This window comes from Toxorhynchites rutilus, chromosome 1 (genome assembly GCF_029784135.1).
Source record: "Toxorhynchites rutilus septentrionalis strain SRP chromosome 1, ASM2978413v1, whole genome shotgun sequence".
NCBI lineage: Eukaryota > Metazoa > Arthropoda > Insecta > Diptera > Culicidae > Toxorhynchites > Toxorhynchites rutilus.
This window is the reverse complement of record NC_073744.1, coordinates 94070507-94142595: the sequence shown is the minus strand read 5'-3', so window position 1 is coordinate 94142595 and position 72089 is coordinate 94070507. Positions and strand designations below refer to the sequence as shown.

At 39.7% G+C, this 72089-nt stretch overlaps 4 protein-coding genes across 7 annotated transcripts in view; 1 reads left to right on the top strand and 3 right to left on the bottom strand.

Moving 5' to 3' along the window:
• LOC129763120 (SIN3-HDAC complex-associated factor) overlaps nucleotides 1-2101 on the bottom strand; it is a 13701-nt gene extending 11600 nt beyond the window's left edge. The window contains exons 1-4 of one of the 2 annotated variants that reach the window (XM_055761902.1): nucleotides 1969-2101; nucleotides 1229-1323; nucleotides 1002-1155; nucleotides 770-935 (exon numbers count right to left, since the gene is read on the bottom strand). In XM_055761902.1, coding sequence (XP_055617877.1) covers nucleotides 770-935; nucleotides 1002-1155; nucleotides 1229-1302 — 394 coding nt within the window. In that variant the 5' untranslated portion in view covers nucleotides 1303-1323; nucleotides 1969-2101. Of the gene's footprint in view, nucleotides 1-769; nucleotides 936-1001; nucleotides 1156-1228; nucleotides 1324-1619; nucleotides 1947-1968 lie in introns of those variants that run through there. The other variant, XM_055761903.1, reaches the window with a different exon arrangement.
• A 1985-nt stretch (nucleotides 2102-4086) lies between these two features.
• On the bottom strand, nucleotides 4087-13432 carry LOC129761196 (uncharacterized). The gene is given in 5 exon segments (XM_055758911.1): nucleotides 4087-4338; nucleotides 8985-11009; nucleotides 12492-12665; nucleotides 12752-12881; nucleotides 12883-13432. Coding segments are annotated over 4 exon segments (2232 nt in total). The 5' UTR covers nucleotides 13323-13432; the 3' UTR covers nucleotides 4087-4338; nucleotides 8985-9521.
• Nucleotides 13433-21081: 7649 nt separating this feature from the next.
• LOC129761755 (uncharacterized) lies at nucleotides 21082-25220 on the bottom strand. 3 transcript variants are annotated; one of them, XM_055759505.1, is made up of 5 exons: nucleotides 25058-25220; nucleotides 24934-24998; nucleotides 24816-24872; nucleotides 21671-24764; nucleotides 21082-21586 (listed from the first exon to the last, which is right to left on the bottom strand). In XM_055759505.1, the coding sequence occupies exons 4-5, from the start codon at nucleotides 22419-22421 to the stop codon at nucleotides 21312-21314; spliced, it is 1026 nt and encodes a 341-aa protein (XP_055615480.1). In that variant the 5' UTR covers nucleotides 22422-24764; nucleotides 24816-24872; nucleotides 24934-24998; nucleotides 25058-25220; the 3' UTR covers nucleotides 21082-21311. The 3 variants fall into 2 exon arrangements, with proteins under 3 accessions (XP_055615480.1, XP_055615478.1, XP_055615479.1); XM_055759503.1 differs by having other exon boundaries at nucleotides 21082-24764.
• A 24075-nt stretch (nucleotides 25221-49295) lies between these two features.
• On the top strand, nucleotides 49296-69290 carry LOC129762847 (E3 SUMO-protein ligase ZBED1-like). The gene is made up of 7 exons (XM_055761413.1): nucleotides 49296-49787; nucleotides 49846-49937; nucleotides 51930-52308; nucleotides 52858-53160; nucleotides 64890-65632; nucleotides 68045-68237; nucleotides 68332-69290. Exons 3-7 carry the CDS (start codon nucleotides 51978-51980, stop codon nucleotides 68766-68768), a joined length of 2007 nt encoding a protein of 668 aa, XP_055617388.1. The 5' UTR covers nucleotides 49296-49787; nucleotides 49846-49937; nucleotides 51930-51977; the 3' UTR covers nucleotides 68769-69290.
• Nucleotides 69291-72089: the final 2799 nt, after the last annotated feature.

Sequence of the window (72089 nt, the reverse complement as noted above, 5' to 3'; positions counted from 1 at the left end):
AACCCATCGATCAAGGCGAAACAAGATAATTTTCTCCAACAATTTCCGTATACAAGATAGCAATGCTATTAGGCGGTACGAATTGAAGTGGGGCGCGGATTTTCCGGGTTTTTGAATAGCTATAACTCGTACTTGGGGGTCTTCGTAGCCACTTGGTTACGCGTTCGCTTACCAAGCGATCGATCGTGAGTTCAAACTCAGGGCCCTCAATTGACCATCTTAGTGTTGTTATAGAATAACTACGTCCACGCAAACATCATCAGCGATGGAGATCGATCCACGGTCGAAATTAGATCGATTCATCCATACAACTGCTCTGCTCTGCAAGAAACATCGGGCTGCTGTTCTATAAATAACCCAACAATGATCAATATCAACTGTCTCCGCTGTCCGGTCTGCTGAACAATGGAAGAACAGAAAGAATACCCTTACGCCTAAATGGCTACTACTGTGTAATTTACCATAATGTAATGGAACAGAAAACTTAACGCCTAAATGGCTACTACTAACTACTGTGTAATTCACAATTTATGGAAACATAAACATATATACATGTACACGAATAAACCCGGCTCTGTTACAGCTAAATGCTAATGAGCCTAATAAATAAATAAATGGGATAAAAAAAACTCGTACTTGATTCCAATCATCGTGAACAATATTATGTTCCAGAAACCGATTGAGGTCAAACTTCAAATTGAAATATCTCAAAACCCGGGCAGAACCCCGACCATATATCAATAAACGTTTTATTAGTTTCGTTACTCACCGTCATTGCTTTGTTTTTCGATACTTTCAAAAATCTTCGGAATTTTTGGATGATTATTCGGCTCAGGAAGCATAGACTTATTCGACTTCACATCCACCAAGTTGTCTTTCATTCGTTTGAATTTCGTGATAGACTTCATGCCAGGTCCTATCCTAGCGTCTACGACCTGATATGTTTGAGAGATTTGGAATGAAAATTCAAAGTCTCATTGAAACAAGGATGTTTTACTTACATGGCCCCAGTGTCGATCACTCCCAGGCGGAAGTCTCTTAAAGCGCTTGACAAGTAGAACACATGCGTTACAGATTTCCCCTTTTCGGGGAACAGTGAGTTGGAAGCATTCTACAAAATCAGTCTCATATTTACTGGAATCCGTGAAACGTGAACTGTGGAGTAAGAATAAATGTTATATTGCTGTTGGAACTTATTACACCTACTGAATGCTGAAATCAATATTACCTGCTGGATTTTGCTTTGCAAATGCAACATCCACTAGATGATCTATACACTTTAGGTTTATGGAAAGAAAACATGATGAAAACTTCGCTTTTCCGCTATAAAAAGACGTAAGAAAACGAAAATCATATAATGTTAACAAAGAGAAAGACCATCTACTGGTCATTGCGGAATTATGTAGCCTCACGAGGATAAGAATCAAAAATACATTCACTCCAAATTGCCACACACAAAAACAGTAAATTTATATACCTGCTAATTTTACTACAAATTTCAGTTACCGTATAATATATGATATGGTGAATGAGCCAAAATTTGCATAAGATTTAATAAGCTACATTAAAACTTAAGTGATCTTCAAATCTTCATATGATGCTTTCTTCAAATCACTTACTGTTTATGGTTTGTAGCGAGTCTGGATATTATTTTGAATCAAACTTCTTTGTCGCGAACTATTAATATTGATGAAATGTTGTAGATAATAATTAGAATTATTCATTAGAATCAATAATCAAAAACTGATCAGTTAACTATTTTTTTTGCTGTCGGCAAAATGCGTCCATCCTATGTACGAGCGTTATGCATCTAAAACACGCGAGATGCATAGACATATTCAGCCACACATCGCACAAATCGCGCATTTCAGCCACAAATCGCAATGTTAAATCCTCAAATATGCTATTGTCACAAACAAAATGATTGATTTATTTTAACTTCGTCCCCCAAAACTGTTGGCAACTTACCTTCTTTAAATATGGCTGATGTTTATTATTGCAGATCAAATGCTAAATACGACGAATACAATGAGCGGCAATTTTTGACAACCGATTGAAAATGTATAAAAGCAGTGAGTAATAGAAATAAGGGTGATGTAGATGAGAAAGTGTGCAAGTAAGATCGCTGCTTTCCCCCGGTTACCACACTGTTTCTACCTCATGACGTAATGTTTGTGTTTGACGAAAAACGTAAAGGTAGGTTTAGAGTTTCCGTGAACGTGAACGCGGACAAACACTGTTTTGTAAATAATTCATCAGTCCATATATAATACGCGAGGAAAACATCTTGAAACGATATGAAGAAACATTTTCTAGTTGAAAAATATGTTTAAACACAATTCATATTGATAAAAGTGGATTAATTCAATATTTCACAACGATTCTGAATTTCCACCGTGGAATCGAGATGTGGGTGAACTCACCATAGTTCACCGACTTCGGTGAACGTGAACGCGAAAACAGTGGTGAATATAGACATTAAAATATTTTCCCGTTCATGTTCACGTTCGAATGTCCCAAGGCATTCTGAAAATTATTTCACCGTGAACTGTAAGAGGATATGTTTAGCAATCTCAAGTTTTAAATGAAAATTTTGATATGGATGTAATTTCATTTAATCGGATCTCTGCGAGGGTTGAAAAACTTCGTTAGTTCGGGTTGATTCGTGAACAACTGTATATTTTATCCGGTCCGACTGTTCCACCTTAAAGGTAGGTTTAGAGTTCCCGTGAACGTGAACGCGGACAAACACTTTTTTGTTAATAATTCATCAATTCATCCATAAAACGCGAGGTAAACATCGTGAAACGATAGGAAGGTACATTTTCTAGTTGAAAAACATGTTTAAACACAATTCATATTGATAAAAGTAGATTAATTCAATATTCCACAACGATTCTGAATTTCCACCGTGGAATCGAGATGTTGGTGAACTCACCATAGTTCACCGACTTCGGTGAATGTGAACGCGAAAAAGTGGTGAATATAGACGTCAAAATATTTCCCCGTTCACGTTCACGTTCGAATGTTCCAAGGCATTCTGAAAATTATTTCATCGTGAACTGCTATTGTTGCTGTGCTTTGATAGTGATAGTGATGCTTTTTGTGACGATATTGTTATCCAAGAAATGGATATAGAATTGGAAGAAATGGTCCAAACGGAAAACAGGTCCGTATATGATGTTTCTCCAGCGAAATACAATAAAAATATTAAGGAGGTTGCCAGACAAGTAAAAAAGTATTCCTGCCTGTGGGATAAAAAAGATAAATTGTACAGGAATGTATCAAAACGTAATGCTGCTTGGGGAGATATCGCAAAAGCGATGAAAATATCAAGTAAGTTTTCTTATAATAATATCAAACATTTGCATTCTGCTGACATTGGAATTTTTAATTTTCAGTTGCTGATGCTAAAAATGTCTGGAAAAAAGCTAAAGATATGCATCGTTACCTCCTACAAAAAGCTAAAAATTCATCGAAGACTAAAAGTGGTGATGCGGCCCCAGAAGAAGTTGACGACGATCTAGAGGAATCACAAGAAGTGGGAGAGTTGCGTGAAGCAATGGCGTTTTTGGAAGAAAACTTTGCTTCCAATTTACGCCAGACTGTGTCATTGGGAGGGGACGATTTTATAACTCCTCGTCCGAGCTCATCTGCAGTGTCAGATCTGCACAATAATGACGCTGCGTCTACCAGCAGCGATTACTCATATATGACAAAAAAAAGAAAGCGTGATCGTGACGATCCATCGATGGAAGCCGCTCTTTTAGTTAGCCGATCCATTAGTTCGTTCATCGAGAAACGTGGTGAAACAACCCAGGAATTGAAGCATCAGCACATTTGGCTTCAAATGGAAAAACTTTTTGAACAACTTGACGAAGATGTAATCACGGATTTGAATGTTCAATTCATTTCAATGACGTATAATGCTATTTTGAAAAAGCGTGAGAAAGAAAGAAATGGAGAATGAATATGGAAAATTATTAAATAAAACTAATTGCGTTTATATGTCTGATACATTTATTATTTTTATTCTAATTTGAATAAAACGACAACTTTTACATGGATGCCGTTTGCCAAGAAATGCTGCCAGCAGAAGAATTAACGTAGTTTTTCAACACATTGCGTATCTCTTTTGCTCTGTTTGAACTTCGTCCTCCGGTTATTTGCAATGGTGTCATATCGTGTCCCGTTGTTCTCCATCTTCCTTCCATTAAATTGCCATTTGCATCATAATAGTCAGCAAATCCTGCTGGACAGTATCTCTTGTTGTCAATAAGCAAATTATGGAGAACGCAGCAGGTTAAAATCTAGGTAGTGCGGACTGAATCAAAACGGCTGTCAAAAAAGATCCAATTGAAATGTCAAAAGAGATCCAACGATCAGGAGTGTTATTTTTCTTATGATAATCAACACTATAAAAGAGGTATTGTTGTCAAGGGCAAAAATAATTAAAATTATAAAATGAACGAACTACATTTTTCCGTTAATTGTTTAATTAATCATTGCATCTCTGAAAGAGCATCTCAGTCTTTCACTAAGCAACGCATTTTTAATGTCCCCTCTCTTTGACATAACGTTTTTCCGAACGAAATAAAAACAAACGAAGTCAAAGTCACGTAAATGTTTACTCCTGCGATTTGAAAATATTCGATAAAAAGTGGAAGGAAGAGATGCCAGATGATTTAAAAAAAAACGATGGGTTATACCTATGATATAACCGCAAGCTTGACGTAGGACTGCCGTTGGCTTAGTAATCATTTGTGTTTTTTCAATTAGCAATAATCGACTTTCTTATGTTCCTCATTGGGTACGATATCACCGCTGCGCAGAACTATTGATTATTCATTAGTTCTTCAAATTATTCATTAAACTAGTTAATGAATGAAACAATCTACGAATTCAATTGCAAACAAATCCTAATTTAGGTCAATTCATGTATTATGGTAGTGGTTATCGCAGCAAATATTTATCAACATTTTTCCTAACCATCAAACGGTATGCGTACAAATTCAGTGAGCTGGCGACATGAAGGGGCATGCAGTCTTGAATAACCGAGCCAAAGCGTTGCATTTGTACCCGCTTTTGTAGACCGTGTTAGCAAAACGCATTCCGGAGTGTAAAAATACATGGGGGTATAAAAAGTACTGCCGAGATCTGGAATGCCGATTTTCCCAACTCATTGGTTTCGGAAACTGTGTTGGGAAAACACATTCAGGTTTGCAAGAACGCAAACTATTTTACCATGCCGATTTCCCCAGGCTCCATGGTTTTAAAGTATGTGTTAGGCTGTGTTAGCAAATCGGAATTTGCATAAACGCAAACGAGTACAAAAGTACCCGCTGCTTGTATCTATTTTACGATGCCGATTTCCTTTGGCTCCATGGTTTTGAAGTCTGTGTTAGGGAAGCATTCCGATTGGCAAAAGCGCAAACGAGTACGAAAGTATCCGCTGCTTACATCTATTTTGCAATGCCAGTTTCCCCAGACTCCATGGTTTTAAGTCTGTGTTAGGGAAATATTCCGTTTTGCAAAAGCGCAAACGAGTACAAAAGTACCAGCTGCTTGTATCTATTTTGCAATACCGATTTACCCTGGCTCCATGGTTTTGAAGTCTGTGTTAGGGAAATATTCCGATTTGCAAAAACGCAAACGAGTACAAAAGTACCCGCTGCTTGCATCTAAAGGGTGTGTCACATCAAATTGCATCACGGAAAAAACGCTGTAGAAATTAAATTTTTAGGAATTATATCTTCAGCTTTCGCTTATAATCAGATAAGAGTGTATAGATCACGTTGGCCATGCTTCACTGTCAATTTTTCGTAAATTTGGAAAAATGTTGTCGAACGAATAATAACGTCGTGAATTAATCCTGTGCACTCATTTCGAGAATCCGGAGTTGTCACATCGGGACATCGGTAAGATGCTGGGAATCGTCCAATCCACGGTCAGCAGAGTACTAAAACGATACTTCGAGAACCTAACCATCGACCGGAAGGAGAAGAACGGCAAAAATGGATGCTCCGTCAGTGAAAAAGATCACAAGCGCGTAGTTAAGCAGTTTAGACGTGATCCGAGAAGTTCGGTCCGGGATGTCACCAATAAGCTGAATTTGTCAAGTTCATTCGTCCAGCGGACCAAGCAGCGGGAGGGCCTGCGTACATACAAGGTTCAGAAGGCTCCTAACCGCGATGAAAGGCAAAACATGGTGGGGAAGACGCGAGCCCGGAAGCTGTACACCGAAATGCTGACGAAGCCGCATTGCCTGGTAATGGACGACGAAACCTAAGTCAAAGCGAACTTTCGTCTGCTGCCGGGCCTGTTGTTCTTCTCCGCAGAGGACAAATTCAGCGTTCCGGAGGAGATTCGCAAGCAGAAATTATCCAAGTTTGCCAAAAAGTACATGGTGTGGCAAGCGATCTGCTCTTGCGGAAAGCGGAGCGCCCCCTTCGTGATGACCGGCACGGTAAACGGGCAGGTTTACCTTAAGGAGTGCCTACAGAAGCGCTTACTACCACTATTGAAGCAGCACGAGGGCCCGACCATCTTCTGGCCGGACCTCGCTTTGTGCCACTATTCAAAGGACGTGTTGGAGTGGTACGAAGCCAACGGGGTCACCTTCGTGCCAAAGGAAATGAACCCGCCCAATAGAGAAATATTGGGCGATTATGAAGCAGGCCCTCCGGAAGAACCCAAAAGTTGTCAAATCGGAGGCGGACTTCAAGAGAAAATGGATTTCTGTTAAAAAAAACTACAACCTGACGTTGTACAGAACCTTATGGACGGGGTAAAGAGGAAGGTGCGAGCATACGGGCTTGGGCTCGAAGTATGAATAAAAAGAAAATGCCAAAAGTTGTTTAATAGTTTTTATTTTACTGTCTAAAATTTTCAAAAGGATCGGTCTACTGGGCGAATTTCTACAGCGTTTTTTCCGTGATGCAATTTGATGTGACACACCCTTTATTTTACAATGCCGATTTCCCCAGGCTCCATGGTTTTGAAGTCTGTGTTAGGGAAGCATCCATTCATTCCTGCGATAGTACCTCAATCGTTGCTCAATTATAACTGAGTGGATTTCCGAGCGGCGCTCGCTTATATACCGATTGGTGATTTCAATAGCCGGTTTTGAAAGCGATTTTAAGGCTATTGAAACAAGTTTTTGGATCAAAAAGTAACAAGTATATAACGCGTAGACATTTTATCTTTCGAATGAAGTGTTGTCATACCATTTCGTTCAGTTGTTTAGGAGCTATTAACGCTCAAAATCTCGGTCTCCGGCGTAACGCTTTCGTTTTCGAAACTTTGATTTTACACCCCGGTATAGAAATGAAAGACGTAGTCCTACGTCAAAAAGTCTGTAAAAATATGTGAATGTCTGTTAAAAATGTGGAAAAGTCTGTAAAAGTGTGCAGATCTATAGAAATGTCTTTTAACGTTAATTTTCACATATTCATTAATACTTTGTACATCGCGATGCACGTAAGATTGTATTTTGTATACATATACAGCCATTCCATGCCAAACCAATATAGTGGTTCTCAGATCTTCGTCAAAAGTGGTAATTTTGTTCTTTATCGCAAAACATTAAACTCGTGTTTTTTTATTTTTTTCATTCGGGTGCCCATTTCCATTTTAGGGTGATCCAAAAAATTATTTTTTCCACTTTTCCCAAAATGACTTTTTTCAAAAATTTATAACTTTCGAACCACTTAAATCGGTTAAGTGGTTCGAAAGTTATAAATTTGATCGACATATCAAACACATATCAAATGTGATCGACATATCAAATTGAAGCCAATGAGCTTTAATTGAGAAATATTGAACTTGCAGATAATATGGATCCTATTTTCGTAATTATTGATTGTAGTCGTTTTTTAATGTTTTCATGGCTTTGAACTTGGGGGCGCTATATTTTTTTATATGTTTTCTTGAAAGCTGAGAGTTTTTTACATAAAATATCTCAATATCAGAGATGCTATTTTTTTCGTTTTTGAAATATTCAGAACTAATCGATGGTTCGAAAAACAATTCTCCCCATTTTTCCCACTACAAAAAGTCATAACTTATGAACTATTGGACCGATTCATATCATCGACATATCAAATTGAAGCTGACGAGTTATTTTTCTTTGAAAAAATATTACTTTTGAGAAAAATTTAATTTTTGTTTTTGTAATTATTGATTGAGTTAGTTTTTCATAGTTTTCTCGGTTAAAGATAGGAGCGCTCTATTTTTTCTTATATTTTTTTATGGAAAGCTGAGGATTATTTACCAAACATATCTCGATATCAGAGATGCTACAATTATCGCTTTTAAGTTATAATTTTGTAAATTTAACATGTTTTAAGTCTTCGATCAATATTCATGTGACTAAACTAGACCTATGCTACTAGAATCCAATCTTCCCGCAAGTGTGATATTTTTCAAATTATGCTTATTGGCTTCAATTTAATATATCGATCATCTAAATCGGTTCAGTAGTTCAGACGTTATGATTTTTTGCGGAAAGTTATTTTTGGACAAAGGGGGAAAAATGATTTTTCGAACCATCGGTTAACATTGCAAAAATCATATCTAAAAAACGAAGAAATAGCATCTCTGATATCGAGATATGATATGTAAAAAATCCTCAGCTTTCAAGAAAAAATATAGCGCCCTCTAGTCCAGAGTCATAAAAAATAAAAAACGACTACAATCAATAATTACTAAAATATAATAATTTTTTCGCAAGTTAAATATTTTCCAATAAAAGGCTTTGTCATTAGTTTCAATTTTATATGTCGATCATCTAAATCGGTTCAGTGATTCAAAAGTTAATAATTTTCATTTGTCATTTTTGGGAAAATGTGCAAAGAAATTGATTTTTCGGACCACTTAATAACTTATGTGTTGTAAGTGTGTTTAAATATTTCAACGATCTACACATACATACGCGCTGTTAATTTTTATAAAAATCAGTATTTCTTCGTTGATATATGTGCAACCTTCTCGAGCGTTGATCCAAGAATGAGGAGATGTGGAGGAAAGTCGCTCACGAGAGTGTGTGTGCGCGAGGACGAGTTCGGCTCGATGTGTGTGTTAAGACATTGTCCGTTCTGCCGCTGTTTGCTCACACGATAGCAACGGGGGACAAGTTCTGAATTAAGTTCTATTTGCACTTTTACTCTATATGCCACACATCTCCCTCTCTCTCAAAAAAATGATGTAAATAAACGAATCCAAATAAAATGATTCCTATCCCCCATTTTTGCAGTCACTGAAGTGTCTTACCCTATCTTACCGCTATACGACTTTGCACCGTTTTTTCGGTTCGTTTGCAAATTAGGTGGTGTAATTAGTGGTGATGTAATTGTATGAGTCCACAATTTGCAATTCGCCTTTTTGACATTTGACAGTAAACAGCGAGAGGAAGGATGAAAATAAAAACAACACGGGTTGTAAGTATGTAATGAGCCTGATTCTCGAATACACTTCACGAATTGTTCAGTGAGTAAATTATTCTGTTGTACAGCTACAGAACTTCAATTGACCCCGAACATCAGCCGTGTAAAACGATACATTCCGTTTTCTGTGAGAAAGGTTGTAAGATCCCTTGATTCTTCGCTTAGTTCCAGATGATAGAACGCATTTTCCAGGTCCAATTTCGTGAAATATTTTGCGCCATGAAGTTTAACTCGCATTTCATCTACCAGGGGCAGCCTGAAATACTCTCGGTTTATGGCCTTGTTTGGCGCCCTCATGTTAACCACGAGACGGAAGTCTGACTTGCCTTTCGTCACGGCAGACACGCCACTTATCCAGAGCGGCGCTCTCGATACTTTCTCGATTATCTCGTTTTCTTCCATCTCATGTAATCGGTTGCGGGCGGCCTCCCTAAAGGCTGCTGGGACATTATAATATGCGTTCTTTGTCGGGGGGATCGACTTATTCACGCTAAATATGACTTGCACTCCAGACATCTTAGGGAAGTTATTACTATTTACGCTTTCAGTGTTGTTAACAGTTTTGCCCACATGCAAGAGCTTCAAATCATGAGCAGTGGAACGGCCTAGCAGCGATCTCGCACTGGCAGGAACGACATGGAATGTAGCATTTACCGATGGTTTTGTTGTTCCTGGTACTTCGATTGTGGCTTTGAATGTGCATTCTATCAACATTGGTTTAGAGGAAGCATAGGCATGTAGATTTTGCTGAGGTTGTTGGGCGATGTGAAGTTTCGCCAGGCCCATATCGTATTCTCGTTTTAAGTGTAGCCAATTAATACCACCAATGACGTTAACGTCGGCTCCAGAGTCGATAAGGAAGCCAATAGGATTTGTGAATCCTACACTGCAACCGACTATTGCTTCCTCCAAACTGAGGGCACTTATATTCTGCTGTTTGTTGACGATGCGTTCTTCGCTTGAGGATTCGATTTCGAGGGGCTTTATGATCTGCTGAACAGTACGTCCTGTTCGACAAGCGACTGCAAAGTGTCCTCGTTTACCACACTTATCGCACGTTCTGGATAAGGCAGGACACTGCGGATTCCAATGAAAAGCGTTGCTGCATCTTGGGCAACGTGACCGACGACCTCGTGTTGGCGGGAATGATTGGTTCTCTCTCGATTGCAGTTTAAAATTGCGTTTTTCTCTTGACGGGTTCGACCGACGGTCTGATATTCGTTCAATAAACGTGTTTGTTCGCCGATATTTAGCGTTTGAGTACACATGATCTTGGAAAGTGTTCAATCTCTTCCGATCAGCTCCATATCTCTGTCCTATCTGTAGTATGCTATTATCGAGTGCATGGTCAGTCGTTTCTGCGTCGTATGCTACCTTTCGAGTAGCTGATTGCACGATAAAATTTGTGTCATATCCATAAGTACGTGCTATGTGAATGTGAACCCTGAGTGCTTGAGCTCTGATGGCTAATGTTCCAGTTCTGTTCAGCTTCAGTATGCACTGGCTGTGAAGGATTGATACTGGAAACAGGATGTTGTAATAGTGCGATAGCTTTGGATAGGTCGACTAGCACTTTCTCGATTCCAGATTATGCTCGCTATGGAGATCCTCATTATCTTCCATCGATCGAACATATTCACCGCATTATTAGGTAGCAAATTTACGTTTTTTGAAATGGCCTCGTTTTTTTACGATTGAAGCAGATTCGCATTTTTGCAATGGCGTCATTTCGAAGCGATTGAACCAAGTTTTTCAACACTTCAAAAAATGTCGTCTTTTTGAAACGACTCTAGCAGATTTCTTTTTGACATCAGGAAAAAATAGCATCGTTTCGAAACGATTAAGCAAGCATTCTCAACATTTTAGAAATGGCGTCGTTTTGAAACGACTAGCAGATTTATTTTATCATAACACATAAAAATTAGCATCGTTTTGAAACGATCTGAGCGGCAGCAGTTTAACCTTCAGGTTTGGCAATGCATAATTACGCGGTTATCCCAATCCGCTTGCTAAATGTGACTTTTATTCACAAATTTATGAGCTTGCGCATGAAGATTCCGTTCGCTTTAAAATAATTAAATGGCAGGATCGCCAAATGTGCAACTCACCTTCTCGAGCGTTGATCCAAGAATGAGGAGATGTGGAGGAAAGTCGCTCACGAGAGTGTGTGTGCGCGAGGACGAGTTCGGCTCGATGTGTGTGTTAAGACATTGTCCGTTCTGCCGCTGTTTGCTCACACGATAGCAACGGGGGACAAGTTCTGAATTAAGTTCTATTTGCACTTTTACTCTATATGCCACACAATATATTGGACATCCACCAAGGCTTGCGGTCTTTTCGTTGATGAAATTTATAAGAAAATGCAGTGTATATTTTCCATCCGCCATGCAAGGCTATACAAGTTTTAGATCACCACACGGCCATGAATCATGTCTGTGATTACAATATCGAACAGTAACCCATATTTCGTCATAAGCAGACCCGAAAGCGAATGTAAGTTGTTGAAAATAGAATGAAAATTTTTATTCGATGTTGTTAAAATACTCAGAAGACATAGTCCTGACCCTAACTTAACTATTTTTCAATAAATCTCCTTGCATTTCAGCAAAACAATCTTATCTAGAACAGAATATAATTATCAGAGAAAATTTTCGTTCAAGATTTTTCCTTACCTGCAGAGAATGAAATTTTTCATTAATTGTGAATAACCGTATACTCTCTTTCGTCTGCAATGATGTCAGGGCAAAAGTACTTATGTGTGTGAGTTCCAAACTAAACTATGGAAAAATGTCATATGGTGAGTGAAATATCTTTGATGTGATGAATAGAGCCTCTTATTTTTTCAAAAACCTGTGAAATATTGTTATATCCAAAAAGTCTACAACAAAAATAAGTGTTTTACAGATATGTCTGTAAATTTACAAACATGTTTGTAAATCTGGCATCCCTGGTGGTCTGAAAATTTATTGCAAGAAATCGCTTGAAAACATGCATGGATTTGCTTGAAAATGAAGTGGATTGAGTCCGCACCACTTAGGTTAAAATAACCTTTGATGCACGCTGAGGCTCCAACCTAAGTGGATGACCTAAACACAGCCATTTCCGTGTCAGTATTCCGAACGCATTCTCGACACAACGGCGAGCTCGGCTCAACCTATAGTTGAAAATTCTTTCTTCCGGTGTGAGTGACTTCCCTTTTGATGGCACATAAGGCTTCATGTGCTCCCGTGGCCGAGTGGTTAGCGTCATAACTAACATGCTGGGTGTTCGGGTTCGATTCCCGTTCTGGTCGGGGGAATTTTTCAAGCTTTGAACAAGCTTCCAGAGTTGGGTGGACATACTATTGGAACATGTTTACCATCGATTGCTCCAACACAATTTGGAAAGTTCCATCGATAGTTGAATTCATTTGCAACATCCAACCAATTTTGTTTTGTGAATCTCGCTCCGAAACTCTAGTACAATAGCATCACAGACCTGATCAATAATATGACAAAATGACGATTTGCTTATGCGGTATACTGATGAAATATGACGACATATCGTACCAGATGCCAAAAATTCCAAAACAATCGCCAATCGCATTTTCGAAGGAATTCTATCATTCGGTCGAGTGTTCACTAAGCACTCCAAGTGTTTTTCGACCCGTGTAAAAATCCGATTGAATGAAATTACATCCATATGGAAGTTTTCACAGAAAAATCGAGAGCTGCTCAACATATCCTCGAAGGCAGTTCTAAAACGTCCGCATTCATTTCTTTTCAGTAAATATGGATGTACCCGATAAAGACGTCGATTTCGCCTTCTTCGTGTGTTCAATATGGATAGCAAAACAACGAAAGCGCCACCAAGAATAAGTGCATTACTCAAATCATCCATATTTACGTAGCCAACTGTATATTTTATCCGAATTGTTTTTTTGAAGACGATATTTGTTTATTTCACGTTCACTGGCGAACATTCAATGTGAACGCGAACGTGAACGTGAACGTGAACGCGCCCTTAAGGCCGGTTTAGAGTTCCCGTGAACGTGAACTTTAACAGGTGGTGAAATAGGACAATCATTTCACGGTGAACTACATTGCGAACAAACAACTCAAAAAATAGTGGTGAATAGAATGATTTTGTTCACGTTCACGTTCATATTAAAAGTTCGACAGTGAACGTGAAGTAAATAAACATCGATCTTCAATAAAGTAATTCGGATAAAATATACAGTTGTTCACGAATCAACCCAAACCAACGAAGTTTTTTAACCCGCGCAGAGATCCGATTGATTGAAATTGCATCCATATCAAAATTTTCATTGAAAACTTGAGAATTGCTAAACATATCCTTTTACAGTTCACGGTGAAATAATTTTCAGAATGCCTTGGGACATTCGAACGTGAACATGAACGTGGAAATAGTTTGACGTCTATATTCACCACTGTTTTCACGTTCACGTTCACCGAAGTCGGTGAACTATGGTGAGTTCATCAACATCTCGATTCCACGGTGGAAATTCAGAACTGTTGTGAAATATTGAATTAATTCATTTTTATCAATATGAATTGTGTTTAAACATGTTTTTCGAATAGAAAATTTTTCTTCCTATCGTTTCAAGATGTTTTCCTCGCGTTTTATATATGGACTGATGAATTATTAACAAAAAAGTGTTTGTCCGCGTTCACGTTCACGGGAACTCTAAACCTACCTTTATCCGCCAATAGGTTATGGGCTCTTTGCCCGCGGAGTCGGAACACTGGTGAAGAAACATAAGTTGCATTTAATCTATCACGATGGGAGAAAGGCTGGTGTCGTTCGCGAAGCTCAATGGCTCCAACTACGATAATTGGAGCTTCCGCATGAAGCTGTTGCTAACCAAGAAGGGCAACTGGACGGCTGTAGCGAACGCGAAACCGGAACCGGTCACGGATGCGTGGAAAACCAAGGACGAGCAAGCGCTGGCATCGATCGGATTGGCCGTGGAGGACAACCAATTGCTCCACATAAGGAAGGCCAAATCAGCAGCGGTGGCGTGGAAAGTTCTGGAAAATTTCCACGTGAAGAAAACGTTCTCGACGAAGGTTTCTGTAATGAAGAAAATCCTCACTTCACGTCTAGAGAGGAACGGTGATATGGAAGCGCACGTATCAAAGATGACGGATTTGTTTGAAAAGCTCAACATTTTAATGCCACAGAAGATCCTGGACGAACAGTTGTGTGTGACCATTTTGTTCAGCGGTCTGACAGAGGAGTACGAGACATTGGTAACCGCTCTTGAATCCCGACCGGAGGAGGATTTAACCCTGGACATGGTGAAGAGCAAGCTTATTGACGAGTGGCAGAAGAAGAGGCAGCGCAAAAGTGATGAAGGAGATTCCGAAGCCGTGCTGTATGCAGATTCGAAGACTGAAAAAGATCGGTGTTTTTACTGCAAAAAGTTGGGTCACCAGAAGGCAAGTTGTGAAAAATTCCGAGCGTGGAAAGCTGCGAAAGGAAGCGGTCCGGTATCCAAGCAACCGAAAGCGGTAACCAAGCAGCATAAAGCAAACCATGTCACGCATCATGACGACGAAGATCACTACGCGTTTCTCACTGGATGTGCCAATCAAGCCGGAAAGCGGTGGATTTTGGATTCCGACGCAACCTGTCACATTGCAAACTACCGTAATTTCTTCGAGGATCTGGATGAATTAATTACAGAGAACGTGTGGATTGCCAACGGGACGAAGGTGTGTTCTAAAGGCCGGGGTGCTGGACGGATAAACGTTATTGATGGTTTCGGTCAAGAACGTGCAGTGCAAGTTGAGTGTGCTCTGTTCATACCAGAAATGATGTCAAGTTTGTTGTCTGTGAAGCGGCTGATGCAAAGAGGTTTTACCGTTACATTCGATGCAAGCAGTGCGAGAATCATGAGAGGTGACAAACTGAGCGCGACGGCGGAGTCCGTTGGAAATTTGTTCGTGCTTCGGCAAACCATCGAGAGTGCATCCATAGCAGTATCGAGTAATGATTGTGTCCATGCCTGGCATAGGCGGTTCGGCCATAGGGACTGTGAAGCGGTGCTGAAATTGCAGACAATAGCTGATGGCGTAAAAGTGAAGAGTTGCAGTTGTATTGGCCCATGCGAAGTGTGCATTGAAGGGAAGCTGCACAGGGTGCCATTCCCTAAGGTTCCAGGAAATGTATCGTCTGCAGTAATGGACTTGGTTCACACCGATATTTGTGGACCAATGCGTACGCAGACTGTGGGCGGAAGGCGATACTTCATCACGTTCATCGACGATCACAGCAAATACACGGTCGTCTATTTGTTACGTGAGAAATCCGAAGCGATCCAGAAGCTGCAGGAGTACGTTGAGCTTGTCATCAGGCAGTTTGGAAGGAAACCGAAAATTCTGCGGTCAGATCGGGGTGGTGAGTACATCGGTGAGAAATTCAAGGCGTTCCTGAAGCATAATGGGATCATTGGGCAGCTGACGGCACCGTATACCCCACAGCAGAACGGGGTTGCCGAAAGGAAGAACCGGTATCTCGTCGAGATGGCTAGGTGCATGCTCATCGATGGAAATCAGAATAAACGCTTCTGGGGAGAGGCGGTGGTGACAGCAAACTACATGCAGAACCGGTTGCCGTCGCGGTCGATCACCGGCACACCATATCAGCGGTGGTTTGGAAGGAAGCCCAATCTTGGACACATTCAGCGGTTTGGCGTAGACGCATACTGTTATGTGCCATCAGTGAAGCGAGGTAAGCTAGATAGCAAGGCAGTCAAGCTGAGGTTCGTCGGTTACAGCGAGACATCGAAGGCATACCGCCTGGTGGACGAGACTAAAGGAAAAGTAACCATTAGTCGTGATGTGAAACTCCTATCGTCTTGTGGGCTGGGACCAGAGCCGGTGGAGGAAAGATTGATTGTTCCATCCATAAATTTCCAACGTGTAGATCCAGTGTTCGTGGTAGCAACAATCGAGTCTGGTGATGACGAGGAAGTCGACGACGATAATGGTCCTGATGAAGAAGGAGTTGAAACTGACCCACTCTTCGATACTATGGCGGGCAGCTCGCAGCATGTGGATGTCGATATGCCCCGTAGGTCAACACGATCCAACCTTGGTGTAACACTTAAGCAGTATGCATGTACAGCAGAAACGTCGATCCAGGAGGAGCCGAAATCATTAAAGCAAGCGTTGTCTTGTCCGGACAGCACCAAGTGGCGTCACGCGATGATGGAAGAGCTAGAATCAATTGAAGCGAACGAACCTTGGGATTTGGTTGTCCTACCGGCTGGGAGACGCGCCATCGGATGCAAGTGGGTGTTCAAACGGAAGCAAGATGAAAAAGGTAATGTAGTTCGATACAAGGCTAGGTTGGTAGTTCAGGGATTCAGCCAACATTGTGGAATGGACTACGACAAAGTTTTTGCGCCAGTTGTTCGACATACCACGTTCCGCACCATGATGTCCGTTGCAGCAAAGAAAAAGATGAGTGTCAAGCAGTTCGACGTGAAAACGGCGTTCCTGGACGGCAACCTTGAGGAGGCGATCTTCATGAAGCAACCTCCCGGGTTTGTCGTCAGCGGTATGGAAGGCAAGGTATGCCGTCTGAAGAAAAGTTTGTACGGGCTCAAACAAGCGGCTCGTTCTTGGAACCAGCGACTGCACGAGGTGTTGGAAGCAGATGGTTTTGATCGGTGCGATGCTGACCCTTGCTTATACAGGAAGCAAACTGGTAGAAAGCGATGCTATGTTCTCGTGTACGTAGACGATCTCATCGTGGCTAGTGAGGACAAACGCATCATCGAAGCATTGGAGCAAACACTTACCAGAAATTTCCAAATCAGTAGCCTGGGCGACGTTGGGTTTTACCTGGGAATCGAGGTCCACCGAGATCAGATTGGAGACTTCCTCATCAGCCAACGGAAGTATATCGAAGACGTTGTTCGTTCTGTTGGTCTACAAGACGCAAAAGTGTCAACCGTGCCAATTGATCCAGGATACAGTAAGACAGACGAGGACGAGGGCAGGGACCTGCACCCAAGTAATCAACAATACCAGAAGATAGTTGGGCAGTTGTTGTATATCGCAGTCAACAGTAGGCCCGACATCGCAGCAGCAATTTCGATACTGAGTCGTAAAGTAAGTTGCCCAACCCAGCGTGACTGGAACGAAGTAAAGCGAATGGTTCGTTACTTAAAGGGGACAGCTGATTTAAAACTTCGACTAAGCAGTAGTGGCGATTCTTCCGGTCTGGTTGGTTACGCTAATGCCGATTGGGCTGAATGTCGCAGCGATCGGAAATCCAACAGCGGGTTTGTCTTCCAGTTCTGTGGAGGCACTATTTCTTGGGCGTGTCGCAAGCAAACCTGCGTCTCACTGTCTACGGCAGAGGCGGAGTTCGTGGCACTTTCCGACGCATCACGAAAAGCGATCTGGTTGCAGAAATTATTAGAGAACCTAGGAGAACAAACCGGAGTGATGTTGTTCGAGGACAACCAAATCTGCTTGAAGATGTTGGATTCCGAAAAGTTCAGTGATCGTACAAAGCACATTTCCAGCAAATTCCATTACGCGAAGGACTTGAAGACGAAAGGTGTTGTCCAATACGAGTACTGCGAAACCACTTCCACGGGAACGTCTGGAGAAACTTCGACACCAGTAAGGTCTACAGCAGCAGCGTTGAGGAGGAGTGTTGTGAGTAGCAACGCAGCGAGCAACGTCGAGTCGAAGCAACCATTGCTTGTCAATTTTTTTTCTCTATCACTTTGAAAACTACAACCGTTAAATACAGACGTTTAATCTTTTAGTTGTGTCTTTTCAATTCCGGTCCAATTGTTCCACCTTATTCGCCAATAATTTCAACGATTTCAAACCTCGCAAATGATATGTTGGTAAACAAATGACGCCATATTGATTTCGATTTTGAGTAGCCTATATTCAATTGATGTCTAACCCCTGGCAGTGAGTGGTAAGGCTCAAGCTCTTTTTTTCGCTCATGTCCATCGATGTACACGACCTTATAGATGCAGTTAATTGGACATTTTTACCTCTAATTGGACATTTTTGTAAACATCGAATTCGGGGCCCAAATTATGGCCCCACATTGAAAGTCTCCACCAGGCCTCGACACTGTACCACTCTCATCGCCAATGTCAAGTCAAAACCGCCCACAATGCGACACTGATAGCGAATTCGTTTTTTTTCAGTTTCAACCTCAGTGCCTAATTGCTGTCAAAACGTTTTTTTTTGTCGTAGGACTACGTCTTTCATTTCTATACCGGAGTGTAAAATCAAAGTTTCGAAAACGAAAGCGTTACGCCGGAGACCGAGATTTTGAGTGTTAATAGCTCCTAAACAACTGAACGAAATTGTATGATAAACACTTCATTCGAAAGATAAAATGTCTACGCGTTCTATACTTGTTACTTTCTGATCCAAAAACTTGTTTCAATAGTCTTAAATATGCTTTCAAAATAGGCTATTGAAATCACTCGCTTATAGAGCGCCGCTCGGAAATCCACTCAGTTCTAATTGAACAGCGATTGGAGCATGTTGTCGCTGTTGTGGTGAAGCTCTTCATTTATCATGAAAGCGCGGATGAACGGTGTCACCAAGAGCCTGTTTGTGCACCTTAGGCCAGAAGGGAATCCATCAGGAGGAGAGTGATGCTACAAACGGTTCCCCGGGAAGATCTCGAAGCAGCCGCTACACACACACACATACACGCACGGAATTCTTTCCGTTTGGATCGAGAAAGATCCGGAAAATAATCTGCCAGTTCCTCTAGGAATTTAAAAATACATTCATGTGAAAGAGTTTATTTGAATGTTTTCTATCCATGTAACACTGTGACCAAATATGTTTCAATCAAGTGCTATTAACAGATGGTTATCGAGTTAGCATTAACCACTGGTGGGCTTCCAGTATCGAGGAAAATGTGGAAATATCTAATCGTTACTGAAAATAATCTGCCAGTTCCTCTGGGAATTTAAAATTACATTCATATGAAAGAGTTTATTTTAATGTTTTCTATCCATGTAACACTGTGACCAAATACATTAGGTTTTGTGATTTTTCAATCAATCGCAATCAACAGGATAGCTTCTGAAGATTATTCTTCCCCATCAGTAGGATATTTCCGTATCCAATATTGGATGCATAAAACCTTGTGCCTCCAACGTAACGCTCTCGTTTTCGAAGTTCTCCAAATATTCATTCATTCAGAATGAATTCAGATTCAACTTCATACAAATGATCTCTAAATCAACGATAGTCCTACGTCACCCTTGCGGTTATACCATAGATATAACCCACTTCCTGTTTTATTCACTCAGTTTCGCACTCAGTGTCGCACTGGCTCGCCCCGAAAGCTGTTAGTTTCGCACTGAGATGTTTCACGGGTTGGCACTCGAGTTCACCAATACAACTATACTGAACTGTCAAGTTCCGAGTATTGTTTTGGAAAATAAAAACTATGAAGATGGAAAACCTGCTGCTCTTGCTTTTGTGTTATTGGAATCGTAGTCCAATTCAGATTCTGATTTTGAAGAGTGTATTCGAGTAGACGGCGTTAAGCTACGTGTGCTTTCATTGGGAGGCGAAAATAATGATGGATATTCAGGTGGAATAAACCTGCTTTAAAAATCAAAATTATGAATGAAAATTTACTTTAACGTATCGAATATTTATTTGATGTGATGAAATAAGAGGTTTTTTTTCCGATATCGCAGAAACATTGAACGAAAACTGTGTCTAACGATGATTTTATATTATAATAGTAATTATTTGTGGAACAAACAGGAAATGCATCGACAAACGGACTACATGGACTACATGACTACATGTGTTAGGTAATCAAACAATATGAAGTAAAAATTTTCATTCAAACTTTTATATTGTTACACTGCACTTGACCCTTTTGATCTGATAGAGAATAATTTACCTCCCAAGCACTAATATCGCCACCAGACGTCGACACTGTACATTTGTCGTCGCAAATATAAACAAATCAGACTATATAACGCACACCAACAAACCACCGCATTCGTGAAACTGAAAACGTTTTTTTATTACAGAGTCAGTGTGGCACTGACTCAGTTTTAAAAACGAATTCGCTATGAGTGTTGCCTCGACATGTCGCATTAAATATAAATTATTGTACATACACTGTCAGGAAAAATTGTATATATGAAAATGTTGATGGATAAGGGCAAAATAGTGATGTTAAAATGACTGGAACTGTGGCAATAAGAGCATTGAAAATTTGAAGGGTAAGTCTTTTACGGTTAAAGCTAGGTTTGTAATATACTCTATGTTCGGATGGGGTAAGAAAAACGTCCAGATAGCAGCTAACTCGCAGCCTCAAAGCTGGAATATTTCTTTTAATTCAATGTTTACAATTACATAACTTTACTTACATTTTCGTTTTATCTTCCGTGTTTATCCGAAATCTGCTAATTCTTAATGAAAGCAAACTGCTAACCAAACCGTACTATTAGCTATTAGTTTAGTCGTTACCTTTATCTTTACTTTTATCTGTTGGAATAGTAGGTTATAAGAGTAATTATAATACTTGTAAATAACTGTAAGAATAGGTTGTACATATAGCATAAGTATAATTTTAGGAATAAATTTTACCAACCTTAGAATAGGATAAATATTGTGAGAATTTGTAATAGTTTCCGCAACAACTCGCCACTCTTTTGTCGTACACGTTTTGTTTATGTTTTTTGACAGTTTGCATCGTGTTCCACTTCCTGACGTTTCTCGTCGTTTATTAGTCGTCGTCACGTTGGCAGCTACGGACGGGCTGAACTCACTCAACTACTGCACGAAACTGCCCTGTGGTTTCGTAACATACCCCTGCCCGTGTAGTTCCGGACCGTCACCATACTCCAGATTGATCCGCCAAGCACTGACAGACGCAATCTGTCACGCAGGGTCCCTCCTTCCAACCGTGTCGACATCTCTGGCCCTTGGTATCGGAATCATTCAGTGTGCGTAAATTCTGCTCCATCGACTTTAAAGGGATGTATGTGAGCGGCCTGGAGTTGCCGATGGCCTCAGCCTCCAGCACTACCGTCTCCAGAACATCGTCGTTCGGATGATGTAGGTGATCCACAATCGCTGACATAACTGTCTTTGAACCACCCACAAGAGCTGTTAACGGTGGATTGAAAGGCCAGTTTGTGTTATCGTTCGGGGGCATGACCGCACGGTCCTCATAGATATCCTGGATCTCACCTCTTCTGTAGCCTCCTGGGTTACTATCACCCATGAATTGCGTGCCGTTACCACTATAAATTGTCCGTTTGTCTCCTTCTGGTTCTGGTTTCACTGTTACATTCCGTTCTTCCGTCACCCACTGATGCGTTCCACAGACTTTCAATTCGCTAGCTAAATGTAGATTCAGCTGCTCCGTCGTAGCTCCACTGTCGGAGTTTTTCCCTAAGATGCACCATCCAAGACACGTTTTTGTTGCTACCGGCTCATTATCTCTTCCTTCTCGTGTTTCCAACGCAGTTAGTAGTCGGATATGCTCTATACCGATGATGATTCCCGGGATTGCATCCGTGTAACTGCGAACAGGAAGGCCCTTCAGGTTGTGATAGGTATGAACTAGAGCTTCGTAGCGCATCGTCTGCGCGGGTAACTGGAGCTGCTGAACAGTTCTCACGTTATGGAGTTCGAGCTTCTTGTCGTCACCGCTGATTATAACGCTGATTCGTTGGGATTCTTTTTCTTCTCGCGATATATTTCCTGTCCAACTTAAACTGAAACCATCGGTGGGTCCCTTGAAGCCTAGAGCGGAGGCAATATTGCTCTCCAAAAGAGTAGAATTTGATCCGTCATCCAGAAACGCATAGGTTCTGATGTGCTTGCCATTTCCATGTATCGTTACTGGTAGATATCGAAATAAGATTGCATCCGTGTAACTGCGAACAGGAAGGCCCTTCAGGTGGTGATAGGTATGAACTAGAGCTTCGTAGCACATCGTCTGCGCGGGTAACTGGAGCTGCTGAACAGTTCTCACGTTATGGAGTTCGAACTTCTTGTCGTCACCGCTGATTATAACGCTGATTCGTTGGGATTCCTTTTCTTCTCTCGATATATTGCCTGTCCAACTCAAACTGAAACTCTTTGGTACGACATGGCCATTTCCGGTGGGGTACGAGGCAACTCCTGCACAGGTTTCTCTCCTTCACTACCTTCCACCTACCATCGACATCGAGCGCTTTGAGCGATCTCGTGATGTTGTTTACCACAATACACGCATGTCTTCTTCGCCTGTTCCACTGGCGTCTGAATTTCCACTGTAACCTCGGATTGGTTCTCCCACAGGTCCTCAGTATGTGTGTACAACATCGACTTTTCTCTATTCGGTTTACCAGCTTTCGAGTTTAGAGTGAGAGCGTCCATTGGAAGCGTAACATCCGAAGCCATCATCACCAGTTCGGACATGAAAGCGCTAAAGGTCGCTAGGTTGACACTAGCAAATTTGTTCTTGTAGTAGGACCACTGCATCTTGATTTGAGGTGGCAGTTTCTCTACTAGCTCGTGAAGCAGCGTCGGATTCCTCAGATGATCAGTAAGATTGGCGATAGACATGTGATCTACGACGTTTTGTACCGCGAGACAGAAGCTAATCTGCGTCTGTAAATTATCTATTTTTGGAGAAGGTGCTGTCCGCAGCTTTTGAAGGAGATAATAAATCAGGATTTCTGGTCGACCATACAACATCGATAACGTATGGCACTGACTGTGGCATCAGCAAACGGCTCCGAACTGCTTCTAAAGCACTACCCTTTAAACAGCGCTGCAATCTTGCCAAGTTTTCCGAATCCGTATATCCACACGCTTCTGTGGAGTTGCAATACGAGCTGTAAAACAACGGCCAGTCCTGCGGATCACCAGCAAAGTTTGGAAAGTCCCGTGGCATCACTTGTCTCGCCGCCATCTGTTCAACAGATGGCCCATTTCGAACTGGTGTAGCGGGTTGTTGATGAGTCCCAAATTGAAGAAAAATTACGTTAGATGTAGTCGGTATCGATACATTGGATGTCCCTGGAACTTCACCGACGTTAAGGATCAACCTTCTTTGCGATAAAACCGGAATTTGATTTACGGGGACCGACTCTATTTCACCCTTCGTTCCAGCTACGCTCGTACTGATAATATTCGCGTTGCTCCATGTAGGTTGACATCCGAAACTTAACATTGAACGAGAAATTCCCATCGTTACTGAAGGAGCAAGGTTTTGTGAACCTACTGGATACCCGTTTGTCAGGCTACCCGGGCCCTCATTGTGAAATGACATTGGTGGATTAGTGGCGACGATGTTGTGGAAGTTTTGCATCAAATTATTTATCTTATGATTTTGACCAAGACTTGGATCGGAAGTTGGGAACATAGGATTACAAATGGGCGTAGGTATATGACTGGACCCATAGTGTAAAGGAAGAACTTCTGGTACACTTCCCTCTGTTAATCTATCGTGTAACATTGGCCCTTTACTAATCGAAGACGCGATCGCATTATCACATCCCGATGGCCTACTCGTAATTATTTGATTTATTTCACTATGTTTCTCTGGTAGAGGATTGCGACTAAGTACAAAAGGAAAGTCGACAATCGAAGGCGGAGCAGTTTTATTCAATGGAGCCCTTCCGGCATTCATTGCCCCGTAGGAGTTGATTCCGATAGAGGAATAGCATCTAGTCAGCGACGATGAGCTTACTTGCGATCGGAGGGTAGTTTCGATGTGTTGTCTTGACGTCACCGGACTTTGAACTTGAGGGACGATCATTCCCTCAGCACACTCGACGCTGCTGGAAACTTCCATCGAAATTGGCGTAAAAATTGACGCTGGGGCAGAAGTTGCCGGAACAGGGATGTTCGACGCGATGGGGCTTGAAGTAGTAGGAACTGGAGCAGCAGACTGCTGATCTACTTAGGCTACGACCGTTGGAAAGATGCTACTCAGCTAGCTTCTTCCTCGTGGCGGCCCGAGCTGCTTCTTCCTCCAGAATTATTCTCATTCGCATGGCCTTCTGTTCCTCCATCATTCTTAGATTGAGATCTACCCTGGACGAGCACGACATTGGTCGCATTTCCAGCTGCGATTGACAATCGAATCACTCACGCGTGTGCATCCAAAATGTACCCACGTCTCGCACGTATCGCATCCCACTAAGTTGTCCACCGTGTCCGGTCGGTCACACTTCGCACAGTGACTCACGATCTGCTTTTCTGGATTCATACCGCCGGAAAATCTTTGAAAAATATTCGGATGGGGTAAAAAAAACGTCCAGATAGCAGCTAACTCGCAGCCTCAAAGCTGAAATATATTTTTTTAATTCAATGTTTACAATTACATAACTTTACTTACATTTTCGTTTTATCTTCCGTGTTTATCCGAAATCTGCTAATTCTGAATGAAAGCAAACTGCTAACCAAACCGTATTATTAGCTATTAGTTTAGTTTAATTTAATTCATAATTCATTACCTTTATCTCTACTTTTAACTGTTGGAATAGTAAGTTATAATAGTAATTATAATACTTGTAAATAACTGTAAGAATAGGTTGTACATATAGCATAAGTATAATTTTAGGAATAAATTTTACCAACCGTAGAATACGATAAATATTGTGAGATTAGGTTCTAACTTTAGAATAGGGTAAATGATCTTGGTTTGTCCAATTTGGGGTGTTTTTACGCAACTAGTAAATGCAAATCGATTTTTCTTCATGAAAATCACACATAATCGATACGAGTTTGGGTTTGCCCCAAGTCTCTAGTTGCTAATACTACCATAAGGTGTTGAAATTATTCAAATTTTTATGTTTTTTAACGATTTTCCTTAAAGAAGAATTATGATCATGGTTTGACCACCTATGATCATGGTTTGCCCAAAAAAATGATCATGGTTTGTCCGGTTATAGAAATCTCCATTTTTGAATGAAAACATTCGAATTCACAATTAGATGTTGCATTCATCATTGCTTGAGTTTACTGTCATAATATTGATTCATTCATAATTTAGGCTTTCTTCAGAATATTGCCTTTTCTTGGGCATTTTAGAAGTGTTCACCTCAACACAATCAACACAGAAAAACCATACTTCTGCTATGCGCGAAGCACACCATAAACAAACATAAAAACAGGAAGTGGGTTATATCTATGGTATAACCGCAAGGGTGACGTAGGACTATCGTTGATTTAGAGATCATTTGTATGAAGTTGAATCTGAATTCATTCTGAATGAATGAATATTTGAAGAACTTCGAAAACGAGAGCGTTACGTTGGAGGCACAAGGTTTTATGCATCCAATATTGGATACGGAAATATCCTACTGATGGGGAAGAATAATCTTCAGAAGCTATCCTGTTGATTGCGATTGATTGAAAAACCACAAAACCAAATGTATTTGGTCACAGTGTTACATGGATAGAAAACATTCAATTAAACTCTTTCACATGAATATATTTTGAAAATTCCCAAAGGAACTGGCAGATTATTTTCAGTAACGATTAGATATTTCCACATTTTCCTCGATACTGGAAGCCCACCAGTGGTTAATGCCAACTCGATAACCACCTGTTAATAGCACTTGATTGAAACATATTTGGTCACAGTGTTACATGGATAGAAAACATTCAATTAAACTCTTTCACATGAATATATTTTGAAAATTCCCAGAGGAACTGGCAGATTATTTTCAGTAACGATTAGTTATTTCCACATTTTCCTCGATACTGGAAGCCCACCAGTGGTTAATGCCAACTCGATAACCACCTGTTAATAGCACTTGATTGAAACATATTTGGTCACAGTGTTACATGGATAGAAAACATTCAATTAAACTCTTTCACATGAATATATTTTGAAAATTCCCAGAGGAACTGGCAGATTATTTTCAGTAACGATTAGTTATTTCCACATTTTCCTCGATACTGGAAGCCCACCAGTGGTTAATACCAACTCGATAACCACCTGTTAATAGCACTTGATTGAAACATATTTGGTCACAGTGTTACATGGATAGAAAACATTCAATTAAACTCTTTCACATGAATATATTTTGAAAATTCCCAAAGGAACTGGCAGATTATTTTCCAGCAATGATTAGATCTTTCCGGAACTTTCTCGATGCTGAATGGCATCCTAACGGAAAGAGTTCTGCGCGTGTATGTGTCGATCCTTCGCCGTCCACCTCCTCCAGCACGTTAGGCAACGATGTTGTCTTGTCGATGTCCTCACGAAAAATGAATGTGTCTCACCACCAAAATATCGCTTAAGTATGCTTTTTGTGTGTGATTGAATCGAGAGAAGGTGTGGTTTACAATGGCAATTTGGAAGGCAAACTAGAGGGGAATGAACTCTCTGAGCTCGGAACTTTCGGCGACTGAGCAATAATCGATTGCGGGCGCATACAATATTGGATACGGAAATATCCTACTGATGGGGAAGAATAATCTTCTGAAGCTATCCTGTTAATTGCGATTGATTGAAAAACCACAAAACCAAATGTATTTGGTCACAGTGTTACATGGATAGAAAACATTCAATTAAACTCTTTCACATGAATATATTTTGAAAATTCCCAAAGGAACTGGCAGATTATTTTCAGTAACGATTGGATATTTCCACATTTTCCTCGATACTGGAAGCCCACCAGTGGTTAATGCCAACTCGATAACCACCTGTTAATAGCACTTGATTGAAACATATTTGGTCACAGTGTTACATGGATAGAAAACATTCAATTAAACTCTTTCACATGAATATATTTTGAAAATTCCCAAAGGAACTGGCAGATTATTTTCAGTAACGATTAGATATTTCCACATTTTCCTCGATACTGGAAGCCCACCAGTGGTTAATGCCAACTCGATAACCACCTGTTAATAGCACTTGATTGAAACATATTTGGTCACAGTGTAATATGGATAGAAAACATTCAATTAAACTCTTTCACATGAATATATTTTGAAAATTCCCAGAGGAACTGGCAGATTATTTTCAGTAACGATTAGTTATTTCCACATTTTCCTCGATACTGGAAGCCCACCAGTGGTTAATGCCAACTCGATAACCACCTGTTAATAGCACTTGATTGAAACATATTTGGTCACAGTATAATATGGATAGAAAACATTCAATTAAACTCTTTCACATGAATATATTTTGAAAATTTCCAGAGGAACTGGCAGATTATTTTCAGTAACGATTAGTTATTTCCACATTTTCCTCGATACTGGAAGCCCACCAGTGGTTAATACCAACTCGATAACCACCTGTTAATAGCACTTGATTGAAACATATTTGGTCACAGTGTTACATGGATAGAAAACATTCAATTAAACTCTTTCACATGAATATATTTTGAAAATTCCCAAAGGAACTGGCAGATTATTTTCCAGCAATGATTAGATCTTTCCGGAACTTTCTCGATGCTGAATGGCATCCTAACGGAAAGAGTTCTGCGCGTGTATGTGTCGATCCTTCGCCGTCCACCTCCTCCAGCACGTTAGGCAACGATGTTGTCTTGTCGATGTCCTCACGAAAAATGAATGTGTCTCACCACCAGAATATCGCTTAAGTATGCTTTTTGTGTGTGATTGAATCGAGAGAAGGTGTGGTTTACGATGGCAATTTGGAAGGCAAACTAGAGGGGAATGAACTCTCTGAGCTCGGAACTTTCGGCGACTGAGCAATAATCGATTGCGGGCGCATACAATATTGGATACGGAAATATCCTACTGATGGGGAAGAATAATCTTCTGAAGCTATCCTGTTAATTGCGATTGATTGAAAAACCATAAAACCAAATGTATTTGGTCACAGTATTACATGGATAGAAAACATTCAATTAAACTCTTTCACATGAATATATTTTGAAAATTCCCAAAGGAACTGGCAGATTATTTTCAGTAACGATTAGATATTTCCACATTTTCCTCGATACTGGAAGCCCACCATTGGTTAATGCCAACTCGATAACCACCTGTTAATAGCACTTGATTGAAACATATTTGGTCACAGTGTAACATGGATAGAAAACATTCAATTAAACTCTTTCACATGAATATATTTTGAAAATTCCCAAAGGAACTGGCAGATTATTTTCAGTAACGATTAGATATTTCCACATTTTCCTCGATACTGGAAGCCCACCAGTGGTTAATGCCAACTCGATAACCACCTGTTAATAGCACTTGATTGAAACATATTTGGTCACAGTGTTACATGGATAGAAAACATTCAATTAAACTCTTTCACATGAATATATTTTGAAAATTCCCAGAGGAACTGGCAGATTATTTTCAGTAACGATTAGATATTTCCACATTTTCCTCGATACTGGAAGCCCACCAGTGGTTAATGCCAACTCGATAACCACCTGTTAATAGCCGCGCGTGTATGTGTGTGTAGCGATGTCTTCCCAGGGAACCGTTTGTGGCATCACTCTCCTCCTGATAGATTCCCTTCTGGCCTAGGGTGCACAAACAGGCTCTTGGTGACACCGTTCATCCGCGCTTTCATGATAAATAAAGAGCTTCACCGCAACAGCGACAACATGCTCCAATCGCTGTTCAATTAGAACTGAGTGGATTTCCGAGCGCCGCTCGCTTATATACCGATTGGTGATTTCAATAGCCTGTTTTGAAAGCAATTTTAAGACTATTGAAACAAGTTTTTGGATCAAAAAGTAACAAGTATATAACGCGTAGACATTTTATCTTTCGAATGAAGTGTTTATCATACCATTTCGTTCAGTTGTTTAGGAGCTATTAACGCTCAAAATCTCGGTCTCCGGCGTAACGCTTTCGTTTTCGAAACTTTGATTCTACACCCCGGTATAGAAATGAAAGACGTAGTCCTACGTCAAAAACTGCAGCGCGCCAAGCGGTTGCCATAGAAATCATGTGGACAAAACAACATTATTGAATTGGACAACTCATGATCAGAATTGAGTTCATCAAAATGCGTTAATTTAATGGTTTAGCTATGTAAATCCGATACAAATGGTGAGCAAGCATGATGTTTACAATATTTATAAGTGTTGTAATCCAGAAAAGGTCTGAATACGTGCCAAATAATCATCTGGTGATCGATTAAAAGTTAGCTCGAATGAGGGGCGCATTGACACAAATAGAAGATGTATTTTATAATCCTTTAAAACATGTGATTTCGTAAAAATATACTATCAAACTACTATAAATCGTGTAAAAGGCAATTTCATTTATATGTTTCGAAACATTCGAAGGCCTTATTTGACACAGGAGCGCTGAATTAGAGCATTCAAAAAAGTGGGCAAACCATGATCATATTTTCGACTGGACAAACCAAAATCATTTACCTTAATAAATTTGTAATAGTTTCCGCAACAACTCGCCACTCTTTTGTCGTACACGTTTTGTTTATGTTTTTGACAGTCGTCACGTTGGCAGCTACGGACGGGCTGAACTCACTCAACTACTGCACGAAACTGCCCTGTGGTTTCGTAACACTCTATCTTATTTTATGTTTCAGTTCAAGAGAACAAATCGAGTCTCGGTGTCGGTTGGTGATGGAAAATAAACCAATGGCTTTCAAGGAAATTGCGATTGCAAAAGACGTTTGTTCCAAGTCCCCAAATAAAATTCTTCTTAAAGAGTGTTCTGCTCTGTTATACCAGGGACAGACATACAGCTGTACTAGCGCTGTATGTGTACAGCGTTGTACAGGTACCACCGTAGCGAGATGGGTGGGAAGATTGGGAAGATTTTTTAAATCTGTGATGTAATGTTACTTTTCTTTTAATAGTTCACTACATAGGAAAAGAGTTGTTATTAAAAGTAAAAATAAGCAAATGGAATGAACTAACTAGTTTTTTTTCCTGAATCAATGCTAGCGTTCAAAATTATCAGGGCCCGACATTTGACTGGGATTTCTACAGGGCTTCCTCCAGCCACCTGATCGCCCGAGACAACCTGACCACCATGCAGAAGCTCAACGAAATCATCACCGAGGTAGCAGAATCCGCCATCCCTAAAACAAAGCCCAACCCTGGAAAGAGAGCGCTGCACTGATGGTCTGAAATCAAGAAACGAAGGAAGTTCCTGCGTGCGACAAAACAAATCCGGCACGATGGTCCGGAGAAAGAAACGGCAATGAACAGATACCGAGCGCAGCACATAAGGGTGAGGCGAGTAGTGAGACGGGCCAAACTAGACAGCTGGACCGGCTTCCTGGAATCCATCAACGAAAGCCAGTCCTCTGCGGACCTATGGAGACGTGTTAACGCGCTGAATGGGAAAAGAAGATTCCAAACCCCTATCCTGCAAGCGAATGGCACGACCTACAGCGATCCAGTCGACACTGCGAACATGCTAGGGGAATATTTCGCTGAACTGTCGTCGATTTCGGGATACGATTTCGAGTTCATCCGACAGCAAAAAGCGGACACGAACTCAGTCGATCGATTCGTGGTTCCGAATGATCGGGTTGGAAAACCGTTCAACAAACCCTTCTCCGTCGAAGAACTCATCGTCGCTCTGCGCTCCACCAAAGGGGAGTCCACTGGTCCCGATCACATCGGTTATAAGATGATCAAGCAGCTGTCCCCGTTAGGTCAAACCACTCTCCTCGACATTTTTAATGATCTCTGGTTGAAGTACGACTTCCCAGCGGAATGGAGACGTAGTATTGTGATCCCCATCCCCAAAGTCGGCCAGAACAGCTGCTCCGTGAAAGGATACCGGCCAATATCCTTGACCACTTGTACATCCAAGACCCTAGAGAGGATGGCGAACCGACGGCTCGTCACCTACCTGACCGAAAACAAGAAGTTGGACTGCCGACAGTTTGCCTTTCGACCGGGGATGGATACAAACACGTATTTCGCATCCCTTGAGAGGTGGTAGCTGAGGCCAGAAAAAATCGACAGCATCTGGTAGCCCTGGATCTAGAGAAGGCGTACAACCGAACCTGGATTCCATTAGTTCTTAAAACACTGGCTGACTGGGGGGTCGACGGCAATCTGCTGCTCTTTGTTTGTTTGTCCGAGACAAACCGGACCTTTGAGGTAAAAGTCGGGAACACCAGCTCCAGGCGCCTTCATGAAGAAACTGGTGTACCTCAAGGTTCCGTCTTAGCCGTCACCCTCTTCCTGATAGCGATGAACAGCCTGTTCCGGGTTATACCGAAGGGAGTATGCGTATTCACGTATGCGGATGACTTCCTTTTGGTAGTGGTGGGGAACACGCACAGAGCACCACGCATCAAGATCCAGGCAGCTACCAATGCTATCGGTAAATGGGCTGTCGAACGAGGTTTTCGACTTTCGGCGCAAAAGAGTGGTCACATGGTGGTATGCAGTCACAAACACCAAGGTTGCAATTCGGGAGTCAAAATCTACAACGACCGCATTCCCCGTCGTAGAACGTTGAGAATCCTGGAAGTGGTGGTCGATTGCAACCTGAACTTCCAGCACCATTTCGACGAGGTGAAGAAAAGCTGTGCCACCCGGTTAAACCTCTTAAAAACCATCTCCAAACCTCACCGGAGTAACAACCGAACGATCCGTTTACGGGTGGCCAAAGCCATCATCAATAGCCGCCTCACCAACGGTCTCGAAGTGACAATAGCCGCCTCACCAAAGCCATCATCAATAGCCGCCAGAGATAAACTCCTAAAAACTCTATCACCGATTTACAACAATGCACTACGGATTATCTCTGGTCTGCTACCATCAATACCAGCAGCCTCGATATGCGCCGAAATAGGAGAACCTTCGTTTGACATTTTTGTGGACGCGGCGATAGTTCCCAGAACTGCGAGCTTTCTCGCTAAAACCAGCGGAGGTAAGGAGACACACCTGACTGTTTTGACGTAGGACTACGTCTAACCGGAAGATATAGGGGGTGAAATGGAAATCTAGGCACTGAACAAGTAGGAAAAAATGCAAGATTTGGAACGCTTATAACTCGAGCATTTCTCAATAGATCGCAAAGGTTTTTGCATCAATTGGTAGGAAATATATCTACGCACCTATCATAACGAATAACATTTCATTTTTCATGAGATAAATAATTGAATAATTGTGAAATATCAAGCATTGTCAAAATGCCCTATGTGCCCATTTTTGATTGGTCCATTTTGTGCTCCTCAAATCGTACCGACCAAAACGGGCAACCAGAGCAGCAGCGAAATAGAATGAAGCACGATTGAAAAGGAAAAAGAAAAAAATGAACGAAACATTGGTCGCAGTCTCACACATGCGTAATTCTCGAGCCAGCCAGTCAGCTTAAAAATCCCCGCTCCGCTGCCGTAACGATCATTCTTTGTGTGGACACCGACTGGACAACATCGTTGCTGGACGGGCTGGACGGCGAGGGATCGAGTGCCTTTCTCAAGGCAAGAGGGCGGAGGTGGTAGCGCTGGAGTAGAATAGAGTAGAGTTTTCAAAGGGCCTTTCACAAGGCTAGAGACGAATGAACTGCAAAAGTTTAAAGTCTCTATAATTCAAGACCTTCCTTCCGTAACGATCATTCTCATTCAAACCGTACACCACATCGGTTCGCATCACAACACATCAACAAACCAACCCAAGCAGCCATGTCTGGACATGGTAAAGGAGGAAAAGTGAAGGGAAAGGCAAAATCCCGCTCGAACCGTGTTGATTTGAAGTTCCCCGCAAGGGTAGCTAGGCTGAGCGCGTTAGTACAACTGCACCAGTCCACCTAGCCGGCGTTATATAGTTTCGGCCACCGAAGTGATCGAGTTAGCTGGCAAAGCTGCTCGCGACGATAAGAAAACCCGCATTCGGAACAGAACACATTCGGTTCGATGGACATCAAGAAAACAGGCAGTTGCAGCGAGTGGCGAGTGGCAAACGCAATCGCAAAACGGCATCAGGTAGCAGAAGAAAAAAGTGTTCTTTATACAAACTGCTTTGGTGGCAAATCCAGAACAAGGCGGCATCGAGGGCGTTCGAAATGGTTTTTTTCCAAAACCACGAGTACTAAGTTTTCTAAATAGGAACCATTCCATAAAACAAGGCGCTTTTCAGGGCCATTAAACCTTCCAAAAAGAGTTTAGGAAATACAGTTCAATGCTTTCTAAAACATTATCCAAAATAATAATAAAACACAAATTGATTTTTTCATAATTTGTTTGCCAGAGCTTATTCTTATCTGAGCTTATTGATAGTTGGGGACTTTCCTGATTATTAAATTTTCACCAATTCTTAAATTGTTTCCAGATTGAAAATACAGTAATTTACAATTAGTTCGACATTAAGCTAATTGGACGGACATGTAATGCGACTTATTTAGTTGGACATTTTTGTAAACATAGAGTTCGGGGTCCAAATTATGACCCCACATTGAAAGTCGACACTGTACCACTGTCATCGCAAATGTCCGATTACAGGTTAAAATCGCCTCCAATGCGACACTGAGTGGTGCTTCGGCACGTCGCATTAAATATAATTTACTGTACAACATGTCACAAAGCTGGATGGGAAGAAATTTTCCAACTGTGAAAGCTGTGGCGAGTGGCAACAAATCGCTAAACAGGAAGGTTTAGCCGAACAAGATGGGGATATCGAGTGATAACAAAACAATAAACTCTTTAGATTGAAGATAATTTTGTGATCCTGAAAAGGACCCTTTTTAGCCTGCATGTGAATCCAACGAGCGAACAAATCGTAATGAATGTATTTTTTTGCCATCGCTCCCTTTTAACGCTCATTCGTTCGTCTCGTTGGACTCGCCCCTCTGGCTGAGTCTGCCGATTTGTCTCTATCCTGTGAGTGTGTACCGCTAGAGTATAAAACACGCGGACCCCAAGATATTTTATCTTATTTTCTTTCAAACCGTAAACCCGTGTGGTTGTACGGCATCGGCATCGTGGACGTAACAAAGGAGGACAAGTTAAGGGAAAGGCAAAGTCCCACTCGAACCGTGCAGGTGTGCAGTTCCCCGTACGTGTATCCGCCAATTGCTCAGCAAGGGTAGCTAGGCCAAGCGCGTTAGTACCAGTGCACCAGTCCACCTAGCCGGCATTATATAGTTTCGGCCGCCGAAGTGATCGAGTTGGCTGGTAAAGCTGCTCGCGACGATAAGAAAACCCGCATTCAGAACAGAACACATCAAGACAACAACAGGCAGTTGCAGCGAGTGGCGAGTGGCAAACGCAATCGCAAAACGGCATCAGGTAGCAGAAGAAAAAAGTTTGTTCTTTTTACAATCTGCTTTGGTGGCAAATCCAGAACAAGGCGGCATCGAGGGCGTTCGAAATGTTTTTTTCAAAACCACGAGTACAAAGTTTTCTAAATTGGAACCATTCCATAAAACACGGCGCTTTTCAGGGCCATTAAACACCTTCGAAAAAAGAGTTTAGGAAATACAGTTCAATGCTTTCTAAAACAATATCCAAAATAATAATAAAACACAAATTGATTTTTTCATAATTTGTTTGCCAATTAAATTCATTTGAGTATGTGAATTTGGCAGTTGTTCTGAGCTTATTGATTTTCACCAATTCTTAAATTGCTTCTAGATTGAAAGTACAGTAATTTACACTTATCTCGATATTTAGCTAATTGGACGGACCTTTTTTTTATCCCATTCATTTATTTAAGGCTCATTAGCATTTTAGATGTAACAGAGCCAAATTTCAATCGTGTACATGTCACATGGTTATCATATCTATAATTAGCACATTACACAGTTGTCATTCGTCAGTATTCCTTCTATACCATTACATATGGTACATTCACACAGTAGCCATTTAGGCGTAAGAGTATTCTTTCTGTTCTTCCATTATCCAGTTGGACCACCGGATAGCGAAGACAGTTGATTGATCATTGTTGAGTTATTTATAGAACAACAGCCCGATGTGTCTTGCAGAGCAGAGCAGTTGTATGGATGAATCGATCTTATTTCGACCGTGGATCGATCTCCATCGCTGATGATTGTTGCGTGGACGTAGCTATTCTGTAACAACACAAAGATGGTCAATGAGGGCCCTGAGTTTTGAACTCACGATCGATCGCTTACTAAGCGAACGCGCAACCAATGTGGCTACGGAGACCCCCAATTGGACGGACCTGTAATGCGACATATTTAGTTGGACATTTTTGTAAACATAGAGTTCGGGGTCCAAATTATGACCCCACATTGAAAGTTGACAATGTACCACTGTCATCGCAAATGTTCAATTACAGGTTAAAATCGCCTCCAATGCGACACTGAGTGGTGCTTCGGCACGTCGCGTTAAATATAATTTACTGTACAACATGTCACAAGCAGGATGGGAAGAAATTTTCCAACTGTGAAAGCTGTGGCGAGTGGCAAATGCAATCGCTAAACAGAAAAGTTTAGCCGAATTAGATGGGGATATCGAGTGATAACAAAACAATAAACTCTTTAGATTGAAGATAATTTTGTGATCCTGAAAAGGACCCTTTTTAGCCTGCATGTGAATCCAACGAGCGAACAAATCGTAATGAATGTATTTTTTTGCCATCGCTCCCTTTTAACGCTCATTCGTTCGTCTCGTTGGACTCGCTCTGGCTGAGTATGCCGATTTGTCTCTATCCTGTGAGTGTGTGCCGCTAGAGTATAAAACACGCGGACCCCAAGATATTTTATCTTATTTTCTTTCAAACCGTAAACCCGTGTGGTTGTACGGCATCGGCATCGTGGACGTAACAAAGGAGGACAAGTTAAGGGAAAGGCAAAGTCTCACTCCAACCGTGCAGGTCTCCAGTTCCCTGTTGGTCGCATTCACTGATTGCTCCGCAAGGGTAACTAGGCCGAACGGATTTGTGCCGGAGCACCAGTATACCTAACAGCGATTATAGAGTTTCGGCCGTCGGAGTGCTCGAGTTGGCTTGCAAAGCTGCTCACGACAATCAGAAAACCCGCATCAAGAACAGAGCAGCTTCGGTTCGGCGCTCATCAAGGCAACAATTAGTTTCAGTGAGTGGCAAAGTGTTTCCACGGCACGTCGTATTAAATGTAATTTACTGAACAACATGTCACAAGCTGGATGGGAAGAAATTTTCCAACTGTGAAAGCTGTGGCGAGAGGCAAACGCAATAGCTAAACAGGAAGGTTTAACCGAACAAGATGGGAATATCAATTGATAACAAAAACACAACACCAAAGGTTCTTTTCAGAACCATCAACATATTCATAAAGAGTAAACAGTAAACTAATCCATTTTTCAGGTAGATAGGTAGGTATTCACGTAGGAGAAGAAAATAAAACAATATATTTAAAATATATATTTAACAAAAGCTGTCCCCTTTGTATAGTCCTACGTCACTCCGGTTATGTCCCCGACATTACCCACCCGTCTTTTAACGAACGAAATCTTTTAGCAGGTGACACACTCAAACCTTCCATCGATAGCCAAACAGCTTTGGTTTGGGACTAACGACTGGAGGTTGCCGGTGGTCCAAGTGGATGATACAATCAGGAACAACTTTCGAGCTGGGGCGAGCTCTGTGGGTCCTTTGTCGAACTTGAAAACATTTTATAAACTGGCTACACTGTAATCACTTCTGTTCATTCCACAATATATATCATTCAGTAAAGACGCGTTGTTGTTTTGCTCTCCGAAAGTATCCGTGGTTGTTCAGTTTGCTCTGTGGTGTTTCCCTTTTGTTCGTTTCCCGGTGTTCCGTGTACGTTGGTACCTCCATAGGTCAACAAAAGTACCGCTAGACGACATCAGACTATGGTTCGCCAACACGTTCAAAACTTTTTGGGCGGAAAAATGGCCCGTTGAAGCGACGCTGTTCCTCCGTAGAATCAAAGGATCCATCACCAGATTCGAAGACGTCAAAACGATGAGAAAGCAACGAATCTTATCCGGCCCCTGCAACATGTCACACAACTTCAACAGAGGACCCTTTCATCCCCTTTGTGACTTGTGTGAGGTTCGCAATTCAGTCGAACACATCCTCTGTATTTGCCTAAAGTATGAGAACCTCCGGAACTTACACGGGATCAGCGGGAGCATTCGAGATGTGCTTGGCGACGACCCTTCACAAACTACTGCACTGCTCTGTTTTTTGAAAGATGCCGATCTGTACTTTAAAATTTGAACAAAAAAATTGTGATTAAATCGAAGATCCTTGTTCCTTCCCCTTCGCGATATGGGGAACAAGAACAGTCGGCATCTTCGAGTGGCGCGGATTCCCCATCTGTGGCCTGGGGCCATGGCAAGCGGACATCCTCGTCAAACCAGGGGAAAAAAGCTCAAATGCGTAGAAATTCTCGTGACGAAATCTGTTTTTGTTTTATTGTTTTATTGTTAATTGCTTGTCCGTATGTGCATGTAAAATGAATAGTAAGCGCACATCCCGGCATGGTTTCGGCCGTTTTTACTGAGACGAACCAGCCCAGGAGGCCGAAAGTCTCCAAAATAAAGAATAAAAAAAGGGCCCGACATTTTAGCAGAAACTGAATGTTACGAAACCACAGGGCAGTTTCGTGCAGTAGTTGGGTGAGCTCAGCTCGTCCGGAACTGCCAACATGACAACAAATAATACATTTTGGAAGAAAGACAGGTAGCAAAGCAATGTGTGAAATTTCATAATAGCTGATTTACACATTGACCAGTAATTGGCGCCAGTTACTTGAACGTCAACGGCACGCCATATTTAGATCACCAGTTGACTGGTGCTGTGCGTTTATACACATTTTCAGCAACTGGACAGCTTGGCTGTCACTTTATCCTCGATGACGAATGACAGTGGCGACATCTGGTGGCGATAACCATTTTGGGAGGCAAATTAATCTCTATCGGTTTTGTAGGCCCGGAAGCAGTTTTAAATTGTCAAAATTTGTATGAAAAATTCTACTTCTTGTTAATTTACTTATTAAAACACGTCGTACTGAACCTTCATCAGCTGTTTTTATATAAATTTCCTGATATTTCCATGATTTCATTGTCTATTATCATTTTCGCTTCACAAATCGAACACATGAAGCACAATGCCGTCAACGCGAATGGAGATTCTTCCATGTATACGTTGAGGGAATTCAATTTGATGTTCCTTGTACCGTCGAACCATCCAGTGTTGGCAAATATACAGATTTATCCGGAAAGGTATATTTTTTCAGTTTTTTTTATTTTGTTCTGTACAGTAAGATCACAGATTTTTCTCATAAAGCACCGATAGGAACTGTTTTTAAAACGTTTTATTTAGCTTGCCCTGTAATTTGTATGTTTGTATGTTTGTACGTTTATATGTTTGTAACATGTTTGTCTGTAGCGCATTACCACATCGATAGAAATTTGACCGATTGATCTGAAATTTGGAACACACCTTTATCTCTGCAGTCATTATAAAACTGAGAATTTCATGATTTTAAAACTCCAAGATGGCTGCCGCTACAAAATGGCGGATTACATATTCTCCCAAACTCCTTCAATATGGATATCAAATGAAAGGGCTTGGCTAGTAGAACACAATTATTCATGAGGAATGCAAATCCAAAATGACGGATTACATATTTTCTCAAAACCCCATCAATATGGGTATGAAATGAAAGGGCTTGACTAGTAGAACACAGGTATTCATGAGAAATGCAAATCCAAAATGGCCGCCACCACAAAATGGCGAATTACATATTTTCTTTAAACCCGATCAATGTGGGTATCAAATGAAAGGGATTGACAGTTATTTATGAAAAATGCGAATCAAAAATGGCCGCCACCACAAAATGGCGGATTACATATTTTCTTTAAACCCGATCAATATGGATATCAAATGAAAGGGATTGACAGTAGAACACAGTTATTTATGAAAAATGCGACTCAAAACTGGCCGCCACCACAAAATAACTGATTACACGTTTTCTCAAAACCCCATCAATATGGGTATCAGATATAATAACTTAACTAGTAGAACACAGTTATACATGAGAAATGCAAATCCAAGATGGCGACCACTACAAAATGGCGGATTACACATTTTATCAGAACCCCATCAATATGTATATCAAATGAAAGGAATTGGCTAGTAGAAGACAGTAATTTTTGATAAATGCAAATCCAAAATGACCGCAGTCCCCAAACAACTAATTACTTTTTAATGGTTTCATTCAGCTTGACCTGTTTGTATGTATGTTTGAATGTTTGTAGGGTTGTCCCATATTAATAGAAAATTTCCCCGTTCCTATTGACTGATTAATCTGAAGTATGGAACATACTTTTAATTCTACTGCAATTATCAAACTACGTATTCTATGACCTTGAAAAATTTATTTTGGCCTTCGCTAAAAATGGCTGAATGACTTGGCATGAAGAACACGAAACATAATAAACAACATAAATTCAAAAAGGTCGCCGCCACTAAATGGTCGACTATGTATTTTTCGCAATTCCCTCAATATCGGTATCAAATAAAATGATTTGACTAATAGAATACAATACATCATGAGAATATTCCGATAAAAATTAGGTAAGAAATAAACGTTGGAATTCCATTATCCACAGTTAGTTGTTTCATCATATACCCCACGATGTTATTTTAGTCTCATCATTGCCCTAGATCAATGAAAGAATGGATGTGATAATTACTAACAGCTACTTGTCAAATTATTTTCTTAGTACATTAAACCGTTTAACTTAAAAATGTTTTTTTACTTATTTCATTTCCTAGTTTCTCTACATAAAAACCATTCAAAAAATTTGTGTTTTTTTCAATTTTTGTTTCTTACCTAACTTTCTTCAGAATATTTCGATGGTGTACTGTATTCTATTAGTGAAATCATTTCATTTGAGACTAATATTGAGAGGATTGCAAAAAATACATAGGGGACCATTTTATGGCGATGAGCTTTTCGAAATTATGTTGTTCATAGTGTAGTGTATTCTCCAAGTCAAGCCATTCAGCCATTTTTTAGCGGCGGCCAAATCAAATTTTCCATGAACATGGAATACGCAGTTTTATAATGACAGTTGAAGTAAAAGTATGTTTCGATGTTTGTTGGGATTTTTCATGATCTACTGTGTTCTACCAGTCGAGCATCTTCATTTGATACCCATATTGATGGGCTTTGAGAAAAACATGGCGCCATTTTATGATGGCGGTCATTTTGGATTTGTATTTTTCATAATTTTCCATAAATTTCTGAAAATATGTGATCCACCATTTTGTAGTGGCCGCCATTTTAGATTTGCATTTCTCATAAATAACTGTATTCTACTAGTCAAGCCCTTTCATTTGATACCCATATTAAAAGGGTTTTGAAAAAATATGTGAACCACCATTTTGTGGTGGCGCCCATTCTGGATTTGCATTTCTCATGCATAACTGTGTTCTACTAGTCACGCCCTTTCATTTGGTACCCATATTGATGAGGTTTTGAGAAAATATGTAATCCGTCATTTTGTAGTGGCCGCCATCTTGGATTTGCATTTTTCATGAATAACTGTGTTCTACTAGTCAAGCCCTTTCATTTGATACCCATATTAAAAGGGTTTTGAGACAATATGTGATCCGTCAATTTGTGGTGGCGGCCATTTTGGATTTGCATTTCTCATGAAAAACTGTGTTCTACTAGTCAAGCCTTTTCCTTTGATACTTATGTTGATGGGATTTTGAGAAAATATGTGAACCGCCATTTTATGGTGGCGGCCATTTTGGATTTGCATTTCTCATGAATAACTGTGTTCTACTAGTCAAGCCCTTTCATTTGATACCCATATTAAAATGGTTTTGAGAAAATATGTGATCCGTCATTTTGTGGTGGCGGCCATTTCGGATTTGCATTTCTCATGAATAACTGTGTTCTACTAGTCAAGTCCTTTCATTTGATACCCATATTGATAGGGTTTTAAGAAAATATGTGATCCGTCATTTTGTGGTGGCGGCCATTTTGGATTTGTATTTCTCATGAATAACTGTGTTCTACTAGTTAAGCTCTTTCATTTAATACTCTTGTTGGTGGGTTTTTGAGAAAATATGTAATCCGCCATTCTGTGGTGGCGGCCATTTTGAATTTGCATTTCTCATGGATAACTGTGTTCTACTAGTCAAGTCCTTTCATTTGATACCCATATTGATAGGGTTTTGAGAAAATATGTGATCCGCCATTTTGTGGTGGCGGCCATCGTGGATTTGCATTTCTCATGAATAACTGTGTTCTACTAGTCAAGCCATTTCATTTGATACCAATATTGACCGGGTTTTGAGAAAATATGTAAACCACCGTTTTGTGGAGGCGGCCATTTTGGATTTGCATCCCTCATGCATAACTGTGTTTTACTAGTCAAGCCCTTTGATTTGATACCCATGTTGATGGGGTTTTGAGAAAATATGTAATCCGCCATTTTGTAGCAGCCGCCATCTTGGATTTTTAAAATAATGAAATACCCAGTTTTATTATGACTGCAGAGATAAAGGTGTGTTCCAAATTTCAGACCAATCGGTCAACAGGAAGGGGGTTAAATTTCTTTCAATGTGGTAAAGCGCTACAAACATGTTACAAACATACAAACATACAAATTACAGAGCAAGCCAAATAACACCGTTTAATAATTGTCTTCACCATAGCCGAAAATCATTCTTCGCCGATTGCCCGAAGTTACCAGACGAAGGAAAGTCGCGTCCAAGTTCCGTTATCGGTTACCGCGTGATTGTTGTTTTTTTGCCGCTGAAGAGTTCATTTCGCTATCTGGATAGTGAGTGAAGTGCCCTGCCTGCAAGTGGATAAAGGCTTTCATCCTCGGAAAGCCAAGCATTGGTTTTTGTTTTGTCGCTGCTTCGCCGACATTGGAGATTTCGCCGAGTCATCGTGCCAACAGTGACAGTGCGGGTAAGCTTTCACCGACGACTGTGTGTAGTGGTGTCGTAGGCACATTCCCACCACCAACGAGCTTTCAGCACGCTCCCGTTCATCTGCACTGGAGTGCGTTCATAGGTGAATAACATTAAATATACTGAGAGAAAATATTTAATAATTATAAGTTTTTTTTTTTTTGTGAATTATTTTATTGTGAAATATTGTTTAAAAAAATACTTAGAATATAAGTGAAAATTTAAAATGGCAGAGAGTGGGGGACCTTCGGATATGGAGGTCTCTGACTCTAGTTCCCTCCTAACGGATAAAAAAAAGTCACTCAAACGTGTTCCAAATACGGAAGATACTTCTTCTGGGGACGAGTCAGCTAACCCTACCAAGCCTCCCTCCAAAAAACTAGCAAATCTCCCATCTGCCCTTAACGATCCCACTCTACCTTCAACCTCGTCTTCTCCCTCTGTTCTTCCCGCTCCTTCTCAACCTTCGTCTTCCCACTCTCAATCCCCGTCCTCGCCTTCCCCCCCTGTTATTCCCACTCCCCGTGTAAAGGTCTATCCAGAAGATGCGCCCGGAACTGGTCCCTGGGTTGTTTTCTTCAGGCCTAAGCCAAATGGAAAGGCGTTGAGAGTCATGCAGATCGCGAAAGATCTGGCAAGGTATACCTCCGTTTCGGAAATTTCGAAGGTTAGACCAAACAAATTGCGAGTTGTCGTGAATGATCGAAAAGACGCAAACAAGATTGTTGTCGATCAGCATTTTACAATTATGTATCGGGTCTACATACCCTCTCACATAGTCGAAATTGAGGGTGTGATAACCGAAACGGGCTTGACGTGCGAATACATTACGAGTGAAGGTACCGGCCGTTTTAAAAAACTACCCTCGACGACTGTTGCTGGTTGCCGCCAGCTCGGAACAGTCTCCCATGAAGGAGAAGAAAAGAAATTTACGCCGTCCAACTCGTTTCGAGTCACCTTCGCTGGTTCAGCTCTCCCTGACTACGTGATGGTAGATAAATTGAGGTTGGCCGTGCGACTTTTTATTCCAATGACAATGACAATGACAAAGTCTAAAGTGCAAGTCAGTTGGTCACACGGCTGCTTATTGTGCCAATAAAGAACGATGTGCCACTTGCGGAGAACAACATGAGGGGAAATCCTGCAGTGCGACTGAGCATAAGTGTCCATATTGCGGGGGATCCCCACACGTGCTCTCAGCTTGTGAAACATACAAGGCTCGCTGGGAGAAACAGAAGCGCTCTTTGAGGGAACGCTCTAAACGCACTTTCGCAGAAATTTTGAAGGGCGCTTCTCCACTGGCTCAAGAACAACAACCAATCAATACACACAATGTCTTCGCTACGTTGCCAGTTGACGAAATGGACGCGGATACAGCTAACGGGGGCACGCCGTTTATTTCTCAAGGGATTCCCCGGCGCAAAAATGTGACCACTCCCAAAGTTCAAGGACAAGTCCCCCCGGTGATACCCCCTGATAGCTTGCCCAAAAAATCGAGTGCAGCGGATAAGCAAAATCAGGTCCCTCCTGGCCTCCGTGGTAATAGTTCACCTTCGAACGACCCAGCACTCGAGGGGACATCAAAAACCCCAACTGTCCCTGTTTTTCCGTCAAGTTCAACTTCCCAATCGGGATTTATAAAGTTGTCTGACCTTGTGGATCAAATCTTCACGTGTTTTAATGTTTCCGACTCCATCAGAACCATTGTCACCGCAATGCTTCCAGTACTAAAGACAATTTTGCAGCAATTGATGCAAACATGGCCCCTCCTTGCAATGATTATCTCTCTTGATGTCTAATTTAAATAGAGAGGTCGGAGATATCACTGTTTTACAGTGGAATTGTCGTAGTCTTATGCCTAAATTGGATACATTCAAATTTCTAATTCATAAACTCAATTGTGATGTTTTTGCTCTATCCGAAACCTGGCTCTCTTCTCAAAATGATCTCTCTTTCCACGATTTTAATATAATACGCTTGGACCGCGATGACAGATACGGAGGGGTACTATTGGGGATCAATAAGTATCACTCATTTTTTAGAATTGACCTTCCACCTATTGGAGGGATCGAAGCTGTTGCTTGTCATGCAAACATCAGAGGCAAAGACCTCTGTATAGTCAGCTTGTATTGGCCTCCGAGAGCTGCGGTTAGCCGCAAGCAACTTGTTGACATGTGCTCACTCCTTCCTGAGCCACGATTAATCTTGGGAGACTTCAACTCTCACGGAACTGCCTGGGGGGAACAGTACGACGACAATCGTTCATCGTTGATATATGACCTTTGTAACAGCTTCAATATGACCGTTTTGAACACTGGGGAAACAACACGTGTACCTAAACCTCCTGCTAACCCAAGTGCTCTTGACCTCTCGCTTTGCTCGAATTCACTATCGTTAGATTGCAAGTGGAATGTAATCCAGGATCCCAACGGTAGTGACCACTTGCCAATCAAAATTTCTATCACCAATGGGTTGAATTCTTCTGAATCAATAAACATGGCATACGACCTCACAAGACACATTGACTGGAAAAAATATGCGGACGCGATTGCTCTAGCCATCAATCTAGAGATGGTTTGCCTCCATTGGAGGAGTATAACTTCATTTCTCGTTTGATATATGACAGCGCGGTTCGCGCTCAAACGAAACCCATCCCAGGTTCCACTATTCGTCGAAGGCCTCCCAATCCATGGTGGGATGGCCAGTGTTCCAAGCTTTATGGAGATAAATCGAATGCATTTAAAGCTTTTCGGAAACGTGGAACCCCTGAAAATTTTCAGACGTATTTGGACCTTGAAAATCAATTTAAAAACTTGATCAAAGGGAAAAAACGTGCTTATTGGCGAAATTTCGTGGGAGGTTTATCACGAGAAACGTCAATGAAAAAATTATGGAAAGTGGCTCGAAACATGAGAAATCGCTCTTCATCCAATGAAAGCGAAGAATATTCACATCGATGGATTTTTAATTTTGCACGAAAGGTTTGTCCCGATTCCGCTCCAGTGCAAAGAATTATTCGAGATATACCATAAGATAGGTGCGATCTTGATTCCGAGTTTTCGATGGTAGAATTCTCTCTTGCTCTCCTTTCATGTAACAATTCTGCTCCGGGATTGGATAGAATTAAGTTCAACTTGCTGAAAAATCTCCCTGATGTGGCGAAACATCGCTTGTTGAACTTATTCAATCGGTTTCTGGAGCATAATATTGTTCCAGATGATTGGAGACAAGTACGAGTTATTGCTATTCAAAAACCCGGAAAACCCGCGTCCGACTTCAATTCGTACCGCCCAATAGCAATGCTGTCTTGTATACGGAGATTGTTGGAGAAAATTATCTTGTTTCGCCTTGATCGATGGGTTGAAACGAATGGCCTACTCTCAGATACACAATATGGGTTCCGCAGGGGCAAGGGGACGAATGATTGTCTTGCGTTGCTTTCTTCAGAAATTCAAATGGCTTACGCCGAAAAAAAAACAAATGGCTTCAGTATTCTTGGACATAAAGGGGGCCTTTGATTCTGTTTCAATAAAGGTTTTGTCGGACAAATTACAATCTCGGGGTCTGCCGCCTCTATTGAATAATATGTTATATAACTTGCTTTGTGAGAAACATTTGAACTTTTCTCACGGAGATTCGGCAGTAAGTCGGGTCTCTTACATGGGACTCCCCCAGGGCTCATGTTTAAGCCCCCTTTTGTACAACTTCTACGTAAGCGACATTGACAATTGCCTTACACAAAATTGCAGCCTAAGACAACTTGCAGATGATGGAGTGGTGTCTGTCGTAGGATCAAACGAATCCGACCTGCAAGAATCCTTACAAGATACTTTGAACAATTTTTCAACCTGGGCCATTGGGCTAGGGATCGAATTCTCCACGGAGAAAACAGAGATGGTGGTTTTTTCTAGGAAGCATAAACCAGCAAAACCAAAGCTTCAACTTTTGGGTAAACCGATCACTCATGCTATGTCATTCAAGTATCTTGGGGTCTGGTTCGACTCTAAATGTACTTGGGGGGCCCATATTAGGTATCTGAGTAAAAAATGTCAACAAAGAATAAACTTTCTCCGTACAATTACCGGCACCTGGTGGGGAGCCCATCCCGAAGATCTTATAATGTTGTATCGAACAACTATTCTCTCAGTGATGGAGTATGGCAGTTTCTGTTTTCAAACAGCTGCCAAAACACACCTCATTAAACTCGAGCGAATTCAGTATCTTTGTCTCCGTATCGCCTTGGGATGTATGCCCTCAACGCATACCATGAGTCTCGAGGTTTTGGCAGGCCTACTCCCACTAAAAGATCGCTTCAATCTATTATCTCTTCGGTTCCTCATCCGGTGTAAGGTTATGAATCCATTGGTGATCGGAAATTTTGAGCAGCTGATCGAGCTAAACTTTCATTCTGGATTCATGAGCTCATATCATGAATTCGTCTCCATGCAGGTTGATCCTTCTTCGTATATTCCCAACCGTGTTTGTTTTCCTGACTACATCAATTCCTCTGTGCATTTTGATCTGTCCATGAAGCAGGATATCCATGGAACATCAGATTATCTTCGATCGAGGATCGTTCCAACGATCTTCGATGTAAATGTAATATGTACTTTACAGATGGGTCCTCTATGAATGAGTCCACAGGATTTGGAGTGTTCAACGAATTTTTTAGCACCTCACACAGTCTTCAGAATCCTTGCTCAGTGTATATTGCTGAATTGGCAGCGATACACTGGGCGCTGGACAGCGTCGCCTCACAACCTGTTGAACACTATTACATTGTAACGGATAGTCTTAGCTCTGTCGAAGCTATCCGTTCAGTGAGGCCGGAAAAGCACTCGCCGTACTTCCTTGAGAGAATACGAGAAATTTTGAGTGCTTTATCCAGACGCTGTTATGTCATTACCTTTGTCTGGGTCCCTTCACATTGCTCAATTCTGGGTAATGAGAGGGCTGACTCATTAGCAAAGGTAGGTGCAATTGAAGGCGATATTTATCAGCGTCAAATCGCCTTCAATGAATTTTATTCTTTAGTCCGCAAAAATACCATAGTTAACTGGCAACGCAAATGGAACGAAGATGAATTGGGCCGGTGGCTCCACTCGATTATCCCTAAGGTTAGCCTCAAACCATGGTTCAAAAGTCTGGACTTGAGTCGGGACTTTATTCGCACCTTCTCCCGACTCATGTCCAATCACTGTTCGTTAGATGCGCTACTCTTTCGTATTAATCTTGCCGACAACAATCTTTATGTTCGTAGCCAAGGTTACCACGACATCGAGCACGTTGTTTGGTCGTGCGAGCTGTATCTTGTCGCCAGATCGAATTTAGTAGTCACCCTTCGGGCCCGAGGAAGGCAGCCCAATGTGCCGGTGAGAGACGTGTTGGCTCGGTTAGACCTTGATTACATGTCCCAAATATATGTATTCCTTAAAGCTATCGATCTTCGTGTGTGATTGTCCTTATACCCTTAGTTTTTCCTTTTCCTTTTCCTTTGTGAGAGATCGGATCCCTTCTTAAGAATAAGATGAAATGTAAATACATATTAGATATAAGATAGGTTTAAGAATTGAGTGTGATGAGTGTGATTGAGAGTGTGAGTGTGATCATTCTCAACATATCCTCATATCCCCTCCTTTTCCTGAAGAAAATATGTCACCCTTCTAAACTCGAGTTGACCGCGAGTAATCGGTTTCCTATATTATTAACATTAGAATTAAGGAAAAATGTATATATACTAGTAACAATACAGTAAGGAGTTCGGCCCCTTAAACCTATGTAACTGAGCCTGTAAAAATAAACGATTTAAATAAAAAAAAAATAATAAAATAGCCGAAAATGATTTTTCCCCTTCTAGTACAAATAAATATATGGCACCACTGAAACTGCCTGGCATTTCGATTTCACACAAATGTCTAATATGACGCACTGTTTGGGAGAAATTGTCATTTATCTATTGGCGCCAGTATCTAGAAAATTTTCTATTCGCTGGCGTGGCCAATTACTTGTGCGATACTTGCGCAAGTAACTGGAGCCGGGTGTTTACATGGCTCTAATAACTAGACTCTAGTGATTGGATTCTTCTACTAGCGCGTTGACTGGCACCGTCTAAATCAGCCTTAACATCATCAACCCAAATTGATACGGCGAGTGACAAGTTGTTGCGGAGATTATTATTATCCTATTATCCCAAACTCAAAACCTATTCCTACAATATTTACATTATTCCACGCTATTTAAAAGTCTTAATAATATTATTATAACCTACTTATCCTACAGCTGAATGTGAAGATAAAGGTAATGAGTTTAAACTGAATTAAACTAAACTAATAGCTAATAGTACGGTTTGATTAGCAGTGTGATTTCACATAGAATTAGCAGAAGATAAATATGGATAAATACGGAAGATAAAACGAAAATGTAGGTAAAATTATAAAATTGTAAACATTGAATTTATAAAAATATATATATCCAATCCAATCTAACGAGCTAACGATCTGCGTCTTACGCCTCTGATTTATATAAAAGATAACGAAAACAATCATTTAACAATTATCATTGTTGCTACTTTACTATTGTTATTACTGTACATGATGCCGTTACCTGTACCGCTATGTAAGTTGTTATAATCGCTGCTCCCAACAATGCTGTTTGCGATGTCGTTATGATCAACCATTACTTGCTCACTTGCTTGCTCTTGCTCACTTGCTCCACATTCTTATATCACGAGCCTAGACACACGCACGCACATCTTGCAGTGTCTGCGACCAATATAAGCATTTCATAGCAGCTATCAGCATCTCATCAAAATAATACATTCAAACTAAAATCAAACTGGTCCAATTGATGTTATTAAAGAATAACCCGAACATTCGGTTCCAAACTACGTCCATAAGTCCGATTCAGTTGTTGTATATCGCTATCCGATATAATATAATCCAGAAAGAGCATGGATATGTTGAAGGTACCCAGTCGGTGGACTCGGAAAAATTCTATGCAGATTGTCCGGATACGGCTGGTATTGCTAAAAGTTAAATGCATTGTGAACATAATTCGATAATTTGAGTTTCCTTCCATGTTATTTTTGAATTTCCGCTGTTTAGTCCCGAGCTTTAGGCGGCGGTGACACTGGTAGTGATCCCCGATAATCGTTCGATTAATCGATTAATCGAATACTTCCTACAGAAATCGATTATTAATCGAACGAATACTGCGCAACCAATAATCGAAGCGAACGAATAATTTGCGTCGATTAATCGATCCAAACCCAGAAGAAAAAAAAATACGACCGCTGCTGTTTTATTTTTTTATAAGTTATTTTGATTATATTTGATTTACCATGTAGTGGCTCACCCCACTTCGTAAACACCTTGATCTGCATGTCTTGTCAGTGGGCTTTGTCATTAGTCATTTTGTTTCAACAGTGCTAGGGTTCAGACTGTAATCGCGACTTATGGCGCAAAAAGCGAATTGGAAGCGAAAGTGAAAGAAATATTTTTGCGGAGAAAATTTAACAAATACTGCAGGTATTGTAAATATCTTATATTTTATTTGAAAAAGTGTTGAATTTTATTTTATTCGCAGGTTCATATATCCAGGGAGATTGAAATCCTGTTCCAGAGAAAAAAGGACAGCGTTGCCTTTTCTTCACGGCCATTTTGAGCGCGTTTTTTCAGGTAATTTAGAATAGGTTATAAAAAGGTTCTCTGACGATAATTTTGCTGGTAAATGTGTTTCGACCATTCGGAACCACGGTATAAGGTCACTTCGACAAAGGCGATAGAGTTGAAGCATCAATGCCTTCCCGGGGGAGTACCGTTAGTCGCTGGTTAGTAGTACAATAGAACCCCGATTATCCGCTGAAGTGAGCCCGTAATTCTATAGAGCCTATTCCGCGGATAATCGGGTTTCTACTGCATTATATTTTTCTTTTTAACCGGGATTTAGGAAAAAAAAACTGATTATTCTCTGTAGCTACTCTGGTGTGCAAAGCAAAGCGTAAATGGTTGTTAACAATTGCTGAAAATTTGTTATTCATGCATCATAATTATCCAGTGGTTAATTTTGAGTATTGTTTATAAATTAATACTGTTATGAGTTGATAATAATTTAATTTTAATAACATTTCTAATAAATAAGTAATCAAATCTTATTTTTAATTATGTATGAATGATGTTTATATGCTAATTGTGTTATAATTTATCTTATTTTTATGATTTTTTTCCTAATATCCGGTATCCGGCCGGATAGTTTTGAATATCCATTTCATCTCCAGTAATTATGCACTGAACATATTAAGAATAAGCTTCTAACACGTTAGAGTTTTCCGAATGATTGAATCATTTATGTTTACCGATCTAAATCGATTTATATTCAATTTTATCAATACCTGTTCATTGTGATTCAATATTTCGACACAACGAAACTAATTCGAAATATGAGTATTCTGCTGGAGCTTAATATAGTCGGAACCTTTTCGAGTCCTGCTTTTCAACAGAAATCAACGACGGAATACCTAAGGGAGAATGCGAACTTCGTCAGATGATATGTTAACGGCGATAATTTCATAATTTTTAACTCTCCTATATTCCCGCGCAAAATCGTAACTCGTATACTCACTCCAAAACTCCAGATTTTTTTTCTTTAACTTCATTCAGTTTTAATAATTATTTAATTCAGCCATCTCATTCACTCTCTGCCTGTCAAACCTATGCGCGAGTAGAGGAAAGTTAAAGCTGGTGTATTCAACATTCCTTTTCATTCCAAAAGAAATCACAATTTATTTGTCATCAAATATTAGCGAGTTTTTCGGAGTTTTTTCATTGTCAAATGCAATTCTCTGATAAATGGTTCTTTGTTCCATTACCATCATTCATGGATAAAAACAGAAAATTTAATCGAAATAACTAGAAGTTGCTAATGGATTAATCATTTGATAAAATGAAACGCCAAGCATTGAACTACGTCGACGAAGGAATCTGATGTTGGTTAAATTTTTTTTCTGATTATCACCAGCAAACTTGCAAAGAATCTCAACAGTTCTTTGAGCAGATTTATAATACGGGACAATGCCCAACGTCATCATGTAGCTTATTCCAACACGACCGAGTTGGACCTTCTCAACGATCCTCGTGAATCTTTCCAATACGATCATGTCCTTCTGAACAGTACGAAATTATTTGTGACACATGACTGTTTCCAGGCACCGCTGATTGCAACATCCCAGGAGATGGCTGGTATGAGCTTTTGGGTAAATGACATGTTAGATATTTGAAAGAAACTGGCTTGATTTATTGTGTATGCTTTTTTGATTTCATATGATTCATATGAACCTGTTTGCATATGTTGTAGGAAAAAATTCATATGCACATACCAAACAGTATGCTTTGCTTTCGCGTTTTTTGTCCTTTACCTTCGCGCACAGACAAAGGCAGGCAACATGCACCAAAGTAAATGTACACAGAAAAAAATATAAAAAATAAAAAATATATATAATATTCCAAGATAAATAAACATTTTTGTATAACAAACTTTCCAATTACTGCCATTATTTAAAATTCAATAGGCGATTTTTTTTGACAGGGCTTAAATTCATTTATATTCCCTGATTTTCAAGATTTTTCTAGATAGCCGACACTCTGTGATTGAAATTGGTTTATTCTTTTCAGATTGAATATCGATTGGAACCGAAGAAGCCTAATTGGGAAAAATTCGCGATGTCAGAAACAACTTCGACAAAAAATCAAGAAAAATCCAAAATCAGTCCGGCTTGGGAGTTCTTTAAAAAAATTGAGGGGAACAAAGTACAATGTAAATTATGTTTGCATATTCTAAGTTTTTGCCGCAACACGAGCAACATGCTCAATCATTTGACATTCAAGCATAAAAATTTGGCCTTCTCCACTGTTAATGAAAGACCGGCCCCGGTTCTAAATCAGGGACGAAAAAGAACAGCATCACAAGAATCTAGAATTGATACTACTCCCAAAATGGGTCCACGGCAACAAACTATTACATCGGCTTTCGATCGTCCTTTTTCATACGGAGGTAATCCCACCTGATTCAAAAATTTATTTTCGTGGCCGCCATCATGTATATAAACATGATGGCGGCCACGAAAATAAATTTTTGTTAACTCTTCTTTGCATAATGGTGGAAATTTTCATCATAACATTGAATGCCCAAAAATTATATAAAAGAACAAGTTCACTTTAAGTTGAACTATACCACCCTGATTTATTTCACCAATAAGCAAAATCATGCAGAGAAGGGTTAGCAAATGATGAATTTCATCGTGCCTAGAATTCATTTTTGTATAGCATTTAGAGTTGTTCCTTATATTAAAATAATATTAATTTTCGTTCTTCCAATAGCATGTTTTGATTTTTTTTTTGTAAAAATATGGACAAGCGGTTTTCAATTTGAGATTAAAAATGTTTAATGAGAGAGAATTTAAAGTTATCTAAAAATAATCATAGTTCAAATTGGTCACTTGGTAATGAAAACTAAAATTTTTCGACTGTCGCCATCATAAAAAGACATGATGTCAAATGATATTCGAGCATTCTTTTTATTTTCGTTTTGTTTTCATTTTAGCTGGCGGTACCAAAGGAAAAGAAATAACAACTTGTGTCATGTACATGGTGTGTACGGATAACATGCCTCTTTGTACAGTAGACAAGAAAGGATTTCGTCAACTAATGAAAACTGTATGCCCACTATATAAAGTGCCGCACGAGACACAGTTTCGCGAGATCCTGAAAAATAAATTTATAAAAAGCAAAGAAATTGTCAGAAACCGCCTCCGATCGATCACAAGCATCTGTCTAACGACAGATGTTTGGACCGAAATGTTAAACGTCAGAAGCTACTTGGGGATCACAGGGCATTTTATTCATGGTAAGCTTGATCATTTTGACGTAGGACTACGTCTAACCGGAAGATATAGGGGGTGAAATGGAAATCTAGGCACTGAACAAGTAGGAAAATATGCAAGATTTGGAACGCTTATAACTCGAGCATTTCTCAATAGATCGCAAAGGTTTCATCATTTGATAGGAAATATATCTACGCATCTATCATAACGAATAACATTTCATTTTTCTTGAGATAAATAATTGAATAATTGTGAAATATCAAGCATTGTCCAAATACACTATGTGCCCATTTTTGATTGGTCCATTTTGTGCTCCTCAAATCGTACCGACCAAAACGGGCAACCAGAGCAGCAGCGAAATAGACTGAAGCACGATTGGAAAGGAAAAAGAAAAAAATTAACGAAACATCGGTCGCAGTCTCACACATGCGTAATTCTCGAGCCAGCCAGTCAGCTTAAAAATCCCCGCTCCGCTGCCGTAACAATCATTCTCATCCGAACCGTACACCACATCGTTTCGCATCACCTCACATTAACAAACCAACACAAGCAGCCATGGTTGGATATGGCAAAGGAGGAAAAGTGAAGGGAAAGGCAAAATCCCGCTCGAACCGTGTTGATTTGAAGTTCCCCGCAAGGGTAGCTAGGCCGAGCGCGTTAGTACCAGTGTACCAGTCCACCTAGCCGGCGTTATATAGCTTCGGCCGCCGAAGTGATCGAGTTAGCTGGCAAAGCTGCTCGCGACGATAAGAAAACCTGCATTCGGAACAGAACACATTCGGTTCGGTGGACATCAAGACAACAACAGGCAGTTGCAGCGAGTGGCGAGTGGCAAACGCAATCGCAAAACGGCATCAGGTAGCAGAAGAAAAAAGTTTGTTCTTTATACAAACTGCTTTGGTGGCAAATCCAGAACAAGGCGGCTTCGAGGGCGTTCGAAATGGTTTTTTTCAAAACCACGAGTACTAAGTTTTCTAAATTGGAACCATTCCATAAAACAAGGCGCTTTTCAGGGCCATTAAACCTTCCAAAAAAGAGTTTAGGAAATAAAGTTCAATGCTTTCTAAAACATTATCCAAAATAATAATAAAACACAAATTGATGTTTTCATAATTTGTTTGGCAGGATCTGATGAGTATGTGAATTTGGCAGTTGTTCTGAGCTTATTGATAGTTGGGGACTTTCCTGATTATTCAATTTTCACCAATTCTTAAATTGTTTCCAGATTTAAAGTACAGTAATCTACAATTAGTTCGACATTTAGCTAATTGGACGGACATGTAATGCGACTTATTTAGTTGGACATTTTTGTAAACATAGAGATCCAAATTATGACCCCACATTGAAAGTCGACACTGTACCACTGTCATCGCAAATGTTCAATTACAGGTTAAAATTACCTCCAATCCGGCACTGAGTGGTGGTAATGCGACGTGCCATTGAATGTAATTCACTGTAAAATATGTCACAAGCTGGATGGGAAGAAATTTTCCAACTGTGAAAGCTGTGGCGAGTGGCAAATGCAATCGCTAAACAGAAAGGTTTAGCCGAACAAGATGGGGATATCGAGTGATAACAAAACAATAAACTCTTTAGACTTTTTGTGATCCTGAAAAGGACCTTTTTTAGCCTGTATGTGAATCCAACGAGCGAACAAATCGTAATGAATGTATTTTTTTGCCATCGCTCCCTTTTAACGCTCATTCGTTCGTCTCGTTGGACCCGCCCCTTTGGCTGAGTCTGCCGATTTGTCTCTATCCTGTGAGTGTGTACCGCTAGAGTATAAAACACGCGGACCCCAAAAAAATATTTAATTTTCTTTCAAACCGGAAACCCGTGTGGTTGTACGGCAGCGGCATCGTGTACTCAACAAAGGAGGAAAAGAGAAGGGAAAGGCAAAATCCCGCTCGAACCGTGGTGGTCTGCAATTTCCCGTAGGTGTATCCGCCAATTGCACCGGAAAAGGTAGCTAGGTCGAGCGCGTTAGTACCTGTGTACCAGTCCACCTAGCCGGCGTTATATAGTTTCGGCCGCAGGAGTGATCGAGTTAGCTGGCAAAGCTGCTCGCGACGATAAGAAAACCTGCATTCGGAACAGAACACATTCGGTTCGGCGGACATCAAGACAACAGGCAGTTGCAGCGAATGGCAAGTGGCAAACGCAATCGCAAAACGGCATCAGGTAGCAGAAGAAAAAAGTTTGTTCTTTATACAAACTACTTTGGCGGCAAATCCAGAACAAGGCGGCATCGAGGGCGTTCGAAATGGTTTTTTTTCAAAACCACGAGTACTAAGTTTTCTAAATTGGAACCATTCCATAAAACAAGGCGCTTTTCAGGGCCATTAAACCTTCCAAAAACGAGTTTAGGAAATAAAGTTCAATGCTTTCTAAAACATTATCCAAAATAATAATAAAACACAAATTGATGTTTTCATAATTTGTTTGCCAGGATTTGATGAGTATGTGAATTTGGCAGTTGTTCTGAGCTTATTGATAGTTGGGAACTTTCCTGATTATTCAATTTTCACCAATTCTTAAATTGTTTCCAGATTTAAAGTACAGTAATCTACAATTAGTTCGACATTTAGCTAATTGGACGGACATGTAATGTGACTTATTTAGTTGGACATTTTTGTAAACATAGAGATCCAAATTATGATCCCACATTGAAAGTCGACACTGTACCACTGTCATCGCAAATGTTCAATTACAGGTTAAAATTACCTCCAATCCGACACTGAGTAGTGGTAATGCGACGTGTCATTGAATGTAATTTACTGTAAAATATGTCACAAGCTGGATGGGAAAAAATTTTCCAACTGTGAAAGCTGTGGCGAGTGACAACAAATCGCTAAACAGGAAGGTTTAGCCGAACAAGATGGGGATATCGAGTGATAACAAAACAATAAACTCTTTAGACTTTTTGTGATCCTGAAAAGGACCCTTTTTAGTCTGTATGTGAATCCAACGAGCGAACAAATCGTAATGAATGTATTTTTTTGCCATTGCTCCCTTTTAACGCTCATTCGTTCGTCTCGTTGGACCCGCCCGTTTGGCTGAGTCTGCCGATTTGTCTCTATCCTGTGAGTGTGTACCGCTAGAGTATAAAACACGCGGACCCCAAAAAAATATTTAATTTTCTTTCAAACCGTAAACCCGTGTGGTTGTACGACATCGGCATCGTGTACTCAACAAAGGAGGAAAAGAGAAGGGAAAGGCAAAATCCCGCTCGAACCGTGGTGGTCTGCAATTTCCCGTAGGTGTATCCGCCAATTGCACCGGAAAAGGTAGCTAGGTCGAGCGCGTTAGTACCTGTGTACCAGTCCACCTAGCCGGCGTTATATAGTTTCGGCCGCCGGAGTGATCGAGTTAGCTGGCAAAGCTGCGATTCAAAACCATGAGTACTAAGTTTTCTAAATTGGAACCATTCCATAAAACAAGGCGCTTTTCCGGGCCATTAAACCTTCCAAAAAAGAGTTTAGGAAATAAAGTTTAATGCTTTCTAAAACATTATCCAAAATAATAATAAAACACAAATTGATGTTTTCATAATTTGTTTGCCAGGATTTGATGAGTATGTGAATTTGGCAGTTGTTCTGAGCTTATTGATAGTTGGGGACTTTCCTGATTATTCAATTTTCACCAATTCTTAAATTGTTTCCAGATTTAAAGTACAGTAATCTACAATTAGTTCGACATTTAGCTAATTGGACGGACATGTAATGTGACTTAAGGCCCATTTATACGTTGCTAGTAGCTGACTTCACAATGAGCAGCTACTGACCCGGTGAACTCGCTTGACAAATGGTTGACTCGCCTTGTCCGTTCACACAATGTGAGCTGCTGGCAAGAAACTAGATACTATGACACAGGTTTACCAGAGATGCCAGGCGATTCTTCAAATGTCCATCAAATAGTCAGAAACAGCAAACAGATCCGAATTTGTCAGATGATTGATGCGAAATCGACTTCTTTATTGGCAGTTTTCGTCTTAGGTTTTCAGTTGAATTTATCATTACACAATTTTATCGCGAAACACACGCTGGCCGTGTTTAAAAATACTTTGTGCTGATTTTTTTTTAACTGAAGGTACTATCCGGAAAAAGACGAAAGAAAAAAGGATTCGGGCCAGGAATTGGATGCAAAGAAAAGAAGCAACAAATACAATATTGAAGTAACTCTACGATGATGATCCCCGAGAGTACAGAGCCGTGTTGAGAATAACACCGGAAAAAGTGAAAAAACTGTTGGATTTAATTGCTCCACAAATACAACGCAATATACACTCATGAGGAATGCTATACCTACATGAGTGAAACTAGAAATGGTGTGCCTTTCTTCTGGAATATCGTTCAGATTATTGTCGATATTTTTTTAGAATCACGAAAACATCCATAGCTAAAATAGTTCCGAAAGTATGTGGTGCTACAAATGGCAGTCTAAAAGATTTTTCAAAATTTGATTTATTTCGCCTTGACAACAGCTTCGTGTACCAATTTGTGAAATGAAAATGATAGTAAATTTGCAGGAGGAATAAATACGCCTCAAAAACTAAAATCGAATATGTAAAAAAAATCGAATATGTATTCTGTTTCTTAGAACAATACTTTTTTTGCAAGTTGTGAGTGAATTTTGAATGAAAATTGTGCCCGATAATGATTTTATATTTAGAATCCCAAGAAAACTATCTCAAAAAGAAAACGTGTCCCACCAGCGCGCAAAACAAAATAAAATGAGTAAAAAAACTTTTTAAGTTAAACGGTTTATTTGTGATTAAACATAATAATGTACTAAAAGCTAGAAAATAATTAGGCAAGTAGCAGTTAGAAGTTATCACACCTCTCCTTCATTAGTTTAGGGCATTGATAAGACTAAAATAAAATCGTGGGACATATGATGAAGTCACTAATTGTGGATAATGGAAATCCAACGTGCCCCACGATTTCATTTTAGTCTTATCAATGCCCTAGACTAATGAAGGAGAGGTGTGATAACTTCTAACTGCTACTTTCCTAATTATTTTCTAGCTTTTAGTACATTATTATGTTTAATCACGAATAAACAGTTCAACTTAAAAAGTTTTTTTACTCATTTTATTTTCTAGTTTTTAGTACATTATCTGTTTCATTAGAATATTTCTCTACAATAAAGCCATTGTACTGTATTCTATCAGTCAAAAAATTTCATTTGATACCGATATTGAGTGGATTGCAGAAAATACATAGTGTGTTCTCCAAGTCAAGTTCGTTGGTTTGATACACATATCTCAATCAACCTCTTGTTTTGAGATGATATGGAATCAGCTATTTTGTAGCCAAATTGGATTTTTCAAGATAAGCAGTTTTAAAATGACAGCAGAGAAAAAGGTATTTTAGAAATTCGGTCAGTTTCTATTGGTCAAATTTCTATTAATGTGGGACAATCCTACAGACATACGAACAGTTCAAGCTAAATAAAACCGTTTAATAAAGTAATTTGCTATTTTGTGATTACGGCCATCTTGGATTTTAATTTTTCATGATCTACTGTGAACTACTATTCAAGCCCTTTCATTTGAGAGCCATATTAATGGTGTTTTGACATAATATGTAGTCCGCCATTTGGTAGAATTTTGATGGATTTGCATTTTTCATAAATAACCGTGTTCTACTACTTCATTTGATACCCATAATAATAGGGTTTTTAGAAAATATGTAGTCCGCCATTTTGTAGTGGCAGCCATCTTGGATTTACATTTATCATAAATAACTGTATTCTGCTAGTCAGTCCCTTCCATTTGATACCCATATTAATGAAGTTATGAGGAAATATGTAGTCCGCCATTTTGTAGTGGCAGCCATCTTGGATTTGCATTTTTCTTAAATAACCGTATTCTGCTAGTCAAGCCCTTTCATTTGATACCCATATTGATGGGGTTTTGGAAAACCCACATTGATGAGGTTTTGAAGAAGAAAGGGATCCGCCATTTTGTAGCAGCCGCCATCTTGGATTTTCAAGATCATGAAATACGCAGTTTTGTAATGACTACAGATGTGTGTTTAATGTGAGTATTGGTTGATCTTCCTGTCTAACAACCATTTGGAGATATGCTTGTGCTAAATCCAGTTTAGAAAATTTCTCGCCACCGGCCATGTTGGCGAATAATTCATCTATGGTCGGTAAAGGATGTTCGTCCACTAACAGATTCTTGTTAACGGTCAGCTTGAAATCCCCACACAGACGCACCTTGTTGGCGGACTTCATCACAGGCACTATCGGAGTCGCCCATTCACTGTGGTTAACTTTCAACAAGATCCCCTTTTCCACCATCCGATTGATTTCGTTTTCCACAACATCTTGAATAGAAAAAGGTATTGAACGAGATTTCAAAAATACAGGTTTGCTATTCGGTTTCAGGGTTAGCGAAGCTTGAACTTTGGTGATCTCTCCAATAGAATCATCGAAAACTGAAGGGAACTCTTCGAGTACATTTCTCACCGTTCCGGATAACGGTGTACGCAGCGTTATTTTGTTGACACTAGAAAGATAGTTTTTCATGACATCGTTCCAATTGAACTGCAACGCACGCATCCACTCCCGCCCCAGCAACGGTTGCCTTTTCGAATCGACCACGAACAATCGCAAGACTTGTATTTTCCCGTTACACGCCACATCTACATCAATGGTACCGAAAACCTTTATTTTACTGCCGCAGTAACTACGCAATTCAACTTTTGTCTCATTAAGCGTAATGTCGTTAAACCATTTTACTCTGTCAGCAAGCCCAATCAAGGAAACTGGTGAACCACTGTCTACCTCAAATTTCATCAATACGTCGTTCACTTTAAGTTTCAAAAATATTTTCGAAAGAGGTTCTGCTCTAGAATCATCAAGTTTACCAACATCAACTACACATATTTCATCAATCTCTTCTTCTGAGTCTGACTCATTACCCTCCTCAACCAAATTTGTCTTATATTTGTATTGCTTACTCGAATTAATATTGTTTTTAATGTTGTGGCCCGGAAAGCTGAGACACACCCTTTGCAAATGACCGATTTTCTTACAGTGATTACAAACTGAGTTCTTATGTGAACATGCATTAGCCAGATGCGCTTCACTACCACACCTGTAACACTTAGGGTTAGTAGTATTAGTTACTTTAAAAAAAATACAAAAAAAATAAAAGAAAATACACAGTGTGTTCTCCAAGTCAAGTTCGTTGGTTTGATACACATATCTCAATCAACCTCTTGTTTTGAGATGATATGGAATCAGCTATTTTGTAGCCAAATTGGATTTTTCAAGATAAGCAGTTTTAAAATGACAGCAGAGAAAAAGGTATTTTAGAAATTCGGTCAGTTTCTATTGGTCAAATTTCTATTAATGTGGGACAATCCTACAGACATACGAACAGCTCAAGCTAAATAAAACCGTTTAATAAAGTAATTTGCTATTTTGTGATTACGGCCATCTTGGATTTTAATTTTTCATGATCTACTGTGAACTACTATTCAAGCCCTTTCATTTGAGAGCCATATTAATGGTGTTTTGACATAATATGTAGTCCGCCATTTGGTAGAATTTAGATGGATTTGCATTTCTCATAAATAACCGTGTTCTACTACTTCATTTGATACCCATAATAATAGGGTTTTTAGAAAATATGTAGTCCGCCATTTTGTAGTGGCAGCCATCTTGGATTTACATTTATCATAAATAACTTTATTCTGCTAGTCAGTCCCTTCCATTTGATACCCATATTAATGAAGTTATGAGGAAATATGTAGTCCGCCATTTTGTAGTGGCAGCCATCTTGGATTTGCATTTTTCTTAAATAACCGTATTCTGCTAGTCAAGCCCTTTCATTTGATACCCATATTGATGGGGTTTTGGAAAACCCACATTGATGAGGTTTTGAAGAAGAAAGGAGTCCGCCATTTTGTAGCAGCCGCCATCTTGGATTTTCAAGATCATGAAATACGCAGTTTTGTAATGACTACAGAGATAAAGGTGTGTTCCAAATTTCTGATCAATCGGTCAACAGGAAGGGGGTCAAATTTCTATTAATGTGGGTCAGCGCTACAGACAAACATGTCACAAACATACAAACAGATTACTGGGCAAGCTAAATAAAACCGTTTAATAACAACGATTCCGCTTAGAAACTATGAGGGTTTTATTTGTTTTACAATAATTTTCAAGTCTATAAATATCTTCGCTTATTTTCAAATATCTTAAAAATGTCTCTATGTAAAGAAAATGTAAAGATTTGGCATCTCTGATTCGAGCGCTAAATTCTGTTTTTGACGTTTTGAGGGATGCGAGTGTGAGTAAATTCAAAAAACTTTGAAGTAGCTCGCACGCCGGATCACACATGACACTAACTGGCATGATGTGTTCACACGGTGTGAGTAGCTGTACTGCAGTAACTGACTAGACCGACTCGTATGCTTACTCGCACCGTCTGAACCCGGCTTTATTTAGTGGGACATTTTTGTAAACATAGAGATCCAAATTATGACCCCACATTGAAAGTCGACACTGTACCACTGTCATCGCAAATGTTCAATTACAGGTTAAAATTACCTCCAATCCGGCACTGAGTGGTGGTAATGCGATGTGCCATTGAATGTAATTTACTGTAAAATATGTCACAAGCTGGATGGGAAGAAATTTTCCAACTGTGAAAGCTGTGGCGAGTGACAACAAATCGCTAAACAGGAAGGTTTAGCCGAACAAGATGGGAATATCGAGTGATAACAAAAACACAACACCAAAGTTTCTTTTCAGAACCATCAACATATTCATAAAGAGTAAACAGTAAACAAATCCATTTTTCAGGTAGATAGGTAGGTATTCACGTAGGTGAAGAAAATAAAACAATATATTTAAAATATATATTTAACAAAAGCTGTCCCCTTTGTATAGTCCTACGTCACTCCGGTTATGTCCCCGACATTACCCACCCGTCTTTTTTATTAAAGTATTAGCTCAGTAAATAAAATTTAACTATCCAAGATTAAAATTCGACAATATCACTAAATCTAACATTAGATTAATTGGACAATATTAGGATTTAGGACTAGGATGGAGCGAGTGCAATGAGATTTTTAATTTCGCTCATTACTTAGGGTACTCATACACTGTTTGGCCGAAGCCAAATATTTAATTCTTTTTGACAGATAAAATTTGATCAACTTGTACTGATCAAATATATTCGAAACACGACAAGCAAATATTCAGTTATTTGTTGATAATTGATATAAAACATAAAATAAAAAAACATAAACATAAAATAGTGTTCGTATGTTTGTCCAAATCTCAAACCAAACTCAAAAAAAAGTATCAAATATTTGACTTCCGGACAAACAGTGTACGGCCGCCTTTTTTTTTTAGCCAAAGCGTTTCTGGCTAGAACCATCTTGTAGTACAGGCTAATTCTAATTCCAAGGGATAACTTATCTTTGTTACATCTTAGAATTGTCTAAATTTGTTACAAGTGAAACTGAATAACTTTGTTCTACAGTAAGTTACATCTAATTGGACAGATATGTAATGCGATACGTTCAATTGGACATTTTTGTAAACCCCGAGTTCGGGGCCCAAATTATGGCCCCCCATTGAAAGTCGACACTGTACCACTGTCATCACGAATGTGAATTACAGGTCAGAACCTGAGACGAGACATGATAATAGGGGGCCGATTCCGGACCACTTTTTCTGTCAAACTCGGACAACTTGCAACTCGGCTTCTAATTGGTTGATGAGGAAAATAATTGACAAAGATAAAATACACAAAAAGTGGGATTTCTAACATTTTCACAGTATTGCCAAATATATTGAAAATTGAATAATAGTTGCATTCACATATCACTTTAGCGATAATATCTATTATGGATTCTTTGTATATTTTCGTTTCTATTACGTCAGCTGTTCAGTTCCTGAAGAGAGGGAAACATTGCATCGGAATTTCCATCCTACATTTTTTTGTGATTCTCCTGCCATCTAGCATAGCATAATAGCAGCGGACTAACAGAGAAGAGCATTCAATTATTTTCCAAATATAAAGCAGTTAGCAAAAAAAAAATAAGGATAACAAATAACATTTTTTTATATATTCTTTATTTGAGAGGCTTTTAGCCTCCTGGGCTGGTTCGCCTCTGATGTTATAATTTGGGAATGTATTATTTTATCAATATTTCAGTACTGATAGTATTTGAACGATATCAATCAATTATCAATTATAAGGCCTTATTCCCGTATACACTACACAGTGAAAACGAAATGAAGTGTATCCGCGATGACAACGATACGGTGTCGACATTTGGATACGAAATTCATTTTTAACAAGTCTTACTACTCGGCCCGAATGCACTTTTAAATTGCTAAAATCTGAACGAAAATATTTACTTGGCGTTATTTATTTACTCGAAGCACCCCTTTTTTACTCTAACTTAACCTATTTTCTATACACTTTCCGATATTCTCATTATAATATAAAATTATCTTCAGATACAATTTTTGTACGAGATTTTTTTACCATATGAAGAAAGCAAAGTTTTCCATTCACATTGAACACTAATTTGATGCGGAGAATTAATTTTCATTCATAATTTCTATTTGAAAAATATTAATTCTACACGAAACCCATAATTTTCTTTAACTCGCAAAACGAAATTTAATGGCGTGCCGTTCTTTTCATTTTCATCGTGAAGTATAAACGGTAAAACGAACTATGAATTTAATTAATTTATTTAAACATATCATACTCCGACTATCAAATCTACGTTTTCTTTATCTCTTCACATTTATTTTTTTTTGCATACCAAAATAACGAGAAATACTTATTGTTTGAAATATGTGACATTCGGTTAAAAAATTTATACAAAAAAATGGTGCAGCTCAGAAAATACATGATACGAAGAACTCATGTTTTTCATGGGAAAATAATCTTCCGAAATTTTATGAAATTTGGCAACTTTCAAATCTCACTTCCCTATTATCTAGAACTTGGTCGACGAAATGCAGAAAGAAAAGTAAAAAGCCAGTTGTCACGTCTTGTCTAAGATCAGAACCGCTTCCAGTGTGACGCTGAGTGGTGCCTCTAAATGTCGAATTAGCTGTAACTTACTGTATAAATGCAAAGAAGTTGTACCACGATAAATCTTGTTCATACCTGAGGAAAACTCTTCCACTGCTAAATATGTTTAAAATATTCCAAATATTAAGACTAATTAATTGATTATCTAGCTGTTTTGAAAACCTTCACCTCTCGATGCTTAGAAACAATAAAATTTTACTGTTACCTGAGATGCAAAGGGCGGTTCATTTTGAATAATACTTATCTCTATTTTTTTTAAGTTACATACATTTATACCCTTGATTGGTTAGGGTAAAATGCAAACAAAAACCCAAATACTGAACATATCGCTATCATGTTATGAACATTTGAGTCAATTTGTCTGTGAGTTGCGAATCTGCTCACCGACACCGCGTTCGATTACGGTTGTTTAAGAAAAAATTAAAGGTGTACCACCAAATCATACAGAGAGATTGAGAAGAAAACAAAAAAAAAATGATTTCGAAATTTCAGCTATGCTTGCTTATATAAAAAAAGGTTGCGTAAGATTGCTTTTTTCGGTTAGGATTAATTCCGATTGAGAATTAAACTGAAAATCCCTTTACGGTCGTAAAATATTTTATTATTTTCAGAGTATTTTTTACAAGCATGGCTTCCTTCAAACTTTTTGATGAACCATTTTTCGTTTAGATTCTCAACTACACTCCGTTTTGCTAGGAGTTGTTGAATGCAAACAATCGAAAACATCAGAATACATTGCGAATCTGTTGCGGGTTTGCTGCAACGATTGGGGTATTAAAAACGAAACAATTTCTTGTGTAACGACCGATCTCGGTGCAAACATACTAGGGGCAGTAAGAATGGAGTACGGTGAACGACGCCATGTACCGTGCTTCGCCCACACAATCAACTTGATCGCAAGCAAAGCAGTCCCCTTGTACAAAGAAGCATACGCAGCTCGGATGGAGCCGGTCATAGAAGAGGATAACGACGATGAGCTGGATGGTGTTGAGGATCATTGTACGATAGAGGTTTCCATTACACCAGAGAAAAATATGATATATATAATCAAGAAGATGAAAACAATAATCAAGTTCTTCAAAGCAAGTGAAACAGCCACCAGAGAACTGAGAAAACTGCAGTTGGCCGATAATAAAAAGGAAGGACAATGTCTAGGACTAGTGTTGGATGTCCGAACACGATGGAATTCGATTATGGCAATGATAGAAAGATTCCTTGTAATGGCACACTATATTTCAAGGGTACTGCTCGTTGTTCCTAAAACACCAACTATGTTAACAGCAGATGAGTTGTCAATTTTGAAGGAAATCTGCAAAGTTCTCCACCCATTGGAAACAGTAACTACCGAAATGTCAGCTGAAAAGTACGTGACGATCAGTAAAATTATCCCATTGGTTCGGTTGCTAAAAATCGTAAGTGTTTTTTGTATAATAAGCATCAGAGTATTTAATATGTTTTGTCGTTTCATAATATCTTTTTTTCGCGTTAGTATTCCATTTTTGTCCCTCTATTACGTTATCCGCGATTTTTGTTATCCGAGGTTACGTTGCCAGACTATTCCGCGGACAATCGGGGTTCTACTCTATTATGTTTTTCTATTTAACTTTCAACGGGAATTTAACGAATATATAGTTAGAAACCTATTTAATTCAATTTATGGTTATTTCTCTGAACTTCAATACACTTGCCCAAACAATCTTCTAGTTTATGGACTCCATGCCTGAAGTGAGATTTGAGAACTGCCAGAAGTCGGAGGTTTTTAATATAAGTTTTACTGATTCTCACGATTTTTGGTGTATTTCTGAACAATCACTCACTTCGTTACTCAAATTTGTTCAAGAAGACGTAGTAACATTTTAGAAAACAGGAAGTGGGTTATATCTATGGTATAACCGCAAGGGTGACGTAGGACTATCGTTGATTTAGAGATCATTTGTTTGAAGTTGAATCTCAATCCATTCTGAATGAATGAATAAATAAATATTTGGGGGACTTCGAAAACGAGAGCGTTACGTTGGAGGCACAAGGTTTTATGCATCCAATATAGGATACGGAAAACCTTGTTCTGAAGAATAATCTTCAGAAGCTAACCTGCTAACTGTACTTGATTGACAAATCACAAACCCAAATGTATTATATGGATATTTTATGGATAGAAAACATTAAAATAAACTCTTTCGCTTGAATGTAATTTTCAATTCCAAGGGGAACTGGCAGATTATTTTCCAGCAACCATTAGATATTTCCACATTTTCCTCGATACTGGAAGCACACCAGTGGTTAATACTACTTCGATAACCACCTGTTAATAGCACTTGATGGAAACATATTTGGTCACAGTGTTACATGGATAGAAAACATTCAAATAAACTCTTTCACATTAATGTATTTTTAAATTCCCAGAGGCAGATTATTTTCCAGAAATGATTAGATCTTTCCGGAACTTTCTCGATGCTGAATGGCATCCAAACGGAAAGAATTCTGCGCGTGTATGTGTCGATCCTTCGCCGTCCACCTCCTCCAGCACGTTAGGCAACGATGTTGTCTTGTCGATGTCCTCACGAAAAATGAATGTGTCTCACCACCAGAATATCGCTTAAGTATGCTTTTTGTGTGTGATTGAATCGAGAGAAGGTGTGGTTTACGATGGCAATTTGGAAGGCAAACTAGAGGGAAATGAACTCTCTGAGCTCGGAACTTTCGGCGACTGAGCAATAATCGATTGCGGGTGCATACAATATTGGATACGGAAATATCCTACTGATGGGGAAGAATAATCTTCAGAAGCTATCCTGTTTATTGCGATTGATTGAAAAATCACAAAACCAAATGTATTTGGTCACAGTGTTACATGGATAGAAAACATTCGAATAAACTCTTTCACATGAATGTATTTTTAAATTCCCAGAGGAACTGGCAGATTATTTTCAGTAACGATTGTTATTTCCACATTTTCCTCGATACTGAAAGCCCACCAGTGGTTAATGCTAATTCGATAACCATCTGTTAATAGCACTTGATTGAAACATATTTGGTCACATGGATAGAAAACATTCAAATAAACTCTTTCACATGAATGTATTTTTAAATTCCCAGAGGAACTGGCAGTTTATTTTCCAGAAATGATTAGATCTTTCCGGAATTTTCTCGATGCTGAATGGCATCCAAACTAAGAATTCCGCGCGTGTATGTGTGTGTGTGGCGGCTGCTCCGAACTCTTCCCGGGGAACCGTTTGTGGCATCACTCTCCTCCTGATGGATTCTCTTCTGGCCTAAGGTGCACAAACAGGCTCTTGGTGGCACCGTTCATCCGCGCTTTCATGATAAACGAAGAGATTCACCACAACAGCGACAACATGCTCCAATCGCTGTTCAATTAGAACTGAGTGGATTTCCGAGCGGCGCTCGCTTATATACCGATTGGTGATTTCAATAGCCTGTTTTGAAAGCAATTTTAAGACTATTGAAACAAGTTTTTGGATCAAAAAGTAACAAGTATAGAACGCGTAGACATTTTATCTTTCGAATGAAGTGTTTATCATACCATTTCGTTTAGTTGTTTAGGAGCTATTAACGCTCAAAATCTCGGTCTCCGGCGTAACGCTTTCGTTTTCGAAACTTTGATTTTACACCCCGGTATAGAAATGAAAGACGTAGTCCTACGTCAAAACATATCGTTGAACCTAATCTAATCGAACGACATAGCCTATTGAACAACTTTTTAGTTCATCGATAATTTTTCACATTTTTTTTTAAATAATAACTCTGCCTGACTGGTTCAACGGTTCCTTTCGAGTAATAACAATATTTTTCATCAATTTCAGAGCTATACAAGTATGCAGCTTGATTCTGCTGAAGCTATGTCTGTAAAAAACAGCATTATGCTGCATATCATGAAATATTTCAATGATGTAGGAAAAAGAAAACTTTTCGCGGTCGCAACGCTTCTTGATCCCCGATTCAAGAAAATACATTTTGAAAGTCCTCTCACGGTGGCCCCCGCTATTTCATGGGTTGGTGAGTTAGTCTTTTCTTGCTTGTCCTATTGAGAAAAAAAAACAACACGACAGAAACAAAATATTTTATCGGCAATATTTCTGTTGCTTCACAGGGGAACTTGTCAGAACAGCTGCGGAAGAGTCACCTGAATTCGAATACGATCTTCGGATATCAGGAGAGCCAGAAACAAACACCACTACCGACGACTTGTGGGCGATTCATGATTCCATGGTAGCTGAAAGCAATCGCGTGCATGGAGATGACAGCGCCGGAGGAATTCCCATTGAACTGAGGCAGTATTTAAATACTACAGTCGCTCCGAGGACCTGTGACCCACTTATAGTGTGGAATGAAATACGAGCACAGTATCCAAACGTGCATAAAATAGCTATGCAATTTTTATGTAATTCAGCGACGTCTGTTCCTTCGGAACGTTTGTTCTCGAAAGCAGGGCAGATAATGACTAAGCAAAGAAACCGCTTGTCCGGTTCTAACTTAGACATGATATTATTCCTACAATCGATCGATGAAAATGTTTGGTTTTCGTAAAGGTGCGAGATAGCTGAAAAATTGCGATATTACGTTGCATCGTTTTAGTGTCTACTGCACAGAGAAAGACACCAAAACGATTCAACGTAAAATCGAAATTTTTCACCGCTTTCGCAGCTTTTTGCGGAACTGTGCGATAAATGTATACAGGAAATCCTGTTTTTGAGCGATCCTTTTTTGTACGATTTCTCGTTTGTACGACCCTTTTTGCGCGATTTTATTATCTGAGCGAATAGATTGTGTGATCTAAGTTCTGATTTGATAATAAAATGGCACAGAAAGGGTCGCACAAACGAGAAATCGAACAAAAAAGTACCGCACAAAAACAGGTTTACCTGTATAGTAAGTATTAAGAAATGTATATAATATGTATAAGAAAATGTATATAATATGTATAAGAAAATGTATATAATTTGTATAAGAAAATGTATATAATTTGTATAAGAAAATGTATATAATTCGTATGTATTAAAACATGTTGAATATGTAATAAGAAATTTAGAATTTAGTTAGGAATGTATATACGAGAATGTAAATAAATGTAAAATTGAATAATTTTTCATCAACTTTAAAAGATCGTGTTATCGTATTATATAAAATGCATTTTTGATGGAAAGGTAAACTTTAATTCATATGTTTCAATAGGAATTCGGATAAATTTGATTGATGCACAATGCTTAGCTTATATTTCATACGCCCCATTACCACCCTAGCAGCTTAAACGACAAATACAAGTAATTATAACGGTTCGAAATTACAATTACAAGCATTCAAAACGGCAAACAATTTCTGGCAAATGAAAAATAGAATAATAACTAATTATTGCTCTTAGGCGGCTCGCACACCGGAGCAATAAACAACTAGCAAACTGCAATACGCAATATGCAACAGGAAACATATTTTGTTGTTCTTCGCATACCAGAGCAATAAAAACCCCCGACATTATGCAAACAATCGGCTTAATGTACGAAACTTGTCAAAATATGGGCGATAAGTTGCTCTTCAACCGACACGCCGTGTTGCTAGCGACATGTGTTGCTCTGTAAAGGCGACAGCGATATCGTATTGCGTCGGTATGCGAGATCAACAAAGATTAAATGGAAAAATCCATTGGCGATAATATTGCTTATTGCATGTTGATAGTTGCTAGTTGCTTATTGCTCCGGTGTGCGAGGCGCCTTAGTGTTACGATTAATCGATTAATCGATTATTTGGGGCGATTAATCGTATCGAATAACAAACGGTTGAAAAGTATTCGATTAGTGGATGAACGATTAATTTCAAAAATCGGGGATCACTAGACACTGGATCAGTGATGGTAAAAAATCAAATTCAACGATCAATGAATAAGTATATCCCTCTAGTCGGATGTTTTTAAATCACCCCCAGCAGGCGATGCTCTTTTATTCTTCATATGTACACAGAGAGAATACTTGGAACGGTGAGCTACCAAGATCTCAAAAAAGCAATATGAAAGAGGAATCCCCACTGCAAGCACTCTCGGAGCATTATTTCTACTACTCAAGTTTTGTCGTGAGTGCAAGCCACAAACGATTAATCCCATCCCATAGAGAGGATGATGAGTTCTTGATCGGAAAGTGTAACAAGAGACGATCAACTGAAATCTTACGACACTCGTCGAGGGATTTTTAATTCTCTATTGCACTGACCGCAGTGAGTGGCTGACTCAGTCTCGTGTCGATTTTATTATGCTGTCGTCTCCCGTAGTGATCCCCGATTTTTGAAATTAATCGTTCATTCTCTAATCGAATACTTTTCAGCAGTTTGTTATTCGATACGATTAATCGCTCCAAATAATCGATTAATCGATTAATCGTCCACTGAGAGAAATAATTAGTTAGACTAATATTTCTTATTTGTTAGAAAACCATCTGGAATCAAAAAAGTGTTCATTCGGCCTGAAAATAAATTATTATCTTTTACGCTCCCCTAAACTCGTAAACGAAGCTCATCTCGCAACGACGGCATTGAGCTTCTTTTAGGAGTTTAAGAGAGCGTCAAAGATAATGATTGATTTTCAGGATAAAACTGCAGCGGCCGTACGTTTTTTTTTGCTCTGGGTTTGGATCGATTAATCGACGTAAATTATTCGTTCGCTTCGATTATTGGTTGTGCAGTATTCGTTCGATTAATAATCGATTTATGTAGGAAGTATTCGATTAATCGATTAATCGAACGATTAGCGGGAATCACTAGTCTCCCGCCCGATAAACAGCAGACGGGAAATGGATGCAATTGTCTAATTTTATTACCAGCAGATTTGGGCGAATCTCATCCCGCCCAAAATCGTTTTTTAGATTCCAATAATTCTAAACATTCACATTTCTGTGGTTACGTTTTTCGTTGCAAATAGGGTAAAGGATCTTGGTTTGTCCAATTTGGGGTGTTTTTACGCAACTAGTAAATGCAAATCGATTTTTCTTCATGAAAATCACACATAATCGATACGAGTTTGGGTTTGTTGAAAAGCCCCAAGTCTCTAGTTGCTAATACTACCATAAGGTGTTGAAATTATTCAAATTTTTATGTTTTTTAACGATTTTCCTCAAAGAAGAATTATGATCATGGTTTGACCACCTCTGATCATGGTTTGCCCAAAAAAATGATCATGGTTTGTCCGGTTTTAGAAATCTACATTTTTGAATGAAAACATTCGAATTCACAATTAGATGTTGCATTTATCATTGCTTGAGTTTACTGTCATCATATTGATTCATTCATAATTTAGGCTTTCTTCAGAATATTGCCTTTTCTTGGGCATTTTAGAAGTGTTCACCTCAACACAATCAACACAGAAAAACCATACTTCTGCTCAAGGCGCCTAGAAGTATATACTAAGGTGGGCCAACTTGCTAAAACCACTCTTCAGCCATCTTGGAAGTCTACTGTGTTTTGTTTGTAAACAAAACACAATACGCTATTGCCGAAGCTCGCTCGTGATCAGTCTGTCTCTTTCACGCTACAAGCAAATAATTCCCCTTCTACTTTCTTCCGTGCTGTTTTCATGTACCGCTCCCCTAACCAACTTAGTGACGAAACGGCCTCACCTAGTACCATAGACCCGTCTTGCTTCTGCTATGCGCGAAGCACATCATAAACAAACATAAACAAACTGCAGCGCGCCAAGCGGTTGCCATAGAAATCATGTGAACAAAACAACATTATTGAATTGGACAACTCATGATCAGAATTGAGTTCATCAAAATGCGTTAATTTAATGGTTTAGCTATGTAAATCCGATACAAATGGTGAGCAAGCATGATGTTTACAATATTTATAAGTGTTGTAATCCAGAAAAGG

Excerpts from the sequence above, each read along its gene's own strand:
- LOC129761755 (XM_055759503.1), bottom strand. The coding sequence starts at position 24,269 with ATGGAAGTTTCCAGCAGCGTCGAGTGTGCTGAGGGAATGATCGTCCCT.
- LOC129762847 (XM_055761413.1), top strand. The coding sequence starts at position 51,978 with ATGTCAGAAACAACTTCGACAAAAAATCAAGAAAAATCCAAAATCAGT. Across the intron at positions 52,309-52,857 it reads TCGTCCTTTTTCATACGGAG|CTGGCGGTACCAAAGGAAAA; the intron begins GTAATCCCACCT and ends TTTTCATTTTAG. Across the intron at positions 65,633-68,044 it reads TGGTTCGGTTGCTAAAAATC|AGCTATACAAGTATGCAGCT; the intron begins GTAAGTGTTTTT and ends CATCAATTTCAG.